Source organism: Anser anser (assembly GCF_964211835.1).
Source record: "Anser anser genome assembly, chromosome: Z".
In the NCBI taxonomy this organism is placed as follows: Eukaryota; Metazoa; Chordata; class Aves; order Anseriformes; family Anatidae; genus Anser; species Anser anser.
In genome coordinates this window covers 81,767,292-81,831,617 of record NC_139723.1, presented here as the reverse complement: position 1 = coordinate 81,831,617, position 64,326 = coordinate 81,767,292, and the positions used below count along the sequence as shown (strand labels likewise).

The window sequence follows — 64,326 nt, the reverse complement described above, 5'->3', positions numbered from 1 at the left end:
GGGGTGAGCAGAAATAATGGAGTGTAGAGTAACAGGATGTGAAGGGGTTATAATGATCATGGTAGCCGAGTGCGTAATTTGCAGTGAATAATTGATCCAGTGCCTTTATCATTTTTTTTTTTTTACTGTTTCTCATCAAGAAGATCACAATTTTCTTGCATCTGTTCCATCCTGATGATTCAGTGAGTGATTTCTGCGATTGAAGCTTAGTCTGTATACTGAACACAAGCAAAATTCATTGTGAATATACAATATCAGAAATCCGAGTTCAGTTTTGATGGAACACATAAATCTCATGGTATTTTGTATTTTCTCTAATTAGTGTGTGCAATTCTAACAATTGCTGTGACATTTCTCCCAATTATGTATTCAGAATATGTTTTTCATGAATATTCTTTTAAAATGGGCTTTCTCTCCAAATGCTTATGACAGTAAACTCATTGGCAAGAATATTACTGCAATTTTGGCAATTTAGAGACTTTAAATTCCATGGTACTTTTTTGTTACAAAGGAATAGATGAAATGAGAGACCACCCTAAATTTCAGCATATATAATTACTCTCCCCAAACAAAAATATCTAAAATGGTCTTCATTAAATTAAATAGGTCTCTAAGCCTCTCCTTGCCTCTCAGTGTAGGGACACCGCTATATGTGTGACCATAAGTTAACGTGCAGATTTCTTGGTAAGAGATAAGCTGAAAATCCCTCCAAACCAGAAAGTCACAACTGCATACCATGGAAACTGGAGGGAGGATCGCATGCTTAAGAAATATTTGCTTGGAGTGCCAGGAAGATAGTCTGAGAACTATGCTGGAGCAATCAGGGGGAAAAAAAAAATTATATATATATATATTCATATATAAAATATATAAATATATAAAATATTTCACAACTGTGATCTAATTTCATGAGAAAATCATAAAATTCCAAAGGGTAGAGTTCAGTCTAGATATACTCACCAAAGGGCAGGAATGCAATTAACACACAACATCATTCAGAGATAGAAACAACAGATGGCGTAGGAGGAATGATGGTCATAGAATTTAGGAGTAAGGAAGACATCCTTCATAGAAGAGGATCAGGTTAGAGAGTATTTCCATAATAAAATAATAGATAAAAGCAAAGGTTATTCCTATCTTCCAAAGGGGCAAGAAGAAGGACCTGAGGAACTACAGTCTTATCAGTCTCTCCTCCCTGGGAAGGTGATGAAGTAAGTCCTGGAAGCCATTTGCAGACACATGAAGGACAGCTCATGAGTGAGGAGTAGTCAGCATGGAGAGACATCAAGGGGAAGTCATGCTTTACCAACTTTATAACCTTCTGTGATGAAATGACTGGTTAGGCAGATGTGCAAAGAGCAGTGGCTGTTGTCTACCTTGACATCTGTAAGGCTTTCAGCAGTCTTCCTTAAGACCCTCCCAGGAAAGCTGATGAAGTATGGGCTGGATGAACAAACAGTGAGGTGGATTTAAAACTGGCTGAATGGTTGGGTCCAGAGGGTGGTGATCAGTAGCACAAAGTCTAGCTGGAGGCCAGTAACAGCAGGCATATGAACTAGGTCCAATCCTTTTCAGCATCTTCATTAGTAACCTGGATCATGGGTCGGAATGTCCTCACAGCAAGTTTGGTGAGGACTCAAAACTGGCAGAAGTGGCTGATACACCAGAAGGTCACGCTGCCATCTGGTGGGACCTTTACAGGCTGGAGTAATGTGCTGACAGGAACCTCATGGAATTTAAGCAAAGGGAGTTTCAGAGTACTGTTCCAAAGGAGGAATATCACCATGTACCAATATTAGGAGAGTGGGGGGTGGGGAAACAACTGACAAAAGCAGCTTAGCAGAAGGTCCCTAAGGGTCCTGGTGGACACCCAGTTGAACATAAGCCAGCAATGTGATCTTATAGCAATTAAAGCCCATGGTACCATGGGCTACATTAGGAGGTTTGGGGAGGTGATCCTTCCCCTCTGCTTGCTACTGCCCTGCATAGGCCACACCTGAAGTGCTGTGTCCAGTACTGGGTACACCAGTACAGGAGGGAGTTGGAGCAGCTGGAGAGAGTCCAGCAAAGGCAACCAAGATGATGAAGAGACTGGAACATCTCCCATAGGAGGAAAGGCTATTCTTTACTGTAATGGTGATAGAATACTGGAACAGATTTTCCAGAGAGGTTGTGGATTCTCCAACCTTGTTTATAAACAGATGTGCAACTAGTTCTAGGTGGTGCTTGAGGAGGAAAGCTGGACCAGATGACTTCTGGAGGTCTCAACCTCAGTCATTCTATGATTTTGTGACTGCAAAGTCAGTGAACAGTCTGAAGTGGAAAGGACCTCCAGAGATTGTTCTGTCCAACCACTTGCTATTAGAAGGATCAACTTTGAAGTTAGATCTGGTTGTTCAAGGTTTTGTTTCATATTTCTGACCATCTTTGAGGATGGCAATACCCCAGGCTTTCTAAGCAACTTGTTCTGGTCTGATTACTATGTTGGAGAAAAAAAAAATCCTTTATTCAGATGCTTTCCCTTGCTGAAACTTTTATCTATTGCCTCTTATCCTTTCACTGCGCACTTCCAAGAAGAATCTGGTCCATCTTTCCTATGACCTTCTATTAGGCAGTTGAAGACAGTAAAAAGATGCCTACTCTTCTTCGGGCTGAACAAACTCAGTTTTCTCTTTATAAGCCATGCTCTCCTGTAATCATCTTAGTTTTCTTCTTCTAGACACTCTGCTTTTTGCACAATTTCAAAACCATCATCTCATAGAATACAGTCCCTTTAGTCAGGCATGATTTGACCTCGATGCTGGCTATTCCCAGTTGACTTTTGTCCTTTCTGTGCCTGGACAGGGCTTCCAGGTGTATTTTCTCCATAGTCTTCATGGACATTGAGGTGTAACTGACCAACCTGTAGCTCCCTAGATCAGTTTGATTTTTCATCTTTCTTCAAGGCAATTTTGATGTTTGCCCATTTCCTGCTTCCATGGATCGGTGTCTTTCAAATTTGCCTAAGTGATCTCTTTATTGGTCTTACTGTATAACACATGGTATTACAGTCCTCTAAACTCTGCTGCTAGGCACAGATATCTGGAAGGCTGGAGAGCAGTCCATACCACTAAAAACTGAGGCAAAGAAGGCACTGACCTTATTCCATGTCCTTTACCACTAGTTCACTGATCTCATTCAGCAGCGGATACAATTTTTTTTTTTTCCTGCTAATGTGCCAATGGAAGTCTTTCTTGTTGCTCTTCATCTCTCTTACCAATTTCAGCTCCAGGTGAACTTTGAATTTACTAATTCATCACTGCATGCTCAGGCAACATTTCTGTATTTCTCCTGGTGGCCCATGGTGGTTTTCACCTTCTGCACTCCTGCTTTTTGTGTTTGAACTCAGTCAACACAACCAGAGCTACTCAGCATCCTGCATGTTGGGATAGACCTTTCTTGTGCTCAATCTTTTTCCTTGAAGAGCTATCCTGTCCCCCTTTGGTCATCAAGGAAGCCTCTCATGAGATCTCACAACCAATTCCCTGAGCAAGGCAAAGTCTGCTCTCCTGAAGTTGAGAGTCATTCATTATTCTGCCGTTTGCTTTCCTCATTACCCTCAGGATCTTTTCCTCCACTATTTCATCTCAGTGAAGTTATGCACAAACATGGAAATGAGATCTGAGTCTATGTACAGAGCTGTCCATACGACCTTGTCTGAAGGGAGGAAATTTTGGAAATTAAGTACACTCTTAACACTGGTAAAAAACATGCAACATTTGCTGACAGAGTTTGATAAATATTATTTTCCCCCACCAAATAAGGCTGTAGCACTAACTTATTGCTCTTACTATTTTTAACTTGAACTAACACATAAAAGAAGAAAGAAATATTTATCATACAGAGCTTAGAATTATGTTATCCACAAGTAACTCAAGAAGTATTTAAAGATTACCTCATTAAAAACTTTGTTCTCTCTCCAATATGATTTAGCCATTTCAAGGACAGTGTGTGGAAAGAAACAGATCTAATCTTGGTGAAAGGCCTGCAGATAAGAAAAGGGCACTGAGTTGTAGACCAAAAGGCAGCTATGTCAAGTCTCACTCACTGAGAAGTGAGGCTCACCTAATTGCCTCCTGTCTCACTCTTTTTCCCTCCTAGAGAGGCGTGTATGTCACTCATTTTCAGCACAGCATCAGAACTTTTCTTGTTGTCTCTGGCCATCGCAAGCCAGACATGGCTGGGCAGCAACAGCTTTGTCTGGGATCAGGTGATGCCTGGGTCTCATTCCTGAAGTCACAAAGCAGCAGAAAGGACACAGACTGCAATGCCATCCAGTACAGCCCTTACAGGGAATCTCATTTATTAAGGAGCAATTTACCAGAGAGAAAACTTTTGCAGAGCTGGTGGATTTATAAAGCTTTCTTCTCTATGGGTTCTCTACTATCTACAAAGATGTGAGGTCATATTCAGTGGCATTTTTGTGTTTTCTACCCAGACATCTATTTTCTGTAAATTTCTAGGAATTAACATTTTAGGCCCAGATTTCCCTGTCAAATTTGCTTGAAACTGGCAAGCATATCAAAAGCTATTGCGAAGAACGTTGGAGAAAAATCATATAAATATAGGATCAAAACTGCATAGACTTCTTTCCTAAGGAAACCAACATATAAAATAAAATTAAGAAAATAACATTGAGTGATAAAAGCACCACAGAAGTGGGAGGCACTTTGAGCTGTTACAGTATCACATCCAAAGCCTTTCAGAAATTACAAGTGACTGGAAAAAGACAACCCTGTCAGACATTCATTAATCATAGTTGAAACAATTTGAATTTGATTCTTGATAGACTACCTAGCCACCTGCTATGTAATCCTAGTAATGCAGGTAAGTCGGAATACTGGACTGGAGCAATATGGCCAAATGCTGCAGATAGTAACACCATTCTGAGGCCAAGAGTTAAATGTGGATAACAGATAAAAGTGATATCAGAAGATACAGCTTGCAGTTATTGATAAATCAGTATACTGCTTCTCATGAGCTACAGGGCAAGGAAAGCTAGAGAGCTGAAGTCTGTTATATACCATACCATATTTTGTAAGAGAGAGAAGGAAAACAGAGTCCATATAGAATATTTCCAGAGAATATAAGGGCAATTTTTCAGAGAGGGAGAGAGACTTTTATAAGGGAAGCCAAAGTTTGAAATAGATTGGATTTGCATGTGCTGCCTATAAGATTATTAAAGCAGAGAGCTCCGTAATCCTGCAGGGCCACTAACAAATAAATTGATGACCTGGTGTCAACTGATGTTGCAACACCAAACCAGGCCAACACTTTAATCAGGTGAAACTTGCAGCAGCATAATAACTTTAGGAAAAAAAAAAAAAAAAGTAAATTAGAATCTGTAATTATCCCAAACCAATTAACAGCATGAAATACATGAATTGCCCATTAATGTTACAACATGGCACCTGTTTTCTCCAAGACAAAAGAATGCAACTCTTGAGCCAGTTGTATGCAAAATAGTCATACATGATCCATAAAGCCACCTGTCAAATTTTGCCACAATTTTAGAAGTCTGAGCACCGTTCTGGCTCAGAAGTGTTTCAAGGTTTACTGATATGTGCATGAGAGGAGCTCTTAAAGTTAAGGACTAGTGAAATTCCTGCTTGAATATATGTCTACCAAGCTGATTGTTCTAGTCATCACGTAAGGACTCCAGCTTGACCCTGAAATATGGAGACTATAAAATACAAAGATTCTGGGATATGAAGGCAATCTAATAAATATTTACAGAGTTTATCACCTGTCTTTTTTAGAGTTTGTGTACAGCTAGTGGAGGGATTCTGCCTGGTTGCAGAAAGGGTAAGTTCAGGTGAAGTCAATAAGTTTGTCTTATATTATGTAGGCTGTTTCATAATTTGTATCATTTTCTTCAAATAGCACTTACAACAAAGTTTCACTCTAATAAACAAGGAATCACATCACTTTATTACTCAGCATGTTGTAAAAGAAATTATGATCTTTCCATTTACTTTGAGCTTGTTTAATTAAAAACAAACAAACAAACAAACAAAAATCCTTCAAAGCTGGAAGCAATCAGAAAAAAAAAATTACTGGAATTAAACAGCTACTATATATATTTTGCCTTTGCAAGCACATCTCTTTTGGCTTTAGATCTGTGCTTGGTTTGCTCTTGCAGTAGGCCAGAAGTCCATGCTATCCACAGGACTAACAAACCTTTTAAGAAATGCTGTATGACTTAGTGTACATTCAATTATTTTACTACAGCAAATACGATTTTCAAAATGCAGTTGAAAAACACACTGGGGAACATTCGTTTCATTTTCAGAGAATGATCAAAATGGGAGAAGGTATCTGAGGTCCTGAAGTGCTGTGCTATGGCAAATAGCAGGTAGTATGAAATTTTTCACTTTCTATGTTAAAATAAATCGCAATTTTTTTGTTCCCAGGTCTGTGGTTGGTAGGTTTATACAGAAGATGGTTTCTCTAATGGGTGAGAACATTCTTCCCCTTTCTAGCTGAAATTTATTTCCAGAATTTTATACACACTTTGTCTTTTGCAGACATTGCCCATTAGCTTAAATAGGCCTTTTCCTCCTCTGATGTTTCCATTAAAATTTCCCTGATGTTATTTTAGACAGACAATCCTCTCTCATATCCCTTTCATTTTGAAAGGCTCAGCAAACCAAGCTTTCTAGACTGCTAAGAAAGTTTCTTCATTCCCTTGATCATCTAAGTAGCCCTCTTCTCCATTTGTTCCACATTGAGTTTTACATCTGGGATTTTATAGTTCATTTATATTAAAACATTACATGGAATTGGCAAATATACATATAAGTTTCTTGTTCCTTCACTTAAAGGAAAGAACAATGTTGAAGATTAGAAAATAATCCATTGGTAGTGTCCTCGATCTTTCTAGTCTCTGTGCATTGCATGTTGTAATATTGTGCTATTTTGTTATTGAAGTTTGCTTTGCTTTGAAATGTACGGCAATTATGTGCTGGTTGTGAGACACAGGGATATGTGGAATGCTTATTCTAAAGACCTCTACAGACTGTACTTTGATTGCATGTTTACCTGTAAACACAGGATGGAAATTTGATGACTGAGCAACCCCATTCCTCTCCCCTCCTTCTGAAGCACCTTTAGTACTAATGTTAATTGGTACTAAACTTAGTTTCAGATTAGTTACACTAATTTGAAAATGCTTTTGTGTGCATTGCTGTTCTGAATAAATGTGAGAGGTCTTACTAGGTCCAGTAAGCGCAGCATGGACGAGGCTACGGCTTCTCAACCTCCCACATGAATGGTTAGCACAAAGCTCTCTATGAAACAGCACTGAGCAGGAGCTTCTGCCAAGTTGAACAGAGTTTTATATCAAGTGAGGAACATTACTGTCAAGAAATTACAACCTCAGCATTGACATAAATGTTGACAGCACCATTTCCACCGATAGTTGTATCAGAGCAGATTATGATTCACAGAGAACTGTCCAAAGAGTGATGATTTAGATTAAATGCTCCCAAAAAAGAAAAAAAATCTGAAAGGAGAACTGCAAATGACAAGGATTTTATCAGGCCACTGCTGAGATGGAGCACACTTTCTCTTCTGTTCTCGGAAGCCTCCTGCCTGTAGAGATAAACTAACCATAATGAAAACTCTTTCTGCACCCATTCCCGTTTATGGCAACAAAAGGCACGATAGCAGGGCATGATAAATTCTGGGTGGTGACTGAGGGTGTGTAACTGCAAAGAATGTCATCTTTCAGATATGTTTCTACAAATCTTTTGAGGAATGCAGGGCCAAGCCTATTCATAGGGTAACCTGAGCAAAGCCAGTGAAGAAATATGAGGAATTATCATGGCATCACATTTCCGAATGCAGAAATGAGCAAAGAATTAAAGGTACTCAGACTAAAGATGATCACAGCAAAAAGGCCAGAAATTACATTTGAATCAATCTATCTGTACTTGCATGTTCATATGCTAGCTCGTCTAATCTATCTAGTTTTTGAGTGTCTGATGTTGGTGCCAATAAAGGCCAGCCAAGAGTAACACATGAATTTCATTTGAAAGGCAAGCTGATCAAGCAGTGTAAACTTTTGGTACTGTTTGCTGTTGTAGGAGAGGAAATTTTTCCCATCAATAAGAATTAGAGCGGGAAGGAAGAAAGCATTACTTCACATTTCCTTTCAGCCTGAAAAATCCCAAAATATTTTTAAAAACAATCTGTGCATACTAATCTCTATATTACAGCTGGACAATCTTTTTATTTATTTATTTATTTCCCTGCCAGGAAAAAGAAACAACAACAAAAACATCACACACACACACAAAAAAAAAAGTATTTGATAGCATTCTGAACCTTTATTGATAGGCACATGTACTGGCAAAAAATAAATAAATAAGTAAATAAAAGGGGGGGGGGGGGGGGGGGAGAGATTTTTCCAATCATCAAAGTTTTACAATACCAGACAACTTCACCTGGCATAACTATATTATCGTAATCTCTGTTTGTCCATTGAAAGTAATTATTATGTCTGGTAAATAGTACATAGGATGTGTTGAATGGTCAGAATTTACCACAATATAGAATTTGCAAGTGGTAGTTTTGTTGTTGTTGTTGTTGTTTGCTTGGTTTTGGTTTTGTTTTGCTTTTTCCCTTTCTTTCCTATTCCACACATATTCAGAACTCTGCAGAGAACCAGAATGGTCAAAGCGTGAGAACTCATGGGTTGAAATAAAGACAGTTTATTAGGTAAACCAAAAGCTGCATGCACAAGCAAAGCAAAACAAGAAATATATTCACTGCTTCCCGTCGGCTGGTAGATGTTCAGCCACTTCCAGGAAAGCAGGGCCCATCGCATGTAATGGTTTCATGAGAAGTCAAACACCGTCATGCTGAACGTACCCCTCTTCTTTTTCTTTCCCCCAGCTTCTATTGCGGAGCATGACACCATGGGTACAGAATATCCCTTTGGTCAGTCTGGGTCAGCTGTTCTGGCTGTGTCACCTCTCATATGCTCCCACCTCCTTGCTTGCAGGGCAGCATGAGAAGCAGAAAAGTCTTTGATGCTGTGAAGCTCTGCTCTGCAACTGAAACATCAGTGTGTTATCAACACTGTTTTCACCACTAATCCAAAACACAGTACCATACCAGCTACTCTGAAGAAAACCAATAATCTAGATTTCAAATATATATATATATATATTCATATCTAGCCTATATAAGCAATAAAGTAAACAAGGCAGCCTGTAATCCCTGAGGAGAAATGAAGTAAACATTTAGGAGTAAGCAACAGTATACAGAGTAATTTTAAAGAGTATGGAAAGAAGACTATTGAGTGGAAACAGTGTGGGGAGATGTTGTAACAGTAACAGTTGTCTTGATTTTGCTATGGCACTGATTGTCGCAGGATGTAAGTGAACTTTTGTAGGGAGAAGTAACATCTCAACAAACTTTCTAACATAATTGGAAGAAAAGTACACTTTTTTTGATGAAAGAAATTTTTTCCCTTTAATTGGACATAGAAGCAGTAACGTGGAGAGCTAAATAAAATTTTACAGAATTCATAGTTGATATCTGGGGAAAAAAAGGTGAGATGACAAAAATCAAACTATAGTCTAGCTAGAAACTTCAGGCACAATGATTTTCCTGCTATGAAAAAGTTATAATCAGCTTTTTAAAACTATAAGCGATGGAGAGCTCTCTGACCTTCGAGTAGCTCCATTGAAAATAAGCCTAATGGGACAACCCAGGTGTGTAGAAGTGCAGTTTTGAGGTGTGTTTAGCATGACTGTCACAGCTTCATATGTGCTCTGGGGTCACAACAGGAGGCAACATGCTTGTGTAATTGGCAAGAACAACTTGTAGAATACACAGCTGAGGAACCCTGTTTTAATGTATGTTTTCTGACAATAGGTTCTATATTGTGTCCCAGAAAAAGATTATTCCTACTGAGCAGATGTGTCTCTGACAGCAAAGTTCATAATATGGTGATATGCGGAAGCAAAAGATAGAACATTGGTCCTATGATGAATTTACATACATAATAAAAATGAAAATTTTGCTGTAATATCAATGGAAGTCTTAATATTATTTGGAAGTGGATCTGGATGTGGTTTTGTTTAAAGGGGAGTATTTGGTAGCATTCTTCACTTTAGCATTTAAGAAAAGTGGGATTTGTTTTTAATAGCAGTTAGAGCTCCATACAGGAACTCTAAAATTTAGATAGAGAAGGTGAATATTGCAAGAAAGACACACTGATGTGTAAAAACACGAAATTTCCCACAGCCTATCAAGGTGAGTTTCAGTTGACCACATTCTGTAGTGTGACTGTCCTGAAGGCAGTATCTCACTAATGTGAGTGTAGCTAGGAGTAAGGCTTAAAAAAAAAAAAAAAAAAAAAAAATTAGACTCTTGCATTTAAAGATGGAATTGAAATAGCTTATATGGATAAAAGCTAACAAGTAGCCTGCAAGCTTATACAATAAAGTTTTGCTATTACTCTTTCCTCTTAATCCCTTTGCAAAATATTTTCTCATTTGCCATAAAACCACACTAGTTGTGTCAAATGTCCTTCCATTCTGTTAAAGATTTGTAAGCATCTAGTAGATTAAATGAAACCTGTAGGTAAAAATAAGAAGTTTATAGCTGATGACTGATATCTTGCAAGACAGTGTTCATATAGCTATATTTCTGAAAGTATGTACACAAATTCCCAAGCTGATAAATATAGCCTGATCAAATATTTAATACACAGAATAACAAAGATTTATAATTTAACTATCCTGAAATCATCAACAAGTACTCTTACTGAGAGATTTCCTTCTGATCTGAAAAGTGGAAGAACAACTCAGAGTCCCGAAGGAAAGTTTGTTTTGGGGTTATAACTTAACAAGTTATGATTACATCACTGCTTTTATCCTCAAACTTCAGACATTACAGGAACAGTACTAAAAAGTTGTCTGACACTCTTATCATGAAAATCTTTTTGTATGTCTAACAGTGTGTGTACAACCACTGTTGTACAGTTTGATCTTTTCTACTTTGCAGTATTTTATAAAATGTAGCTTCATTTTATTCAGTATCCCTCATTTCGACTTACCAAAATTTTAACAGGTTTATGATCTCATTTTCTAATCAGCCTAGGCAGCGTTCAGTGGGCCTTAAGAAATTCCTTTCATATTCTCTGGTCAGGGCAGGAACTAAATCTGCTACTTACACAATTTTTAGGCTACTCAAAGAAATGTTGTTAAAAAAAGCAATGAGAGACTAACCAGCTTTCCTAACCCTGTCCTTAATCACCAGTATAATCCATTCTCTATTGACCAGACATGAGGTATTTGAGAAACCAGCCTGGATGCCACAATTTGGCCTTAATTATTTTTTTCTTAGAAAAATAGCTTTTTTCATTGCAGGCTACTAAAAAAAAAAAAATAGAAAACTATTAAACAAACCTACTTATCGTTATTTCCTCTTTGATACAAAAAAAAAGAAAGCAAAAGCCAATATAACATGTTTCCTTGTGAATGTGTTTCTGATATTTTAAAACCACAGCCATTTTAGCAGGCTGCTTTTGGGAACCTGGAGAGTCATGTGGAGGTTTAGGAGCAACATCCGAGACGTGCGAAGAGCTTGTTGGAGTATAAATATTACAGTGCAGTAATTATTTTTAAAAGCTAGGTTTAGAGGGAAAGGAGAAAGGAGAAATAAATTGGAAAAAGAGAAATAGGGAAAAAGGGGGAAAGGGAAATAAGGAAAGGGAAAAAAAAAAGCGTCAAAGAAGAAAAAAAAAAAAGAGAATAGGAAGAAATGATGTATCGTTTTAGCCCTGTAATATCGTATCAACTACTAATAGTACATAGTCTTTGCAGCAGCTTTGTTTTACCTTGTTTATCTATAACTGCAATTATTCTAAGGTTGAGGTGGCTATAGCTATTTAGTTTTACTTTTCACTTATTTTTTTGTTGTTCAACTACAGTTATATATACATAGCAATAAGCAACATTTACTCAATATAAAAGGAGATATTTGTGACTAACACAATGGCATAGTGTAGAGAAATACTGTTCTGGTACAGCAGCAGAAACCCTGTAAAGTGGGGACACAAGATGCAATGCAGAGAAATGCAGGTGTGGAGTGGTAGGAGGTGGGTCACAGGTTGCCACTGGAGACTCCGCAGTTATAGGCAACTCCCCTGTTGTCAGTTTAAAAAAAAAACAGACATGGAGACGGGCAAAACTAGTTTCAGGGAGAACAAAGAAATTGTATCTAACCTTTGAAAAGGGGAAAATATATGTATATATTGGTGTAACATGGAGGTACAGACCAGTGAAGAAAGACCAAGGTGTAAAAGCATGTTAGGAAACATATAAATGACCCACAGTGGATTCTAGAGAGACTCATATCAACATCATTATGATATTCTTCTTGGCCAAGAACTCTGGATGCTGCCAACTTGCCAGAATACCCTGCCACCACAAGAAACCAGTAACTTTAAGACACAGAGGAACCTAGGCAGTGTTAAACTAAGAGCAGGGCAAGGGGCAGAAACTAAGAAGTGTGTGTATTACAATTTTAATATTATTGTTATTTCTAATCTGTAATAATAAGATACTGACTAACAATGAATCTTGGATTAGACTCTCAAAATTTCAACTACACTAACAATAATTTTTTATATTTATATATAAAGTGTGTTTCCCCTTTGCCCATAAAACAAGTTTGGATTGTAATGGGAAGGAGAAAAAGGGGAAAGGATTAAAAAAGGAAGGGGGAAGCAGAAGGGGAAAGAAGGAGAGAGGGGAAGGGGGAGGAGGAGGGGAAACAGAATCAGAAACACAGAATGTCCTGAGTTGGAAGGGACCCACAAGGACCATCAAATCCACCTTCTGGTTGGTTACATTTATTGTTCAGTAAAACAGCAGAAAGGAAGGAAAATATATTAGCCTCAAATTACGTTAAATATAATAAGGGAAAATACATGCTGGAAAGAAATTGAAGGAAGTTTTCAGTATTATCTGCCTTTGTTATATCCTAGCACATTGGTCATCTTCAGAAAAACTTGAAAGACCTTTTCCTTTCTCTTTCCTTTCTGATTTCTCCTTTGGTTGAATAGTGACAACTACCAAGTGTAGAGGCTTGATCTTAGGAATATTGCCTATACAGCAGAGAAATGAAAATTATTTGCTCTCTCTTTTTTTATTATGTGTTTGGTGGAGCTGTGTCAGTTTATGCTGACAGCTGATCTGCTCCAAGATGTCTACAGAGCTGACCTTACTTTCTAGTTTAGGCAAACATTGTGATGATTTTGCTGAGAATCCAGTTGTCTGCATTTCATATCAAGTCTTGCAATACTTGGAGATCTTTTGTTTATTTGTTTGTTATGTTTTGTTATATTTTTTTAGCTCCAGCTCTTAAAGTGATTACAGACAAAACCATCAGTTTTATTTATCGACTGAAGCATCATAACACAGAGAAGTGCTCTGTGATCATTATGAAAAAGTCATTACTTAAATTCCCCCAGAACACGTGGAAAAAAACACACATCCTAAAATATATACAAATAACAAAGAAAGAAAAATGAAGGGGGGAAAGATTAGAGATTTTCTTAAACCAACACCATTTTTAGGAACATAATTGTATTTTGTAGGAGATTTATCAAGTGGATACCAAAATTTAGTGGTAGGAATGTCTGATACTCCACAATGTTACAGCATCATTCATTTCAACAAATTTATAGAGATAATGTAGATGACCTAAAAAGTATACCTGTGTCAAGTTTTTATTCCAAGAAGATGAACAGTAACAGAATCACGCCTATTCTGTGGCAGTGACTGGCATTATGTGTGTATATTCACATGCATGCGTACAGATGCTGGATGCATGATTCTTGTGTGTGACTATCACTCATCAGACTAGCTTTTCATTCATATTACAGTATCGAAAATTCCTGAGGGGTGAGTCTTGCTGGCTTCAAAACATATCTTCCTCTCAAACCTGCACTCGTTTGAATTTTAAATAAAAAAGAGAATAAAGGAGTAGCTAATACGTGTGTGTGGAAGAAACTGCTGCACACCTCTCTCTTTCATGCCCTAGCAGAAGCAAAGACAGTACCTTGCTTACTTGCCTTGTTAAATTTTTAACTCCAAAAGAACATACACTGTCTCATCATGAGACTGGAGCAGCAGCTATTTTGTTTGGATTTCAGTAAGCAGCTTGTTAGTATGATGGAAATAAAGCGGGGGGAAGGGGGTGGGGAATGGAGATTAAAAAGGAAGATAATCCATGTGTTATCTATCTGGATTTAAAAGGAAAGACTAAAGAAACTTCTATCAATTTAATATCAGAATTTAACAAGGAATTAAATGCTGAATCAGAATTGGGGCTGGAATCAATGTGAATATATTAGGATAACTGAACTCAAAACACCTGTTTGCTAATTTATGTCAGCCATCAATCTTAACTTGTATGATTTTTTTATTTTTTTTTCCTTGAGTATTTTCAAATTCAGTCAATTTTAAGTACTCTTTCCTGCAGGCCCTAACTCTCACAAGAGGGAGTTCTCTCCACCTAAATGCCAACCTGCAGTCATTTCAGAACTTCTGGGGACCATTCCCAGGTATCTCACTCTGACTTAGTTTTTGGAAATACACTTAGTTGTATCTCAATTTAACTGTACATAGAATAACTGTAAATATATTTATTTCTTATAGGGTTTGGAGAAGTTATTTCTTATATTTTTTCTCTCACTCTTGTTGTTCTTAAGCTCTTACTTTATGTTTCCCTATCTGGCTTATAACCAACTAGTAGAGTGAAATTCATCCTCTATTAAAGTTCCTCTATTAAAACTTCATTAGTTTATATGTATAATTATGATGTCTTCAGAAAAGACACTGTGCTTTCAGTAAGACAACAGTTTATGCCATCCAGCCTGAGTAATCCAAAAGTTAGAAGGCCTTTGGAAGTTAGAAGGAATTTAAGCCCTTCAATACTTAAAGAGGGCTTATTTACAAAGTTGTAGATAGACTTTTTACAAGGGCATGTATTGATAGGAAAAAAAGTGATTGTTTTAAACTGAAACAGGTTAGATTTAGATTAGTTATAAAGAAGAAATTATTTACTCAGAGAGTGGTGAGGCACTGTCACAAGTTGCCCAGAGAACCTGTGGATGCCCCATCCCTGGAAACATTCAAGGCCAGGTTGGATGGGGCTTTGGGCAACCTGGTCTTGTGGGAGGTGTCCCTGCCCATGGCAGGGGGGTGTAACTAGATGGGCTTTAAGGTCCCTTCCAACCGAAACCCTTCTGTGATTGTATTCTATGATTCTATTTCTAGTTAGTCAGCTCAGCTCCTTCTGAGGCTCTGTTACTTTAAGGGGTGTAGCCAATTAACCGTTACAGGTCTGGTCAGATTCAGGGTTCTGAACTATCACAATCACAGATTCACCAATAACGCATTAACCAATATGGGTCTGGTCGGATTCAGAGCACTGAACTATCACAATCACGGATTCACCAACAACATAACACGCCCTCACTCTAGTTGCGTTCAATGAGAACTATCATGGCTAGGAACAATGCAGTTAAGTGCAATTTGTTACAGCAACAGGTACACAGATTGTTTGGATTGCTGGTGATAATTTACTGTCTGCAAAAGCAAGCTAGCATGCATGAAATACACAGGTGCACAGCCTGGAAATTAACATGTTAAAAGGCACAAAGACTCTATAGAGATTTCTAAGTTTCTGTGGAGACACCCAATATAACCAAGTGTTCAAATCTCACCCAAAGGCATCCTGATGGAAGGGGGGGGGGGGGGGGGGGAGGGGAAGAGAGGCTCAACCAGTCGACTGATCCCAGAAGTCAGAAGGTCCTTGTAATGGTTTATTCCCTCATGATGGTATCTTCCCTGATATCCCCTCTCTTTTAGGCCAATTTATATTGCTTTCTGTCTTTTAAGTGGAGCTTGAGTGACTCCAGTCAAGCATATCTTAGCATATCTTAGTTATATTTTAGTGATTGGTGAAAAGTTTTCCTATCTCCGTTTGAAGGAATAGGCTCCAAGAAATTCAGAGCACGTGCTCAGTGAGGGGTGGTTGCACCTTGGAGGTGGGTAGCTTTTGGGATGGAGGTTTGTTTTGGTATTATAATGCTATTATAATGAGCAAAAGTACATTAGAGTACAGCATTTGTCAAAAAATGACAGGTCGTTGGCTCAGGGTAGCAAAAACTGCAACTTATCGGTCTCGGTGTGCACAAGAACAATCAAGTCCCCACCTGGTCACAGAGCCTAGCTGTGGTGTCTCCACTCCACTCTGTGCTCCATACTGCTCCTTAGAGCCAGCACACCAGGTTCCCCCAGTGCGATAGCATCTAAGGTTGGAAGCCTAGGGAATGCTCAGGTAACGCAGCTACGTCCTACCCTGAAAGCCTCTTCAATGCTGTACAATTTCTTTCAAATGTGAATATTAGTTTTATTTTCCTAGTTACTTTAGGCAATTACACCACAGGCTTGAAACATTTCTAGAAGAGGACTCATCCTCTCCAAAGAAAGATGTCCAGGTAATGTGGAAAGGATTTCCCTCAGGAGGTACTTATTTTTCTCCCTTGACTACAGAGGGAGTTTAGGTAACTAGCTTAGATGAGGTGTCTATTTTTTGGAGTGATAAAGTTAGTAGAAAAGAATGGGAAAAATTCATCTCAGTTTAAGACATCCATGTTAGACAACTCAGTATGAACAAGTCACTCTAGAATCCTTTTATAAAGCAAAGGAGAGATATAAGCACTTTTGCTTATTTCTCAGGGCTGTTCATTTCATCCTAAAATGGGTTGTTAAAATAGGTCAGATGACTTCAGCCTTCCAAAACTGAGAGAGATGAATCTGACCTATATGCTCAAAAGTACTCAGCACAAAAAGACTTTGATTTTAGTCATATCCTATGTCATCAGCATAATGAAACTGGTAAGTAATCATTCTAATATTTGGTGGGACATTTAATAGAAGCAGAGGAAATAATAACCTTGAATTATTCTCATTACTAGATTCTTACAACAATCTTTGCTTTCTCTCTGCTTCCTCATTGTGCTTTCTTTCTTATTTAGAGATTCTTATTTTCTTATATATATATATTTTATTTTATTTTATTTTATTTATTTTATTTATTTTATTTTATTTTATTTTATTTTATTTTATTTTATTTTATTTTATTTTATTTTATTTTATTTTATTTTATTTTATTTTATTTTATTTTATTTTATTTTATTTTATTTTATATTTCCTGCCATGTACGCATCTGAAGGAGCAGCCTGGAAATGACTGTGGACATGGTAGAGAAGAAAAACTTAGTTATATATCTGTCCTTTTGTGTCTGTTTCCCAGTACCTAAACAGACAGGTTGTTGTAGTGTCATGCAAATATCTAACGAGGCAGGGAGATGGGTACCCAGGTAGTAAACTGAAGTGCATTATTTGTTTTGGTAGAACACTCTATGGAGCCTGTGCTAACACTCACCATCTGAGAGTTTCAGATACTTACCAATAAAGGAGCTTTTTTCCTTCGAACTGTTCATGTTGATCAGCATGTTTTCATTCTGTGTGACTGCATGTTTTTAATTTATTTTTGTTTCAGTGGGGAAAGCTAAAATGGTGAACTTAGAAAGAGCTTTCTTTTAATGTCCCAAAAGGATGAAATTTCATACCACTCCTAAATCCCTTTGGCAGCTGTCAACGCACTTTTGGTTTCAAGTTTTTGTCTTCCCAGGGTAGCTCTATATCCTCTAATTTTATCATCTTATGCCCAAAGACCAATCCTGTGAAGAGTTAACAAAATTATGACCTAATTCTTGACCTTAAGCTTTCCTGATTTCAGTGTAGAAATGATGCACCCAACAATGCAATGAAGTCATTGCTTCTTCAGAAGACTGTTTTCTTTCATACCCAGTGGAGCTCATTTAACATGTTTGTATTCATTCATTATTACTATTTGCAGGCATTAACTGTTATGAAGAATATTAATCTGGCATCCATCAAGGAATTTACAAAGGCCAAAACTCAAACCTGGGCTCAAACCTTACTTTGGCATGGCAAATTCTTCCTGTCTGAATGTTCTATAGTCTAGTCTATTTTTTAGTTTCATCTGGAGAGTTGTTTTACCAAGCCCTGAAATATCTGAATGATATGTTTGGTTCATCTACATAAGTATATTCTCAGATCTATTAGTCTCTATAACTATTACTGAAAATATCCTCAGCTTACCACCACAGCAACTTGTTACAGTTGTTGTTGAAAAAATGTAAGATTGGATTTAACCCTGATGGGCACTTCAGGTACAAAGACAATAAAGACAACCTCTGAGTTGAGTGTGAGACAACTGATTACAGATGTGCATATACTCCTGCTTTACCATACATACATACCTTTTTTTATTTTTTTTAAGATAAAATTGCAGTCTTTGTGAATAACAGTGTACAATTCCATAACAAAATATATCAGATCTTGCATGCAAATTCACCCATTGCATATCCTGCACATATTGTAGATAGACACAAGAAATTGGATTGTGAGCTGCTTTTACCTCTTTTTAAAGCAGCTCCAGAACAAGTAAAGGCAATATACTCAGCATACTTCAGAACCCTTTTTATAAGCTTCAGATCATGGATAACGTACCATATACTCTCAAGATACATTTCCCTTTCAGTATTATTTCTGTGTAGCAATACCCAAGCATTACCTCAGTATTACTGCTTCTAGTTCTGAAAGATTGAAACTTTCATTCCCAGTGAGATGGAGTTATGACTGTTCATACTATGACATCTCTTTCATAAAGTCATTCTTATAACACTGTAAAGTTCTCTTATTTTAGTGGCTATTCTGATTCATTCCAAAGGGGAGGTTATGAACTTATCTTAGGTTGTCTATCTGGAGTCTGCATAATACTGTAAAAGCGTGTTATGGTAATGTATTTGATGTGTTGTTTTTTTATTTGATTGACTGATTGTCTACTCAGTTGTAGGAATTTGTTTTGTTCTTTCTATGACCCTAAAGAAGGAGTCAGAAGGAAAAAAATAAAATAAAATTACTGTTTAGGAGAAAGAAAAAACAAGACGAAGAATCTACTCTGTTCATCAACCATACTACCTGTATTTTCTGCCAAATGATTTTTACTTCAACACTCTAATGAATATATCCTTCTCAGTTCTATCTTCTGGGAAAAACCTTTTCCATTTCCAAATGAAGAATAGCAGCAGCCAGCACCTGCATTTTCCATCACTTCTGTTAATTTAACAATCTGGAGGCATAACTGTTCTCCAGTTACGTGTGTTGTGGAATGGCAGAAATTCTGACTTGGTTTATTAGAATAATACCATTTATACTAGTATCATAGAACTGAAAATGGGGATGTCCCTTAACAAAAAAAAAAAAAACCTTTCTTACAATTTTTTTTTTTTTTTGCTCTCCTGTTATATTTATTTACAAGGTAGCCTGATTTAATTTCTATAGGAAAAGTACTTATTGAAAATAAGGAAATAAGTTTCACTAGAGTGATAACTTGAAGAGACAGACACCCCGAGGTCACTTGTCAAAATCCAGCACAGATCAGTAGCAATGAAGCCCTTTGGCAGATATAAAAACTCTTCAGTGGACTTAAATCCCTGCCAAAAGAGGTAAGCTGCTCTGGAGAAGTATCAAGGAGTCTGAACTGCCCTTCACTGAAGTAAGTTGCCGAAGCATAGATGATAGCCCTGGTTAGGTTCCATAGACAATGACCAGAAAGGAATATCCTATTTTGTAGATAAACTGAATCAACAAAGGAAGTCTACATGTAAACATTATCCTATGTACGTCTTTAAGAGAGTTAGGTATATATACTATCAATAGCTATGGGTGACAATTCACAGGGAGAAAGAAAAGGAACAACACACTGTCAAGTTTTTTGTTTGTTTGTTTTTCAGAAAACAAGGAAACAGACAAACAGTAATGCTGGAGAAGCTATCACTCTGGATACCCTACCTGTGATAACTCCCAGGAATGTAAATATTTTCCTACGTTTTCTTTGGGCATATACAGGCCTCTAACATCAAGACTACACCAATTCTAATAAACTAAAGAGTTACTGGTAATATTTCTGGGTACTACAGTTAAATTGGCTATAAACCTATATTTTAATAGTGGTCCCCAACACCCTTTTGTCCCATTTAACTTGAGATACCAAATTTCCAGGTGTGGCTTATCACAAGCCAGGGACTAGTTTGCACACAGCCACCTCCTTTTGAAAGTGAAAAGCATTTAATATTATGGACATAGCCTTTTCCATGCCAGTTGGCCTCAGTGCCAGAAAACAGTGCTGGGCACATCTAAACTGACAATTTCTTTGTTCATTTTCAGCTGCATCTGCTTATGGATCCATAAACATTTATTTTTCTGCCATTGATACCAAATCAAGGAATCATGAAGTAATTTAGGCTGGAAGATATTGCTGGACATCATCTAGTCCAACCTCTGACTCAGGGAAGAGTCAGATTAAGCTGCTCTGGACCCCTGTTAGTCAAACTTTGGATGTCTTCAAGGATGGAGATCCCACAAGCACTCTGTGAACCTATTCCAGTGTTTGACCACCCTTGGCACAGAAAGATTTTGCCCTTATCTAATCAGAATATCCCTTGTGAAACTAGTGCTTGTTGCCTCTTAACCTTCCAGTAGGTACCTCTATGAAGGGTTTGTTGTCTGTACGCTCCAATTAGGCAACTGAAGAGGCCATAAAATCTCCCCTTAGTGTAGTCCCCCATGAGGAGAGAGGAGGGAAGGCTGTAGAGCCAGACAGTGCACTCAGGGCCCCAACACCCACTCTGTAGAGCACCCACCCAGTCTGCACCTCCACAGTTTGGCTGCAAGGATGCAACATGGAAGCAGTGTTGAAAATCTTCGGAAGACAAGATTTATGGTATCACTGGTCTCCCTTTGTCCACAGAACTAGTCACCATACCACAGAACGTAATTGGGCTCCAATTCATCGTGGTTCTGGTATCGTATGCCCACATTGTAACCTTACCAGTGATGCAATTTATGCCAGGTGCCAGTCCTGGCTGGATGCTGCACCTGCCTTAGAAAGCAAACTCCTGGGGACCTAAACATCACATTGCAGAGGTGAACTCTAAACGGAGTTCTGGTGAGCCTTCTGCCTTGCTTCCCCTGGAGGGAATCACCTATGAGCACAGTAGTAGTGCTCTCAGCTTCCTACAGCAAGAATCCAAGTATTGATAAGAAGTTCATATAGCTAGCTTACCAAATTATTCAAGTAAAGGCACCTTATATTCAGAAATCAGCTGGGCAGCCCTGGCACTGCACTGTTCTTCAAATTCTTCTACTACATCAGCTGTAAGCTTAGCTTTCTTTGTTGACTGCTTTAGGTATGAAAATCATGGTGACTTTTGGCATTAGTAAAATAGGGGGACCAGAGTCATTTTGGTATCCTCAGTAAGCTTTTGCCCTGAGCAGCTATTTTGCTTATGCTTTGAGTAAGTGTTATGCTTCTTTCTTTAACAAATACATTTGCTTTCCTTAAATCTCTTTGAAAGTAAGTTATTTGCTGATGTTTCTGAATGTATGTATACAGAAAACTACTGAATAATGTAATGAGATAAAAGAAAGCAAACAGGGCATTTGTAAGTCTTTGCCAATACCGCAAAAGAAAAACAGAGTGTAGAGAGCATAATCTGCTGAACATGACAAGGGAAAAAGCAAACTATTAGAGTAAAGAGTTATGTATTCTGTAATGTGTGTGCATCCATATGGAGACAAAGTATGTGTGGAAGTATGTGCACATACAGCAATAAACATATATAGAAATGCAAGCATATATACGAATGCACACATGATGAATTTCTAATTAAGAAGAGAAGAACATTCAAATCTAGACTCAAAAGTTATCAGAGGCCTTGCAGAGATTCCCCCTGGAGCTTCTGAGAGCTGGGCTTAGTAGCCAGTAATTTCCAATTTCTTAGATAATGTGTAGGACCATGGTGCTGATTAGCCCTTAAATCACGCTCTCCCTGGAAAAGCAAAGTCTTCAATTTACTTAATGGTTAAAAACAAGTCTCTGCTTTTCTGTTTTTCTTTTTTTTTTTTTTTTTTTTTTCCCACCTTCAGCACCTCTTGGTTAATTGCAATCTGGTCTCAGTATTTATTTTTGGGTGCTGGGGATAAGCAAGGGTAGTCCTGTTGAAGGGAAACGCAGAGGGGTCTCATATTTGGGGAATTGGTTTCTCTAGTGGAGAAATGATACATCATTTTAATTCCTTCATTTTAAAAGAGATGCCTGGGGTTTTTAATCTTGAGTCTCCCTTTGACATTAATGGGAGTCATGTTGCTGAAATGTGCACGTGATGCTTTGATAATTGAAAGGGACCGGGTGTGATAGAATTGTGGGCATCGGAGAGGTAAAATACCTATTCCACTAAGAGATCCTACCAGTCTTCCTTCTAACTCAGGAAACGGAGTGATTTACAGCTCATTTATTAATGCATTGTTCAGATCATCTATAAATGAGTCAGCGTAGCTGCCCTCACTCTGTTCACTGGATCATCATTGCAGAGGATAAACAGACTTTATCAAGTGGAAATGTCCACTTCCCTAATCCCATCTCATCAATTGTTATTCTTTTTGTGACCCATGAGTAATCCCTCTCACTCTATGCATTTTACACCATTTTGGATATGTTCAGAACATTAACCCTAGTTCCTGGTTAGTTGATTTATAGAGGTTCAGTTATTTTAATCTATTGATTTCACAAATCAAACTTTAAAGTCCCGACAGGGATTTTAGCTATTTTTTTCCCTGAACTCTCTAGAGTCTTGAACTCTCTGAGACCTCTCTGAGTTTTTCCCTGACTCCCAGGTATTTTACAGAAACAACAGGGAAAATCTTGGCTCTACTACTGATGAGTCCTTTAAAAATGCCAAGTGGAGTAAGACAGTGTAAAGATTTCTCAGAGATGATATAAAGACCATTTTGGGGAACAGAAGTATTTATTTTCCCTTATTATGAAGTCCATATAATCCGTGGAAGGAGTGTGCACACCCTTCTTCTAAAAAAAAAAAAAAATCTTTTTTTTTTTTTTTTTTAAGAAGCAGTTTAGAAGTTTAGAAAAGTGACATAAAAGTTTTTGGTACATAATAAGTTCTTTGACCTCTTCAGAGTCCATTACTGTTTACTGTGAGAAAGAAGGACCTGAATCAAGATCTTGTGGTTTAAATATCACCTCTGTTTTCTGTTGTTTTATCAGTTTACAATGTTCTCACCCTGTCTAATGTAAGGGCAGGACAATTTCTCATCAGTAACACAAAACATTGTTATATATATTTACTCTCCCTATTCATCCTCAGAAATAATCTTGTACATATTTAAGTAGGAAGAAGGAAGACAAATGAAGATAATATACCCTTTTACGATTCATAAAAGGCAAAACAAATAGAATGTAGTGTGGCAACATTTCTGCAGTTCAGAATGTAGAAAACACAACAGGGACTTCAGAAAAGAAAATGAACATACAATCAAATTTTGAGCATGTATTTTTAAAGCATAGCAAAAATATCTAAGGAAATTAATTGGGTAAAATAATCATTAAAGCACAGTTGAGGTTGCCACCACAAATCATTTAAACATCAAAAGCAAAACTTTCAGTCTTTTAATGTTCATTTTCTCCCGCACCCTGTGAAGAACATTTTCTGGTTGCTGCTTTATCATATTTGCATCAAAAGGCCATGGAAGTATCTAAAGAATCCTGACAATTGGGGGAAGCTGAAATAGGGACATTTTGCATGAAAAAAAAAAAAAAAAATGTGAGGATTTTCATGCATTTATCCCAGTTAATTATTAAGCAGCTCAACAGTCTGATGAGAGCATATAATATTGATTTACTGTTAGGGACATTTAGGTGTTGAGAGAACTGGCTATTGTGAGAGCAAAAGCAGGAATGGGTACAATAAACTTGTCTATACTCAGAAACACTGACTCAGAAGAGCAGTATTTCTGTTAAGTGCCATCAGTACAGCAGAAGGACACATTATGAACCTGTAAATTCTCTGGATTTCACCCCGACATCTGTGTAAACTTGTAGTAACTCTGAAAGGTGTCTGAAACTCTGGGCATACCCACCTCCAGTGATTTCTGCATGTTAAGCACACTTGCTTTCATTAACAGCAGAATACAGGCATGCAGCTTTCAGTAAGGGCAGAGAGCAAGGCATACTTGCAGGAAAAAGAGCAAAAAATAAACCAAGAAGTCTATTATTATTATTATTATTATTATTATTATTAATAATAATAATATTTTCCAAGGGTTCAAGTCTTTATCTCCTGTTTCCCATCTAAGTATCCTACCCAACAAGTTACAGGATACAGGGAGCAGAGAGATCAGAGAGTGATGTAACACCTTCTTCCAGCCTGAGATTGAGCAGCTCCTCAGGTGAGAAAACAAGTCATGAATCCAGAATGAAAAGAGAATGTTTGCCATTGCTTAATGTTTGATCACAAAGTTAGGAAAGGGAACCACGTTCTAAGAACTGTTCCTTGAGTATTTCTGGATGTGTAAATATATGTAAGTAGAAAAATGTCCATGTGTGCCAGACGTGCAGGACACTTCCAATGGCTGTTTGACATAAAATGTTTTTGCCTAAGGAGCAGAAACTGGGACAGAAACACTATTCCAGCATAGTATCTTAATCATCAGTCTCCACCTCCAACCTCCATCTTGCCGTTATTCTTCCATGCCACAGTTCTTTCTTCCCAGGGTGACGCCCACTTTCAGAAAGAGACAGAGAGCTTCATGGGAAGCACTGTCAGTTGTATAAAACAGGAACTTCAGGAAATATTTTAACCATCGGGATATGCTATGGAAGTTGAACTCTGAACTTTTGCACTGTTTGAAACAGATAGCTCTACTCAGTTTAGTGATAGCTGCGTGGGCAGAAGTGCTTAAATTCATGTACGTAATGCTAAGTGTTTCCTATTATCTTTTCTAACCAGCACTCCAATCAACATGCAAGTGCTTGGGGATCCCCCAGGTGACTCTCATCACTTCTGTTGAGTCCATCAACTGATACAAGCATCCACTTCTATTATTCACTATAAGGTGACTCAGGTGTTTAGAACCACCTCTTTGCAGACAGATGAACACAGAAAATATTTGTTATAGTTGAGATATCCATATTCAGATATCGGAACAGGTTATGGATGTTGGGTACAGTGGGATGGGAAGACAGAGCCATGGTCATGGTTAGACCTCAGCTATTGTGTTTCCCAGTTCTCCCTGACACTGATATTAGCAAGAACAAAGATGGTTCTGGTACCACAATGTGAGATCATGTAATCCTTAGACTATATAACCCTTTCCTTTTATAGCTGTATCAATGCAATTTTCTTCTGATCAAGTTTTGATGCTTGTACATTAAATATGAGGCTCTGAACACCTCCACTACTGAAGCTTTAGCTCAGTAAAAATAATAGCATGAAGCATCAAGCCCGTTCTCTTGAGTTTTCATGGCCTATTTCTTTGCTCGCATCAAAGTTGTGTAGAAGTATTTACCTCTTAAATGTTTATCTAATACAGTATGAAGTGTTGACCTTAAATGGTCTCTACAGCTCATAGACCATAAAAAATTTATGAATGAGCAATTTTTACTCCTTCAGAGCAAATGACTGTAGCAAACAATGTTTTTTCCTAGTCTTATCCTAAGAATGCAAGTAATATCATCTTGAACAATTACTAACATTCACAAATGTCAGTGGTCACTTTTAAAGCCAAAGACATCAATTCTGGTAGAATGGAGGAAAGCCTGAAGTTATTAGACAACATCTTCTTATATTTAGTGCTGGAGACAGTGAGCAAGACCTAGATTCTCCTCCTAAGGAAACACAGAACCTCCCTCAGTCAGACCAGGCCATCCAGGCAGCAACCAAAATTTTGGATGGACAAAGAAGCCCTGCAGATATTAGTTCAGATTAGCAGTAAGGTACAAAGCAGAAACCTCTCCCTTGTGTTGTGCAGTAGCTCATTTCTCAGCTGCATTTATCACTGGTCATGCAAAATAAACACTAAGAGAAATCCATCTATGGGCTAAAAGTCTGTGCTACATTACACTCACCAGCAATTTTTTCCCCCTTTCTTACCCTCACAAGAAGTTAACTTCATTACAGGGCCAAACTTTTCTAACCAACATTTCAAATCTAACACCATTTTCCCTGCTGTCTTGATTTCTCTGCCTAACCCCCCCCCCCCCCCCCAATTTTTTCCCCAATTCTTGTGCCAAGTCTTCCTTACAAACCCTGCATTGCTGAATGCTTCAACAACCACATATCTACAATGCATTTTACAACAAAAGGGTAGAAATCTCTTCACTCTTCAACCAAGAGGTTACGTACTTGAGGTCTGCCTTTTTCTGTCATTCCAAGATCTGGACAAGAATACCAGTCATCCTACAACCTGCAGAGATACTCTGGAACAGGGACAGCCTTGAGGAACTGCAGCTCATGGGTGATCCATGCCAGGGCAGGAACACCCCTGAGGCACTGCAGCCATGGACCATGCTTCTATTCTTTTAAGAAATGCAGTTTTTTTTCTAAGATACCTAATTTTGAAAATTTTCCTCTTTGTCTCTTTTTGGTTTTCAAGTATCTTTTCAGAAAAAAAAAAAAGGCAAAAAAAAAAAGCTATTTCTAATGAGCAGCGAACCCATACATATATGTGTGTGTACATATATTTATCCTTTTTTTTTTTTTTTTAAATTATACTATATCCATACAATGTGATTGTTGCTTTGCTTGAGGTTTTTGATAAGAATCTATTACCAAGATAAAAACTACTCTGCACTTGAAAAGCATTTTTTCCCCTCTTTCGTGACTGGTCCTTTGATCTCCTCTTCCTCTCATGTTTCTTCTGTTTTGTTTTGTTTTGTTTTTCTTTACCCTTTCAACCGGAGCCATGAGTGATGAATACTGATGTGACAGAGTTTGGTCAAACTCTCTATTCCTATTAAAAAATCAAGAACACTGGCATACAAACCTGTCCAAGTTTTTTATGATTTGTAGGTCAGGAAATCTGTCTAAGATATTTAATTATTTTGTGAGAAAAAAGCTATGCTTTGTGGTCACTGTGTTGAAGGTTAAATAATGTCTGCAATGCTCATAGTTTTAGTACAAGTCACTGCGATACTTCATGTAAGCAACTTTTTCTGATATTATTGAAATGTATCAATTGTTTTAACAAAAATATTAACAAATACAACTAGCTTTAAAAGGGTTTGAGGAATTTCTTAGATCCATAGCTCATCTGGACTGATACTAGTTCAGTGCTGTTTCTGCTGAGATAATTAACTTAGTCTGTCTGTCTGCTTGTATAGATATATACAGTGATGTAACTGAATATTCTGATCATTTTTTTCGGGACAGTGTCTCAAAATAAGAAAATTGAACAATCTTGCAAAACAGCCTTGTTTATGAAAATAGACTAAATTTGAGAGGTCCTTTTAAACCATATTCAGACTAAAATTCCATGTGCTTGCTGAAGCAACTCTAAAGTTCACCCAGGTATTAATAGGACATGAAGGCTACAGTGCCTGAACTGACAGGGTACGGCTGCAGCACATTGTTCTATTGTGTATTATTTAAATTGGGAGACTGCTTGCCTGTAAAAAAAGGCTGCTGATTACAAAGGAAACAACACGGCAAATGCTTCAGGACATTAAAATCAGGTAAAAAAGATATCATACTGAGTTCCTCACTTCCAGATTATAATAAAATTGGGTAAACTATTCACTGTGACTAATTTATTCAAAAGTTGCCCCTTCTTGGGCTCATGAATTTATATTCAAACAGATTTGGATTTCTACAGATTTGTTACTCAATGTCACAACTACAAGAATAGCTGTATTTTTAATCCTTTCTTTGGACTTTCTCTTTTTATGTTCTTCAGGTCTTATATCATGCATGCGGCTTTCAGAGGATATGAGTTACATGGAGATATTGCCATGGGGTAATGTCAATGAATCTTTATAGTATTTCTCTTTGATAGCTGTCCTTGAGCATGCTCATACTCTGCAGTATATGCAAAATGTAGGTAACATTATCAGACTGTATACTAAATTACCATATAGTAATTTGTTTAGGAAGACACAGTTTGAGAACAGAATCAACCAGTTCTCACTTTCAGATTAGATTTTGGTTATAAAATTGTGCTTATCTTCTGTAATTTACTGATTTATTTTAATGAACGAAGGCCTATACAACTCTCCTTCTTAAGAACTAGCAGCACAGAATGGACTAAAATATCGTAAGCTAGCATATTATATTCCTTTAGAAGCAGGATGAAAGTCTAATATGGAAACTACTGACGTATTTAACACTGTGCATGCATTAATGTTGTATTTAGTTTATGTTTCAAAGACAGGGACCCAAAGCAATTCCAGTTCAGAGAGTGGGTGGCTTGGTTTATGCAAGGTCCAACACATTGAACAAAATATAATGGTTGTCATTATTTGTCATATTCTCAGGTTGCCCATGATAGTAATGTGACTGACTGCATGACCACCAGACCAAGTTACCTGAATCTGATGTACTCTAATCCCAGAGAAAACTTGCTTCAGTTTTCCCTATTATCCATGTATCCTTAAAAAAAAAAAAAAAAATCCTTGAAATGGCTTCCCTGATCTTACATACTTACAGACTGGTGTTGAGGTCTATATTCCTCTCCCCCACAACTATTTTCAGCTTGACAGGAACATCATTATATATTAGAAAATTTCCTGGATAAAACAGGGCTGATATAGGCTGATATAGGGCATCTATGTGAAAGACCTGTCTATGGTATGAAGCATATACCAAGATGTGTGTCAGAGATTCATTCTCCACTCTCCTGGGTGTCTTTCCTGACAGTCTAGATATTGAATTAATTCACTCTTTGCATATAAACAAACAAAACACCAAAATAAGCATAATATTTCTAAATTATTAGAAGAAACTGTAAATCCGTCATACTCAGAATTACTGTATGAGTAGTTTATGTAAATTTGTTGCAGCCCATGGAGAGGTCATACATTATTACCAAATGTTATTGTCTAAATATTCCCTTTATTAGTAAATTAATATCATCACTAATTGTCCACTTAGACCATTTATTATTGTTCTCACTTTTCAGATTACAAATGGAGATACAAATCAAGTATCCTCTGACATCATGGTTGGGTTTCTATTAACATTGACTACCTAATTGCTGGGATATCCCTGAGAATCAAAACCTCTAGCTAAATGGAAAGCAAAGAACATGGTAAAAAAAAATCATGAAGACATTAAAATGATTCAGTCATGACTGACATAATTCTCAAACTCATCTGGAATCTCTGCCTGAAAGGCACAGCTACTTCACAGCTAGGACAAACTACCTGTAAGTATTCGAGAATTAATTGCAGATATCTATAGAGTATGGATACATTTTGACATGAATATTTTATCTTTTTCCTAGAAAACGCTTGCAGACCATTTTTTGTAAACATACAAGAGGACTTATATATACTATCCAAACAAGTATGTATTGCATACCCAAATGAATACTTATAAGGAACTTTTCTATTTCTAGTTTTCTCAACTAGTACATATTCAGCCCGTATTCTGATACTGGAATAAAAGCATAAGCATATGACGGGTGGTTGGCAGATCTGTAAAAAGTTCTGCTCATTGCAAATAAAAAAATCATACTTTTGACAGCAGCCACACAAGAAGCACTATAGACGCCCTGCTATAGATAGTTGATGGTGGAAGAGGGGGTGACAGTGAAGGAGAAATAAAAAGAGCAGAATTTAATTATTTTTTCACTCATAGAAATTCTGTATCCAGACTGAGAAAAAAAGTAATACTGACTGTAACTGAAGGAAAGCTTAATTGTTGGTATTGCTGCTGTTGATTCTCAATAGATAAATGAGGAACTGGATTTCAAGGTATTCTGCACTGTGAGTGCTACTTATCATTGCCCCTAAACAAATGCTTAAAAACAGATGGAGGTGTTCTTTCTGTAAAGTATGATGAAGTTCTCCTCTATCCACACTTGCATATTGCCTACTCTTGCTTTTATAGATAGGTGATAAAAATTGACAGAGAGAATTTTATGTTTGAAAAGCTTTTTTTTTTTTCTCTAAATATGTATTTTATATTCTGTTGCCAAACGGATTGCCAACTAAAAAGAAGTACTTAATAATTAATTAAAATTAATAAAATTAATAAGTTACTTAAAATGTCTTATATACTATTTTATATATTTAAAACAAAACAATACAAAAACAAAAACAATTACAACAATGGTACATTTCTCTTGAAGAAATAACTCATGATTTTACTGACTAATCCTTGGCTTTTTTTGTAGTTATATGATAGCAAAAACCATAAAACTCACAGGATAAGTAATGAGGAAAAGTGGGGAGGGGAGGGGAGGGGAGGGGAGGGGAGGGGAGGGAAGGGAAGGGAAGGGAAGGGAAGGGAAGGGAAGGGAAGGGAAGGGAAGGGAAGGGAAGGGAAGGGAAGGGAAGGGAAGGGAAGGGAAGGGAAGGGAAGGGAAGGGAAGGGAAGGGAAGGGAAGGGAAGGGAAGGGAAGGGAAGGGAAGGGAAGGGAAGGGAAGGGAAGGGAAGGGGAGGGGAGGGGAGGGGAGGGGAGGGGAGGGGAGGGGAGGGGAGGGGAGGGGAGGGGAGGGGAGGGGAGGGGAGGGGAGGGGAGGGGAGGGGAGGGGATTAAAAAATTTTAAGGTCAACTTGGGATGCAGTACTGGAACCCCTGACTAAAATGTCTTTCAAAATGTGTGTATGTGTTTGTCCAAATCTAGCATGTTATAGCACCAAACCAGTGAAAAGTCTGGGATCTGTGGTAATATCATGGAATCACAGAATGGCTTGGGTTGGAAAGTACCTTAAAAAATCATCTAGTTCCAATCTCCCTGACAAAGACAGGGACGCCACCCACTATATCAGGTTGCTCAGGGCGTCATCCAACTGCACCACAAAGCTTGGTGTCATATACAAACTTGCTGAGAGTCCACTTGATCCCACTGTCTGTGTCATTGATAAAGGTGTTAAAGAGCACGGTCCCCAGGACAGACCCCCCGAGGGACATCACTTTTTACAGGCCTCCACCTGGACATAGAGTCATTGACCATAATTCTTTGAGTGCAGCCTTCAAGCCAATTCCTTATCCACCAAATAGTCCACCCTTCAAATCCATCTCTCTCCAATTTAGAGACCAGGATGTCATGTGGGACTGTGTCAAAGGCCTTACAGAAATCCAGGTAGATGACATCAGTCAGTCTTCCCTTGTCAATTGGTGGAGTCACTCCATCATAAAAGGCCACCAGATTTGTCCTTGGTGAAGCCATGATGGCTGTCTTGATCAATCACCTCCTTGACATTGCTTCCAGGAGAATCTGTTCCATGATCTTGGCAGGCACAGAGGTGAAGCTCACTGGTCTATAGTTCTCTGGGGCCTCTTTTCTACCTTTTTTAAAAATGGGAGTGATGATTCCCTTTTTCCAGTCATCAGAGACTTCACTGACTGCCAGGACTTTTCAAATATGATGGAGAGTATGAGCCATCACCATCAGAACAAGGTTCTGATGTTAGGGGGTATAGTTAGGGGGTAAATTTAGTTCCTGTGAATGTACTCTTACTTAGACCAGATTTATTTATTTATTTTTTTTTTCCCAGTGTGCCATCTCTTTGGAACAAACCCGTATTTGCACTGCCCTAAGTCAGGGTGAGTCAGTTCACTTGCTGGTTTTTTGAGGGAGGTGATCATTTATGGTGCTTTCTGGATTTCACAGCTCAAGGAACCTGACACTTGCAGGGGGTGACTTTGTTCCTTTCAAGAAACTATCAGTTCTTACCCACGAGGTATGTCACGTGTCACTACAGTTGCTATGCTGTCCCTTAGAACCCTTAGTTCTTTCTGTTGTTTTGAGATATCAGTGTATCACAAATTCTTTGAAAAAAAAAAAAAAAGAAAAGAAAAAGTTGACCATTGTTACCAAAACTGTTGAATAGTCAGCCCTTATTACATGGTTTGTTGTGAAAAACCCACAAGAGTTTCGGTGAGTCAGAAAGAAAGTTCAGGTAGTGGAGAGATCCTTCTCTGTGTGCTTAATCATACTATGTACCCAGGAAAATTAACCATTGGTTTTGAGTTTATACTATTGAATTAGAAACATTTTTTTCTTTTTCTTTACCAGGGAGCTGTGGCAGGTGACCTTAGTTTTCTTAGTTTTCTGATAGGATTTATAAATGCACTAGTGCAAACACAGCCACCTGTAGCCAAGATGTTCAGGCAAGGCAGGTGGGTGTGAATCAACATCACGCAGACAGCCAGCAAGAGACAACAATTTAAAATATCTTTGTGCGTGTCTCATTCTGGCGTGCAGTAAATCCCAAACTAATTAATTCACAGTCTATTGAGTTTTCTGCTAAAAAACATGAGGTGGGCACCAGTGCTCAGCAAACATAGGAGGCAGTCCTACAGCTGAAATAAAAAGCCTGTTTAGCACTGTCATAGTCAAGCCCAGGATGGGTTCCCAGAAACAAAAGCAATTAGGATTCAAAGTCAGGAGGAACCCCAAAAATCCGTGATTTCTATAACTCACGAATGTACTAGCAGGCTGAAGAGGAAGGTGGGACATATGATTCATGATGGAAATAAGACAAAAGGACTGAAAAGTTGAGCACAGCACATTTTTTGTGGAAAATGTGTTTTCAGACTTGGAATACATATAGCACTGGCACACCTTACTGGCAATTGTGTGATTTGTAAAGCAGATTCAATTAGAACAGTAGCTTCCTGTGCAGAGAGCTTGGAGCTTGCTAATGGGGAGAAAGCTAAATCTAGAAGAAATGAAAGGAAGAGAAGGAAACATCAGCTTTAAGACAGCATTTTTATGCTGGAGTGAGAGTTTGAGATGTAGTGTATATTCCATTACTGGAGATAGACTAGGTATGTTGAAGTACAAGATTGAAGAAATTATTTTAATTTATTGGAGAAATTATTTTAATTTGGCACTCTGAAGATAGAAAAAAAATGAATAATGGAACAGTACAAGGATCAAGCTTGAGGCATATGGAGATGGCCTGAAATCATGTAGGTCCTTAGTATAACAAAATTAAGAGAAGTATATGCTTCCCCCGTCATAGCACTCTTGGAATTAACAGTCCTGGGACATATATCCATCTGGAAAGAAAAAAAAAAAAAAGAACACCTTTACAACACATAGTTTTGATATTTGTTTTCATTTCTAATTGTAAGTTTGAACTGATAATTATTTAATTAGGTACATTAACTTTTTAAATTATTATTTCAGAATTCAATAATGTTTGACTATATTTCATCTGAAAAGATGAACTCATACTGTGAAAATAATCATGATAGAATGAAAGAAAAAAACATTTGAATGATTTATGTTATCTGGCAACAAGTACCATGCAGGGGATGTAAACTTAATTGCAATATATTTCGTTAATGGTGTAGCCTAATTGAGATTCAAAGATACAATACTTTTTGAATGTCTCCTTCCTTTAATAAAGTGTTTGTAGTCTGCTCTATTTGAAGCACCTTTAAATGATTAGGTTTATGTATAAGTAATGATTTTTCTGAATATTTAATCAAGACTTGGAGAAAAGGACTGGCAGGAAATCACAAAAATTAGCAATGGAAATGACCTTTTGGATCATCAGACTTTTCTTCTTCGCTTCCAGCCATAGAAGAGTGTAGGTGGTTTCCCTGCAGTATATTTCATAGTGCTTTGTCCCATCTTTAGAGTTTCAGCATTTTGTATTGAAAGGATGGCTGGAATACAGAGGGCATGTTGGAACCAACTTTTCTTCTCACTTCCCCGCAGTAAATTATAAATCTCACCACTGCTGAAATCAATGCAATTGTTCCTTGTTTCTATTAAGGTGACAATTAGGGTGCAAATTCCAGGGAAAATCACCTGTGGTCTGAATCATCCTTTTGTGGTGTCTGTTTTATTTGATGATAAAAGGATCCTTCAGTAACCGCTTCTCTATCTTAGATTTACTACTCTTAATTCGCAAATACTTCTGCTGATAGTACACATTCACTCATTACTACTTCACTTACATATACACACACACACTTCTAATTAATATTTTTTATCCAAATTGTACCATGAACAACATAAAAACAATAGTTTTGACTAATAAGTTGTAAATACTTAAGAAAGGAACAAAAGGTGACAAAGGTGATATGTTGAGACTAGCTTCTACTGTTGCTCAGAAACTTCTGCAAATTAGAGGAGCCTTGAAAAGGAGAGAATGAGAGGGAGGGAGGCAAAATAGGATACTGCATCTACCCAACTGTCTCATGTTAGATGGCGTAGTATAATTCCAGATACTTTTGTCTTTTCATTATCTTTTTCTGTTCTTTATTTTAGAGGTATATTTTATTTGGTTTTATATTTCTCTCCATCTCCTTTTTCCTATTTATTTATTTTTAAAACCAAGAAGGATATTAAAAAGGTGCTTGACCCTAAAACATAATTGTACTGATATTTCATACCATTACACCAGGTTCTGCTGCATTCAAACTAGCTACCAGCCATGAATAAACCCACTGAGACAACTTTAAAACCAAGTATATATCACCCAAGCTCAAACTGTCATGTATCTTTTATTGTACTTTATTTTTTCCCCTGTTATTGCTCATTACCAAAACATGCATTCATATTAGCAAAATACTCCTCTTCCTTTATCAGCCTGTACCTCTCCCCTGATTCATGAGTTATGCTGCAGACTAACTTCAGTACCATCACTATGATTTTATTGAGGAGTTGCAAGAGGCCTGAACCAGCTAACACCAATCAGGAGGGACAGACCTAACACACAGGTGTTACAAGTTACATACACAAGGGAGAGAAAATAAGAAGGGAGCCAAAGCCATAATTTTCCAGGGAGATTTGAAAGGCTGACAGATATGAAGGACTATATATTGAAAGCCGTAGGGTGAGTACATAAATACATAAGCAATCATGTGTTGTCAGAGCCCATGGTACTCCTGACAACCAAGATAACCACAGAGGGGAGAAGAGGAGATGGTAAATATGATACCACATCACTGGGTTCCCATGGTCTTCCGAAATTACAATTGAGTGCTAACAGCTACCACTGGATGGTCAAAAATTCCCTAGATGATTATGCATGAGCACATTTCCCCCTTTTTTAGAATTTTATATTAGCATTTGTCTATTTGGCAAGCTTTTTTAAATGCCAGACCTGGGGTTCTTGGCCATTTGGGCTGCAAGCACACACTGCTGGCTCATGTCAAGCTTTTTGTCCATCAGAGCCCACAAATCCTTCTCTGCAGAGCTGCTCTCAATGAGTTCTTCTCCCAGTCTGTGCTCATGTCTGGGATTGCCCCAACCCAGGTGTAGCACCATGCACTTGGACTTGTTGAACCTCATTAGGTTCACATGGGCCCAGCTCTCAAGCTTATCCAGGTTTAATTCTTTGTTGAATCAGCAGAAAGCCTATGCACCCAGCCCTGGGATGCGTGCCTCTTGGCATACTGAGGCTGGAAATGCCTCTGGCAAGCAGGTGATTCTGAAGTTTGTACTTAATGTGTTTGCCCAAAGCCACGTGGAAACTCTAGCACTGCATAACAAGCTGAAAATTGATTTCCACAGTCATCAAAATCATTTTCACATTAAAGGACTTGGGGTATTCCAATATGTTAATTTGCAACAATGCTAACTAAGGCAGAGAAAGGGAAGAATAATTAAACTATGTTTTACATAGTCTTTATATCAATAAAACAAAGCGAAACACACACACACAAATACACAACCAATCAAACCCCAAAAGATAATGAATTGTTAGAAATAAAGTAGGCTACAAAATGTAACCAGAACGATTTTCCTATAGACTTGGGAATCTTTAAGACTCTGGATTCAGTCTTCATGCTTTCTGCATAGCCGCTTGCTCTGCAAGCACCAAACACACTAAAGATGAATCTCCCAAATGATGTGTGTTACTTTGAGAGTGGACAAAAGTCTGATACAGATCACTAACCTATGCTGTGGTTAGGACCAACTTGTCTATGGAACCTTTACTTTTACCTCTTTTGCTTTTTATCTTAATTCTGCGTGATGTTTTTGAAAAGCAGCTCTCCAGTTTGATAGGTGACATTGTGGGCCTTAGTTTGGGTCTGAGTCTACCCCAGTGTTTTGATCACAAAAGAAAAAGAAAAAAGAAAAAAAAAAAAAAAAAGGTTGTTTTAACATGTTAAGCAGTTGTTATTATTTTTTGCCCTCAACTGCCACTGGAAATATGCCTCACTTCGCCTGCAACCACAAAACAGCCAATGATCCTTGCAACAGTGTCAGGGCTGTTTCATAAATCAGCCAGCAGGAGGTGGTCCAAAAACCAATTTCTGAGTGCTCCCCTGGGGGCTTAATGGGTTACCTTTGAACTGGAGCAAGCTCTCATGGTCCCTGGCCATTTGAACCCCAGAACTGGGTCTTCCACATAAGTAGCTATCAAGCCAATGGGTCTTCTGGGTTCTTACTTAATACGCTTAGAGGTTTTGCTATTAGAATAAATGCCAGTTCCTTTTGTTACTAGATTCCCTAGGCTTTTGGAGTACGGTTTTAAGCACTCTAAGTGCCACCAGTACTCATTATCCCACCTCCCACTCCCCAGTGGAATTCTTAAGTGACAAGAAGCTGGAAAAATACAGATGGCATAATTATATATTTTGCAGTTGATTAATCACCACAAAACATTAATCACATTTGGTGTAACAATACATAATCAAATTCTGTATAGTAGAAATTAAGTTTCTTTCTGGTAGGAAATGGATTCCTTTAGGATATTGACATGGCTTTTCAGCATCTGTTTTGCACCAATTCTACATCTGCATTTGATTTAATCAGCTTTAGGGCTCTGCAAAAATATGTCTTTAAGGTTTTTTTCATGTTTCTAAGTGCACATGTTAATAATAGCAGAAGTCCAAATAGAGATATATCTGCTGTAACAAAATACTCTTTGTATGCTACAGTTACTTGGTTTCTGCCTTCAATGAATCATTTACTTTTCTCCTTTTAAGTTAGTTTGTTAAATGGAAGAGAAAATTCCTTTTGAAAAAAAGTTGGTAATATATAGACAGAAAAAAAAAAAGTGTCTACACAGCACACTGAAGAATAAACTACAGATAGGTTATTATAACCATCAATATCAAATGCATGAGGAATTGTTGGTCCAGTGGTCAAGGCATGACTGTCTAGCTAGTGATATCAGATATAGCTACCAACCCATTGTGCTATTTTTGACTCCTCAGTCTCGGTGGCCTGTTACATACGGCTGCCCTGTCAAGGAATAATCTCTGGTATTTGTTCAAAGCTGTGGTTTTATACCACTGGTCCATAGTCTGTATGCTATCCTAGGATATGCTAAAATTGGTTTCAGATCTATCTTCAGATGTAGGTGAAGGAAGCCACAGCTTTCACTTCCAAAATTGTTCTTTACTAACCATATTAAGGAATAGCTAGAGGCCAGTATGTATTCCATCACTGCTGCTAAATCTGGGTCACTGTGCAGTAAAACAACATAAAATGTGCAACCCAGAGGCAGAATAATCAGGCAGAATCTGGATTTAATTGTTCACTACTAAGGGATAGTATTCCTTGATATAACATGTAAACAGAAATAAAAAGAGACTCTAAAATCCAGGAAGATATCTCTGTGAGATTAACTCACTCTTGCTTACTTGTATTTTGGTCCAACATGACATATATGCCTTCCTGGTAAGATTAAATAGACCAGCTGCAACACATAGGCTAGGGAACTGTTTCTGTTCACGAAAGGGATAATGAAGCTTACTTGGGATGCAGAATCTCTAGCTTGGTCTGATGGAAGCTTTCGAGTATGTTTTCTCCCATTTCTCAAGGAAATATTGTGACCAGAAGAATAAACTGGAAAGGAAGCATCATCCTCTTTCAACCAGTCTGCTTTAAGAAGATTGTTAGTCTCAAGTGGAGAGTGGTACTCTCCAGCTTGGTTCCAGCTTGGGAACAGCTTGGGTTCATACCTGCCTTTCTGTGTCTCCCATGTTACACCTGTAAGTGTCCTCCTGTCTTATCTGTTGAAGTTAAGTTCATGGAGATATGCAAGTTATCTATTCAGTCACTGGCACTTAGTTTCTCTGAACCACACTTGGATGGTGTGTGCTTTCTCTTTTAACTGTATGGGACATGTCTGCACCACAGTGATGTACTCAAGACCATCGGCTAGAAAACCATACCAAGATGATATTAATGCCCTAGTTCAAACAAGAAATCACTGACTTCTGCAGGAGTTTTCTCAAGGAAAGTGCACATCATCTCTGGAAAAAATGGCATCAAGATTATTATTACTATATATATATTATTATTTTTTGTGTTAAAAAACAGCTTACATTGAATAGAACCTTAAATCATGAATTGCACAATTTATTTAATGAAGGACACTGCACAGCAGATTGATACGGAAATAAAAGTGCAAGAGAAAATCAGTAAGAACCTGTGTCTCTAATTTAATGTATTCAACTCCTGCATGTACTATACATATATTTGTATTTATCATATGTTTATATGAGGGACAGCAAGAGAGCAAAGCAGCATATTTGCACATGTAGTAATATTATTTGCTGTTGTATGAACACTGCTTGTAAATTAACCATGCAACCTACAAGGATATATTAAAAAAAAAAAAAAAGAAGAAAAAAAAAAACTACTTTAAATTAAATGAGATCAACTAGGTTTTGAAATAAAGAACTGAGACATGTTTTCTGAACACATAATTTGTCAGCTGGTGTTCAAAATTGGGATGTTACTGGCTTCTATGAAGCACTTTTAGAGCTATGAAGAGTGGTGCTGTAAAAATAAAGTGACTGATGTTCTGCCAATAGAAACCTCAAAAGGAGGTTGAAAAACACAGCAAGAGTTGCTTCTGAAGCTGGAGATAGGGAAGCATTATGTTTTATTTTGCCCTCTGATATAAGCCCCAAAGCATTGTTTCACTAAAATGGGTCTGCTACCTGAACTGAGTCCAACTCAGTCTCTCAGCACAAGCGCAGTGATGAAAAACCCATTCAGTGTGTCACTGTAAAATTTCCTTGTTTATTGCTGGAGTGAGCAGAGCGCAGGGTCTTCACGTCCACAGGTTTTGACTTCTATTTTATTGCTTACTGAGGAGATGTAGAACCAGCTGTGCACTGCTTATTCATTCCAGGGAACCGCTACTTGTTCAACATCCCCACTGACAGCAAGAGGACTGCTTCAGCTGTAACTGTTCACAGTTACAGGGAACTGTGTCTGAATCCTTAAGGACACACAAGGGTGCTGCTGTGATCAATGAAAGATGGGAAAATGGCTTACTTAATGTGGAAATGCTTTTGTTTTGACTGTTCATGCAAAATCCCCTTGTCACTCCAGCATGCTTTTGAGCCTTTGAATGCAAGAACTTTATTCCCTAGTCATGTTTTCCAATGAGTAAAGAGAATTTCAGGATCACGATTCTAACCCTGGACATACCCCTTTGTCCCCAGGAAGCCTATGCCAAACAGAAGCTAAAGGTCTGACCAGGGCTTATACTGGCAAGCAATCATGATGCTTCTGATACAGAAGCTTTTGGGGAATACATACAGAATCTCACAGTACCTTAAAAATGACAGCCTGGAATGTGCACATATTTTCTCACTATCTTTGAAGTTAATCAATGTAGTTTAGTGCAAGTCCTTTAGTGTTTAATGTTGATCCTTGTTAAGGTGAATTTTCCGTTCTAATACACTTCACGCAAAGTAAATTTGACATTAACACTGTTGGATAATCTTAGCCCCCTCAGTCTGAATATTTAAAGAAGGATGTAAAATATCTTACTGAGATGAATCTTGTAATGTTGGTAAGTTAAAAAAAGAAAAAAAAAAAAGCAACAGGTATTTCATTTCTGTTCTTACTGTCCAACATTTATAAGGAAAGAGATGGAATTTATTTCTTGGACATATACTTGACACATATGTTAGAAACATGATTTTCTGTTCTCTGTGCTCAACAAATAATGGAGTTTTTTTGCATAATCTCCAATAGATTTTTATTTTTAATAGTTTTGGATTTTGTAATCTTTACCTTAAATTTCTAAAGGTCTATGAGAAGCATGTAAGTAACTGGATGAATAAAACTGTGCATGTGTCTGAGACAAAATCAGCAAGATGCGAAGTGGACACAGCATAATGAGAAGAACATTTTTATAGGAGAGCATAAGTGTATGTTTTAACTGCAGCTGGGTTTATATAGCAGATTTATCTGAACTAGTGCAACTCCAGTGCAGATAACGATGCATTCTCAGCCTTTACTGGATTATGCCAAACTGCATGTCACTACAGATAAAATTGCTGTGGTTGCCAAAACTATGTAGATTAAAGTTAGCTCATGTGTGATAGCTTGTTCTGAGGTCAGACCTGTGATAAGAATTCAAGTTGTGTACATTGCTTAAAAGAGTTAAGTTACAACTAGCAGAAATCATGAGTTCAGCAAGATGATGGGAACATTCATTCTCTCAGGAAAAGAAAATCTGATAGGCCTAACATCTTCACCAAGCAAGTAGATTATTTTGAACCAACAGTAGAGACTTATTTACTTCAACTATTTAATTCATTTAGGTTGTCTGGAGAAATCTCAGCTATTGCAACAAATAACAATTGTGGCACTCTGAAAGTCAGAGGAGAATAATTCAAAGCTGAAATACTCCAGGACTATCTCTTCAGTATGCCAGCTTTATAAATAATATATGTACCTCATCCTTAAGTACTTGGCATCATTATTTGAACACCAGTTCATTCCAGAGGAAGATGGATTGTATTTGAGAAAGTCATATACTGGTCAATATTATTCAAGACATCAAAGAGGATTCTGAAAAGGCAATTGTAGCTCTGCCAACAGCATATGACAGTCTAAAACACCAAAAGTACCCTGCCAAAAAATATTCCATAATAAAAAGATTGTCCCTTGATATGTCTGGAGCAATCCCTATTTGATGCTGATAATACCTAGAATTGTAAAAAGCATAAGTTGCATTCTAGAGGAACAATGATTTACTGAAAAAGAGTACAGTGGCACTATAACCATTCAAAATTTATTTGAATGAACAACCTATCCAAAAGCTTCAGTAACCTTCCAATATCTGTACTGTGCTCTCAGATAAATATATATATATACACACATATATAGAACACATGACCACATATATCAGACTCAGAATTCTAGGGAAGTATTTATTTTAACCAGCTTTATCCACACAGAAGCTGATCACGGAGTCTAGGAAATTATCTTAGGATAAAATGAATTACTCTCTGAAGTTGTCCATTTCTTTCTCCATTGACTATAGGAGGATCATGAATGGCTAATGTAGACTGGACAACTAATTTTTAAAAGGCTGAAGCTAGATGAAGTGAAGTGTGTTATAGGAAAGCATTCAGAAGGAATTTAGGATGCACAGGACAAGCTGACGATACTAAACATTCAATAAATGCATTTTCATTGGGCATCGGGAAGTCAAAATAATGAGAAAGCCTTTTGCCACAATAGGACTGTTTAAAAGCTGTTGCATACTATACAGCTGGAAATGTGGCACTTAAACCTCAACATGTAATAAGTGATGTGAAATAAATGTTCATGTTTCTGAACACATATCTGCAGATCTGAGAATAAATTGGCTAACCTAGAGACACCAGAATCCCCTCTAAACAAATATGAGTAGGGCAAAAAGTAATATAGTCAAATTTAAACATTTTAATGTAACTGATTTAAATGGGAAGACGGAAAAACAGATCTGAAATACTTATCATTTTTTTTTTACTGCTGGAATAACTGTATAATGCTGTGGGACCACCCAGATTTACAGATCAAGTTGTAACATAAACCTTATTTGGAGGAAATATGTGATGATAATAGGAGGATGTCAGTAAGAAGGCTGCAGTGTACTTATACCCTTAAGAGTCCACTCCTGTGATATCTGTGACATAATAATAGGCTAAAACAGAATCATATGCTAATACTCTTACTTACATTTCCCTCAGTTATTTCACAAACTAAACTTCCCCAGACATTTGTAAGAGTTATACCTGATCAAGGACCAAGCAAAGGCAAAATCAGCAAATCAAGAACAGGTAATTTCAGGAAAGTACATTGATTAGCTATCTCTATTCTTGTTTAAACATATTCCTGCTACATTGTTGACTGAGAGGATTTGCATATGAAAGCAGGCTATGCTCCAGTGTTGAAGAAATGGTGCTCACTGTGTATTTATGGAAAATAAACTGTTAAATAGTGACAACCCATTGTGAAATGTAAAGGGCGGGAAGAAAAGAGAGGGAAAAAGAAAGAGAGATAGAAATCTAGCAGTTTTTGACAGGTGTGCATAAATCTTCCTGAAGGGTAGAGTCACCTGAGAAAAGAGTGTGAGAGAACATTAAGCCTTAAGAGTTTTGCAGGATTCCTTAGGAAAATGTTGAAGTTTGAAAGGCACAGACTGGCACATCCAAACACAGAATGAGGATCATCAGAAAAGCTCATTATGAGGTATTTGACTCAACGGACCACATTTGGAGTCATGCCTGATAGGGTCAAATATTGGTAAAGGACAAAACCATACTTTTTCTGGCTGCTGTGCAGTTGCTGTTCATGATGGACTGCCTCTGCAAACTTTAGCAAAGCCAGCATTACTGAGCAGTCGCATTTCAATGTCCTGCCTTAAAAGAAACTAGACTGGGCAAATCTTACCGTCATGGTTCAGCTCCAGCTTTCTAGGCCAATCTTTTTACACATGCAGCACTCTTGAGCTGAGTGATGAATGAGAGTGGCTACAGTTCATCTGTGCTGGAATAAGAGAAACAGCTTTGCATCACATAATTTCGTTCTCACAAAGGGAACAGAGTAAGGCATTGAAAGGAGAATGGGGTTCTATTTACCCTTCATCCCTTTATCAGTCTCTTGCAATTCTCAACTTTGAACTCAGTATTTATCTCTGCAAGGCCACCCTAGAAAGTGAGGAACTGTTTGCTTCTGGTTTGAGTTAGTTTTGTTGTTTTTTGTCTTAAGTAGGGGAAAAGAAGAAACAAGGAATGCTGGTACTAGGTGAGGTGCCTGTTAATTGCCCACACTTCTCCCTTCCCAGTTTTCCATATGTTTATGGGGGCGGTCAGAACAGTAGCATCGCAATTTCTTCCCAAGTATGCAAAGAGCTTTCCTGAGGGTACAGACAGCTTGTTTGTCCCTGCTTTTCTTGGATGATGGTCACAGAGTTCACTGCTTGTGGAAACTCAAAATAGAAGAACCCATCCCTCTCCACCACCATGGACTATGTTTCATGTGCGATGACCACACACAGTGATATTTATTTGAAAAATGTAGAAAGATAAAAAGAACAAGTCAATGTAGAATGAACATGTTTAAGCAGCTATTTAGATCTAAGACTTGGTTTATGTTTGTGGCATGTTTTTCTTTCCCAAGAAATAAGAACTATGGATGAACCAGATATCAGATAATTCCCATTTTCTCTCTCTCTTTTTTTTTTTCTTTTGTTGTTGTTGTTTTATCAGACAAGATCATACTAGAAAATCAATAAGGAATTTCAGAAGATTAAATGGTTAGTAAATAATTTCCTTTTCAATTCACAAGGTCTTTAGATAGTTGTTACTAATGACTAAGAGAAAAGTGGTCATTTCAGCTCATGCTTATATGCACTGACAATGATACCACTTGGTCTGCTCAGAACTACCTGCTGATGTTAATACAAACCTGTTATGTTAGTTCGCTGGGACAAAAAAAAAAAAAAAAAAAAAAAAAAAAAAAACTCCTATCATTATGTATAAAAGGAATTCACCCGTGGGAGTGAAACACCAAACATCTCCGCCATTCCAGCCACCCCTTGTTGCTACCAGCATGACAGCTAACAGGACAGCATAACCTCAACATTAGCCCCTTTCTCTCCAAAACGGGCAACAGATAAATAAAAAAACGAACAAAACCAAGCCAAGCCAAACTAAAAAAGATGCTAAAAGTATAAAATATAGTCAGAGCCTTCCTAATGGCTTAAATGATGAAACGGAAAAAAAAAATAAAAAATAATAATAAAAAAAATCCCACAATGTCTCTTTATACTTCTCTTTAGAACAAATACAATTTACCTCTGAGAAATCGAAAGGCTTAAATCCACAAAGATATAAAGAATGATCTGTCTCAGCTAATTTTAGGTGCTTATATATGCTGTGTTTATTCCCCAGCTAGTTTTGAGGTTGTCTTTATGGGAAAAAAGAATTAGGAAAAACAATCTCTTCAAGTTGAAATATTTTAGATACCTACTTGAGAATAAGGTGCATTGTGCCCTAGCAATAACTATTTCTCTCCTTGTTTTCTTAAGAGATCCAAAAACTAATCCACTAGCTCAGGAGTAAGATCTACAACTAATCAAATGAAATCCACTGGTAGTACTGGCAATAATGAGAGTGGTGACATCTACTGAACTCATACGGGTACCACCAGATGCCAAAGCTTCAAGGCAAGCAGGGTCTTTATACAGTGTATGGGGACAGATACATATATAAGAACAGGATCTTCAGGAGCTAAAATCTGAGTGGTTTACTGAAAACCATCAGAGCACTCCAAAAGATTCATTTTAATGCAAATACTAACCCTCAACTGAAAAGCCTCCCTCTCTTTACACTAGATTGCAAACTATCAATCCTCTGGAATTCAGAGCTACAGAAGGTGATTTTTTTTTTTTTCCCCTTTAAAAATCAACATGGAAAGGAAGAGCTAGTGTATTCACTCTACCTTAAACGTTCAGCAGATGCAGCACTTCCTTTGGAGCTGAAAGATCTTTCTCTAAATACTCAAAGTGAGATTTATGAGACTGGCACGCTCATACCTCAGGAGGGAGAGAATCTCCACTGTGTGATCACGTATTCTTCAGTGCATTTCTGCCTTGGTAAGAAAAAGCAGAAAAAGGAAAGAGAGGAAGACAGTGGTGTAGAAATCAGGGGACTTCAAATGACGAAGTATTAAGTACAAGTTCATGCTGTATAAAATACTTTATTAAGTATTACATTTTATTATAAAATATATTGATTATCTAAGTCTGATCAGTCCCAATGGGCCTTGATCTGTCAAAAAGTTGTGGCATGGAGAATTCAGAGGTTCCTGGATTTATAAACCTTTTTTTTTTTTTTTTATATATATATATATCATAGGTCGGGCCATGGAATCATAGGATAATTCAGGCTGGGACCTGAGGAGGTGCCAACCTCCTGCTCAAAACAAGGGCAGCTGAGGTCAGACTAGGGAGACAAGGTGGGCACTGGTCAAGTCCAAACAGGTTGCCCCCAAACTGTGAGACAGCCACCTAAGTGGGAAATAGAAAAAATAATGGTGCTAAGGAAATAAAGCTTATTGTTACTCTCATGACTAGCTTTCAGAATCAACTCAACATGTCTGTGAAAAATATGATTCAGTTCTCCCAGGAATCTTCTATGTAAGACTGATCCAACAAGCACCATTAGAAAAAGCTGAGCCAAATGGCTCATACAGGGCAGGTGGAGGGAAGACAGTTAGCCAGATTTCAGATGACTGAATACATTTGGCGGAATGGCTACCTGAGATCTGCCTGAGGCTTGCAGATATGATGCAGAGAGAGAAATAGGAGGTCTATTTCTGAGTGGAATGAGAGTTGGAGGCACCTGAATAGCTCTCCTGGCTTCAGAATCCTTCTGGATTCTAGGCACAGGCTGTAATTCTAGGTGCATAGGCATAGGAGTTTCTTATTATGCATATATCTGCAGGTAGAAACCAAAGCACAAATGATTTCAATCTTTATAGTATTAAAGCAAAAGCTAAACAGGGATTCCAAGGATTAAAAAGCATTTTGGGAAGTCAGTGCTGAGTAATTTGCCCATTCCTGTGAAAGAAGCCTGTCAAGGAACTGAAAACAGATCTTCCAAACCTCATTACAGGGCTTCAAAAACCACACACTTTCCTTTAAGATAATGTTATCAAATGAATAAGCAAAAAGCAAAACATTGGTGGTTGCATGAACTGAAAGTTCTAAAACCCTTTTATTCTATCTGGGTCAGTGCAAACAGCCCTACCTGGTTTTCCTTTGTGGGAATTGAGTCCGAACTCCCTGGCCATTGCTTCAGACCGAAAAAGTTTTAAATCAAAAACAAGTAAGAAAGAAAAAAAATTCAAGTTCAGCAAACTTTCACAGTGCATAAGAGCCACTAAGCATATAGCTGTATGTTCTCAGAGCAAATGACATGTGCTTTTTTGCTCTGGTGAACGATCCATATTTTAAATGTCCCCGTATACCATTATCATGCATAACAACCTGTCACTATTATTCATGTCTCTTTCCCAATATCCATATTTTGACATTACCCCTGAAAAGATACAGTACGCTCAGTGGCTTCTTAAAAATAAATAATTGAAAGCTACTGTAAATTATATTAAGCCTTGACATGGCTGACCCTCTCTCCCCTCAGTCCATTGCTATCTCTTTAAATGTATTCCCTCCTAAATTATATTGTAATTTGGAGGTGCTGAAGTCTTAAGTTTTTTGACTCAAATGTAACTTCCTTCCCTATGCATAATTCATTTTCACTTTGTTCTTGGTGCTGCGTGTGCAATCGCATTTTTGGCAGCCAAATGCAGGCTGAAATCAACAACTCCGTAAAGGGTGAGAATGAAATCAGAATGGACGGCTTGGCAGAAGAAATATTAAGCATGTCACAATGTTTTGTACTCTATCTTGTGAAATGGAGACAAAAACCTCAAACAACTGTGAGTTTAAAAGGAGAGAATGACATTTAAAGTCTGAAAATTATCCACTGCTGATGTCATGCTGTTGTTGCATTTAATTACATTTCACATCACATAAGCTGATGGCTTCTGAATGTTCTTATGCCATGAGGTTTTTTGATGTGGAGCATACTTTCCCATTTTTATTTTATTTTTTTTTAAGGTGGAATAAGTCAGTCAATCTTTAATCAAACTTAGATAAGGGACATCAGGTTCATCTGACACAAAAGGAGTATCATCAGCTTTAGAAGACTGACCTTACTTTCTGGTACAAGATTCCTGCAGAAGTCTTGAAGCTCCCATGCCATTAATATGCTACTTGGGCCAAATTTCAGCCTCTTTAAACCAAACTAGTTTTGCCAGCTTATGTTGACAGACAGTCGTACCTTTTTTAGTCTTTGTTTTTCATCTTTCATCATGAATAAGTAGTACTGATAACAGACTCATTCAAAACATAACAGCAAATGTGTTCATCCCCTAGTATTATGGCTTCCTTAACATGTAATTATATCTGCATATCAGACATTGTGGAATAGACAGCAAATTAGACAGAAGCCGAGTTGTAACGTGATGGATCAATGACAAAACCATGTCATGTTGATATACATTCATGAAGATGTCACATGACTGAGCAAAGATGACTTTTTTTTTTTTTTTCCTTTTGAGATCATATAGCGCTTCAAAGATAGGATGGCGAAGAGGAAGTTGTGAAAATTCAAAACAATCTAGGAAAGTGAGGAGTATAGAAGGATAAATTTACAGGAAGATATTGAATGATGTACAACTGCAGAGGTGGCATGTAATGACTCAGGAAGACTTACGTAAAACCAGTCAAAAAGAGAGATGGTAGATAGCAATAAGTGATTAGAAGGAAAGGATTAAAGATGGAAAAGAAAATAGGATCCAAAAGGCAAGACAAATCTCTCTGTTCCTTGAGCCGTAGAACCCCTGCTCCCAAGCAAAAAGTACTTAGGGACTTGTCATTTGCCTGAATAAAGTTGTATGTCCAGATGTTATAAACAAGCACTCCCGCATTATTAGAATTGCCTAAATCTTATTGGTGGGGCTGATGGATTATAGTGACTACCACAATATATGTGTCAGTAATGACAGCCCACCTGGCTAACGTGGTCATTCCTTTTCTCACATCATCCTCCCTCGCCCCATAGCAGGCTTAGCTTCTGGGTATTGCAGTGCCCTCAAATTCCTGTCTGTAATTCTGAAGCATGGCACAACTTTGTCCCTCTTGAGAGGCTGAATTACTTCCACGAGTGACCAGTCTCTTCCTGCCTCTTCCCCCTACCCCAAGCAGTCTCACTTAATCACAATATTACTCTAGAGGACAAACAGTCCCCAGCAGAACTCAAGAGGAGGTTGCTTGGTATGGTAAATGACCCGTAACTTCACTTGTTTAGGTTTTCCCCAATTCCAATTTATGATTTTCTTCTGTTTGCTTTTCCCTCCTGACTCCTCACTATCCATCTGTCCCAGCATTGCACCTTGCACACACCGCTATGCCAGCGAGGCGAGTGTTATTTGTATGGTAACACTTTCCCCTGATCTGCCATTCTGTTTCTTCCGTGTTGTTCTGCAGGGCTAGAACAGCTGTCCTGAGGTAACATGCCAAGCCCCTTAACCTTGCATTATTCAAATCTCTCCCTAGGGGAGTGGGAAAGTCTGTGAGCATCCTCCACTTATGGGAATCTTCTTTTGTCCGTTAATAAGGTATTATCTGTGCCCTGTTCCTCTTGCTACACAGAAGAAGCCTATTACATTAAAGATGTTGCATTTTCATTAAGTCTGTTTTGATAAGGCTGAAATGTCCACCTCGACTAGCTAAGATAAAGTGTGAAGACAAAGAAAATAGTTCAAATGGGACATTTAACTAATCTCCTTTTAAAGCCCTGACATGAAAACTCCACGTGAATTATCAGGAAGAAAAGGAAAACGTGTGAAATGGAAGCTACATCAGTAGATTTTGACAGCTGCGATATTATAGACTGAATTAATGTTCCATAAATATACATTGGGCATTTCCATTATAGTAATGTCAGCTCTCATTGTCAGTTGAAAAGGTGCCTATATAGTAAACCACATATGACTACCGAGTTGACACTTGAGTTATATTTTCTGATAAAAAATGGTTTTGTTATATGATGGGATATTTCCAATATTTAATTTTTCTGTACTAAACATATATATAAAATAATTATTATACATGTATATAATAAACATATATATACCTGTATATAATAATAATTTAAAAATTACAAGGAACAAGTTTGTATATTATTCATCGTAATATAGCTCATCTAAAAGTGAGGTGACAAGATTTTTTTTAATTATTATTTTATTTTATTTTATATTTTATATATGGAATTGGCTTGGAATTGGCCTATATATACATATATATTGGCTTGGAATGATGGCCATGGAACTAATTAAAGAAGTTCTCTAACACCCAAAAGAAAAGATGAAAAAATGTGAGAACTTCTGAACTGAAGGGGCATTGAATCACTGGTTGCCTGTGCCTGGAAGAAAGTTGTGATACACTTTTTGTGAAAATTACTTTTTTTTTTTCACCAAATAAAATTAGATAAAATTTGAGCTTTTTTTTTTTTTTTTTTTTTTCCTCCCCTACCTTCCATTCAGGGACATGCAGTTTGTCTGGACACGTGGTTCAGGGGAACTTTGGCATTAGTCTACACCCTGGGGAGGTATTGACTACAGTGTTTGAAAATGTGCGCTCATTCAACAAGCAACAACATAACAGATGGGTGAGCTGGTCACAGTAGCAATGACTTTTCCTTGTATTACCACATCACAGGAAGCTTCTGAGAGAAAGCCTCAACTTCACACAGCCTTAACTTCAAGCAAAAGATGAATAGAATTTTTCACATCCTTACATTGCCTAAGAAGCTACTCAGACTGAAATGTCACAGTTCTCCTTAGCACAAAAGTAATCATGGGGTATAATTGTCATCTTTTATGTAAGTTACAGTTCCACTCAAATTTCAGGCATGTTTAATTTGACCACAGCAAACTATCTAAACAAGCAAGCCTCAGTACTTCTACTACATCAACAACCAACTTAATAACATCAGCTTATATTTTTGGATGAATTTTCTCTAGCTTACTGAAAATGCTATTTCCTCATCTCGCTGCCATAGGCTAGTTAACTGTAGTGGGGCCGAGTTTCAGATGTAATGAATAAAATGAAAAAAAACTAGTGTCAGAGACAAGAACACTGGCAGCAGCAATTTGTGGGAGAGTCTGTCTCGTTGTAATTCCTGCCTCCTCATCTTTCTCTTTTGAAGTAAACCTGAACCAACAAATAAATAAACAAATAAGGAAGAGAGAGGAAATCAGTGAAGGAAAAGAGCTATTAGGACACAGTATTCTCATTATACTGATCCTGTGGTGAAAATCTCATGACATTGTGTAGGTTCCCAGTCTTAAGACTGTAACCAACCTACACTGTTTGGACAAGTTCAGTTCTACAAACTTGTTTATGGCCATAAAACAAATTTAGTAGTGAAGCAGGGAACAGACACAAGGATTTCTGCTGATTCTAGTCACCCACTTTAGCTGTAAAAGCAGTTGTATTACTATAGAAATCCAGGTAACATACTATTACTAGCAAGTCAAACTAGCAAATACTAAATTTATGCAAGAAAAAAAAAATTCTCAGACTGGTCTATCTTTTTTTCTTTCTCTTTTTAGCACTGCATCTTTGTGACTCACTCTGGCCTGCCTCAGACATCCTTCTGTTTCAATGTATTTACACCATTGGCACTTCTACATACAGCTGTTGCTTCCTCACTTGGTCACCGGAGCTAAGAAGAATGCATTACTCATTTGATTCCTTTCTAATTAATTGAGATTTCAGCAATCTGTATAGGTATTAATACCAGCTCAGCTGATTCTATTTGAGATCTCTGCAGTAAAACAGCCAACCCTAAAATAAACTGCTGTTAAATAATGCTACCCAAGTTTCTCTCTTTTTTTTTTTTTTTTTTTTTCTTTCCGTCTGGAAAGAAAGAAAGGAAACTCCTGATTCCAAACAACTGTAGAAATAAGAAACATCAGGGACCTTGTCAAGGTCTGCATTGAGTAGTGTACAACATTCACAGCATGACTCAGGCATGGCCAAGATTTGAACCTATATGTGCTAAATTTATAACATTGGTCATTTAACAACAGCATTTTTGACAGATCATGAAAGCCTGTGTTTCTCAGAAAGGTCTTTCAGAAGGCTTTCATAGAAAGTTATGGAGTAGCATTCCAAATGCTATAAAATTTTGGGGTCTGTATACTAAAATATAAACATTTTAAGAATGGGCTGCTTAGTGAGGGTTTGAGCATTTTCTCTTTCCCTAAAGGCCAGTAGATCCAATAAATGTTTTTTTTTCCATTGCATTTTTCAATACCATTTTTCTTCATATGTGTGAAAATACTGTATACCTAAGTATAACACCAGCCCTCTGTATGATAAAAAGTCATTGTTTCTTGGCTTTTGCTCATTAGTTCAGCTCTCCTTAACATGCATTATTTGTGCGCTCTGTTCTTCTTAAATTCAAGCTGTCTTCTAGGCCAGATGCACAGAATTTTAAAATTCTTTTATATTCCAGCCCCCTACAGCAGCAAAGTATCAGATTTTACTTCTGCATCAAACACTGAATTTACTGTGATGAAAAGTTGGTATAATATTGGTCCCGAAATGCAGGTGGTAATGTTATCTTTTCATAGCTACATATACACCTCTCTTGAGGAGATTTCTTTTAGCTTAAGTCTTGGAGACTGTGCTTTTGAGTCAATATTATGCTGTGATAATTCTTTGAAACTTTATTTCTTTATATTAGCACCACTGGACAATATCCTTCTTTGAGTGAAAAAACCATCATTTACCAGTAGCTTATATTCAGACTAGTCCCTGCAGCACTATTCAGAAACACATTTTCTATTTACATTTGTCTCTCCCTGCTCTCATTTCACTTCCCAGAGCTTTTCTCCCCATTCTGCAGTAGGCCTGAATTTTGATGAGGCCAAAACACAAAGCAGTCATCATGAATGACTTATTTAGATACACAACTTTTAGCATACTGCTGATTCGGTTACTACATCAGTCAAGTTTCCTGACTACTCTTCCCAAAATGTAGTAGTTCCAGAAGGATTTGGAGGAGCACTACAATAGCCCAGGAGTTGCATTTGTTCTTGCTTTTGCTGTTGCCCAGCCCTGATTAGAAGAAACGCTCCTATTAGCTAATTGCTTTCGCAGTAGTGACAGATGGATGAAGGGTGCATGTGCTGAAAAACTGAGAGGAAAAGGGGTTAATGTTGCAGATCACCTCATTCCCCTTTTATTTAGGCTTCTCTAAAGCTGTTGATTTAATGGAGTGATTTCTGACTGGGTCTCGAGCACTGACTGGAGAATTAGGCCCATGAGGTCTGGTGACCTCTGGGTGAAGGCACTGCAGTTGTGTGGCTAACAAGGTACTAATTGGTACCAGAGTGAGGATAAAAGCAGTTACAAGTAGTTGATTGAGAGGCAGCATTGTACCCCAAAGATTTGCAAGCACTGAGCTTTGTGGTTGGGAGGAGCCAGGAACTACTCTCCTTGCTCATTTACTGCTGGATCTTCTACTGTGACTGTTTCTGTGAGAAGACAAGCCTTTGGCTGGCACTGCTCTTCTGGGCGAGCTGCTGGATTGGAGAGGGAGGTTAGACATTTAACTAATGGGTGTGGATGTGGCTCACTCAGTTATGTTTGTTAAGAGCACAGATACAAAATCGTTCAGAAGATAGAGCTTCCTCTCTTCTGAACCCTTGAAAGAGTTGTGATGCCTTGGTTTCTCCATCCTATTTCCCCCAAGATTATTTTACATTGCCAGCTGCATTCTGTCACTAGTGGGCATAGCTTAGTTATGGAACTTGGTAAACCAATGTTGATGGTTGGATTTGATGGTCTTGAATGTCTTCCCCAACCTAAATGATTCTTTTATATCTCTTTCCCCTTTGCCCATCACTTTCTGTATGTCAAATTCCAACCTGCTAATGCAGCTTCACTGTGCTTAGGAGTTCCCCATGCCTGAAGTCAGGAGAACAAAGAGAAAATAAAGGTCACGCACAAGAATCTGAGGGTGTATTTCCAAGCTGCACATACTCAGGAGTGAAAACAATGCTATCCTTGGTAAAGCGGCAGTAAAAGAAGCTGTGCCTGTGTTTTTGGTACTCCAACTGCGACACAGCTTTGCTTTTGTAGAGTGCTTGTTTTTAAAACAGTTCATTTTGGAAGGAAGGAAGGAATGAGCATGCTCCAGGAGTATATCGGTCAGTACCTCCAATGAGAAACCTAGGTTATACATCGCTCTCATTTAAAGCTTGTTGAAAAATTTTCCTGTGCCATTCATAAAGCAAATTCCTCATCCTTTCCAGGCAGCTGCTCATCTCTCTGTTTCCTTTTACTTGAAACAAAAGGTGCAATATTGACAGCCTTGTCATCTACAAATGTGTACCTTTTGAGTAGCCACAATGAAAGCAGGGAGGGAAGCAAAAAGGAAAAGTTAATATATTGGTGGGAGTGCTCCTAAAATGTTTCACTTTTGTTGTTGTTGTGGTTTGGTTTGGTTGATTGTTTTTGCTTTTTATCTGTTTTGTTTTTATGAGGCATCAGTGGCACTTTAAATTGCTGCTGAGATGAATGGAAGGTAATAGGAGATGTTCCTGAAGTTTGTTTTCTAATCAGATCAGACTGGATCTTATTAATAAAAGTGACTACTCTGAGCAGAACTGTCTGTGGCTAAATAATCAGTTTTGTTATTGAGAAGTGATTAAATTGCCTAAGGAAAAAATTATAAATTATACCTGGTTTACTAAGATTTAAATTAAGGGGCTTTTTTTCCTCCCTAATCCATCTATTCTGAATTGCTTTTCTGTTTTATTTATATATTTGTCTTTATTTATTTAATTTCAGGCATATTGTTTATTCCATAACATTCAGATCTGTTGATCTCTCTGTTTCAGACTATATTGCAACAAGCACTGACAGCAGTCTCCTCCATTTAAGGGGTGGGAAAGCTGTGTACAGGAAGGGAAGATGTAACCAAGAGTAAATCTGAGTGGGGAATAGAAGTGAAAGGAAAGGAAAACAAGAGATTATTTTCATGCAGTTCTAGTAGCTTCACAATTAGCAATTCACAATCATCACAATTAGCTTTACTAGTAGATTTGCTAGAAGGTAGAACTTGGGATGCTACATTTAGCACAACTGACTTTATAGAAAGCCTAACCTCTTCACATCTTTATTTTCAGAAAAGACAATATTCCAGCAACATAGACCATAACGTATGTTGTTTCTGATTTAGACCCTGAGTTGTCATTTAACTTTAACTGAGTTCTTAAATCTTTTTGACTCCATCACATGCTTAAGTGCTTTGCTGACTCGAGATCTTAATGAGGCCCCCTGCAATGATTCCTTGTTGGTCTCTGGTGGAAGCTCTGCCTGCAGCTTTCGAACACGAGAATACGTAGCTCCAAATTCCCACTCTGCTTTTCAGCTAATTTTTCCAACTTGAGAACATCCTTCCCCAGTTCAGGCTTGATTGCTTGATTACAACACTGAGCACACTGATGGTACTCCACAAATAATGCTTCATAATTAGCACTACTGATAAGAGAGAAAGACAACATCAAAATAATACTTAATGGGCACAGCGCAACAATGTTAATGGGTCAAATTTTTTTCTTGCCTTCACAGTGCAGCTGAAATAAGTTTATTTCTGTTACTTCAAGCTGGTAATTACTTATGTTAAACTCAAGGCATTTCCTAGTACCAAAAAAAAAAAAAAAAATCACACCAACCCGAACTTAATTAAGTATATAAGACTTCTCTGAACTTACAAACTTTGGAAACCAGGTCCCTGCCTCCCACAGCAATGAGTACTGATTATCACAGCATCCATTGTGATGTTTCTTGCTGTCACCCCGGGGGAACAGATGAGCATTGTGATGCGCTGTGAAGGTACCAATGGAATGAAATACCCTTTAGGTGCTGGAGTTGAGGATCTCACTGAGAAAACCTTGGTGGTCCTGTTCCTAATTAATATCCTGAGAAGCTTTCACATGACAGGAGCTCACTGGACCCCAGGTGTTCCAGTGTCACATAGAGGCAAGGTCCCTCAAGTAAGAGGGTCAAAATGAATTCAGGATTTGATGGTTAAAAGCGGCAGCTTGCATTTGACACAGACATGGACTATGTACTAGAACAGGACTGGAAGACTGTAAGGAGTGGTCTTTGTGAATAAGATTATTTACACTTGGGCTTTTTCATGGGCTGGAGTCCCCACACCAGGTGTAAGCTTCTCAGAGGTGTAGGAGTTGCTATTGCAGTCTGCACAAGGGCTCTCTCCATCTCGGATCAAAGGCATATCTCCAGCTGCAGCCCAACCTTGAGGCAGTAACAGTAAGAAGAGGTGAGAAAAAAGGAGGCAGCTATTTTCCTGACGTGCAGGTGGTCAGAAGTATTCTTATGACCCTGATGTTACTCATTCTTCCAGAGGTAGTTGCAGAGAGTTTCTAAACCTTCAAGCTAAGAGGGTTTTATTATTATTGTTGTTTTATTTTATTTTCCCCCCAGCTTCTTATTTCATGTACTTAACCTGCCAGTATTATTTTCAGTTTCTTCTACTTACAAAAGGCCCCTAGAAAACCCAGGAATAAAATTCTGTAAGCGAGATTGCAAAAAAAAAAATGTGACCAAAAAAAAAAAAGAAAACAACAACAACAAAAACATAAATCAATCAATCAAACAAAAAGCCCCTGCTTTTTTTTCCTTTTTTTTTTTTTTTTGGTTAAGTTATGTATGGTGGCTTCAAAAACCTGAAATTCAAGATAGAAGTTGACTTCTTCCTGTGTATTTAATCCTTGAGGCATATGGAAAGCCCCCTAACTTTGCATAGGATGCAAGACCAAAAGACTTTGTTAATATACTGATTTTGCTAGTGCATATTTATATGTGCATAGGTGTATATATAAAGTGCATATTAAATATATGTAAAATACACAGTGTGCACAGAATTTATATATTTATTTATGTATATATAACATCTGGACTTTGCAAGTGGGATGATGATAGGAGGAGGTTTTTTTATTAACCTAAGGTACTGAGAGAGAACAAAGGTGTGGATTTGCCTCTCAAGCTTCTGGGTACATCAAGTGTATTTATCTCCTGTTCTTTCTCCTCCAAATCATGGCCCAGCAAGTGAGATACTTCTGTTGTTCTGTTGCAGCTGTTCTGGAGAGGATCAGGAGATCACTGCTTCCTTTCAGGCTCGTGGGCATCAAGCAAGCATCTACAGAGCTAAGTAGGAAAACTGATATAGTGGGAAATCATGTTTAACTGTCCTTTCCTTTCTGTCCTGAGGATGTGAATAATAGGCACTGGAGACTCCATGGCATATGTCCATCGAGGTCAGTAAGTGTGTATATCCATGAATGCTACCACCACAGTCCCCAAATGTATTTTGGGATAATTATTCTTAGTTGCTATGAATTTCAAGAGGTCAGGGACAAATATTAGACTGTGAATCTATAACAGAGCTGAACTGCTACTAGTGGATACGACCTTTGATCTCAGAAGACACTTGGTTCTGAGTTCTTCTTTCAGATTATTCCCTGTACGGACCAGTACCACCACTGCAGTGAGAATAAAATGGGATAATGACTCTATTCCAGGGCATCAATGGGCAGAACATGTTTGCAATATGTTTAGTTGCCATCAATATTAATGCACTCATTTGAGGGGCAATAAATTGATAGAGTGTGGCCTTATAATGCATAAAAATTGCATCAGCTTCAGAGCCATAATGGAAAATTCCTCTATGAGTAGAAGTAATTGGGAAAAGGGCTTTTCCTAAAGTCATTTTATTTTACACTTTGAATATTTAGTCCTGGACAAGATCAGTCCTGCTATCTTCCTTTCAGAATCTAACTGTGACCAAAAAAAAGAAAAAGGGGGGGGGGGTTCTGATATAATAGTAACTTAAAAAATATGTGAATAAACTCATTGTTTCAGGAAAGATGATGAGAAGATCATTTGGGCCTTCTGCAATGCCTAAATCAGAAAAGAAAAAAAAGAAAAAACAAAATATAACTATCCTTAGCTTTATTAGTCTGAGGAAATGATTACTGCAGAATATCCTGAAAAAGAACAAGCCATGCATTAAGGTAGTTAGATATGTCTTTATACACCTATCCCTTCCTCTCACCCCCCAATCAAAAGAAGACATCAGAACATCCTGTTGAATTGTCACTTTGGCTGTATCTGTATCAGTAAATTAATCATTAAACTTCTGTGCATTTAATGTGTTTGTTTGTTTGTTTTGTTTTGTTTTACACTGCTGTCAGAAGTGTTCCTGGCCTGGTTTCTGTCCAGACCAACCAACGCACTCCCAAATATTTCCTCTGCACTGCTGATCAGAGCAATGATCACAATTAAAGGCACAAAAGACAGTTTGAATGCATCTGCCCTCTTCTTAGGGCTAAGTGTATGGATTAATAGTGTGAACGCAAGTCATTTTGTGCTTTTTGGCCTCGGTGTGACTGAGCACTCCCAGGGATTTTTATAATTTATTTCTATAAACATAGCCATCAAAACCATCTGTGACTAAGTCATTTAAGAGCCCCTAAAAACTCTGCCAAATTTATTTACTTAAGCTGGAAATCATATATATGCCATGGTGGGTTGACAACCCTATTTAAAAGAAAAAGATGTGTAGAGATTAATGTACCAAATCATGTTTAAATGACTGTACAAGATAGCATACACAAAAGTGAATTTTCTTCCTACCTAACACATATCACTTGTGACTGCAAACACCTCTCCTATCCAGGCTCCTGAGCAGGGGGCCAGCTGGGATAACTGGCACTTCTATAAAATAAGAGCCTGATGTGTGCCACTGAAACAACATGGTGCCGGTGGGTTCAGTCTTTGAATTAAAACATGGCCAGTGTGAGACACAGACTGACTTAAAGCATAGCTGGTATGAGGCATGGAGTTAAGTAAACCTACGAACAGGAGAAAAAAAACCAACAAACAAACAAAAAACCCTCATGTAGTGAGCTCTCCTACAGGGCGATTTAGCAATAACTAGCAGATACAATCATAACCCAGGCTTTAAAATACAAACAATAAATACTGTAAGAAAGAAAAAAATAAAAATAAAAGAAGAAGAATTAAAAATATAAGTAGTTGTAAGTATCCTCGTCTCTTTTGGTTTTTCTCCCTTCCACCAGCCCTACTCATGCTGTGTCGGGGCTGTGGCCTGATCCAGCAAACCATCCTGACAGGGAGACACGATGTGGCACTCAGCAGTGCCTGCTGAAATAGAGATGTAGAGAACTGCATGACAAGAGCATGCCGAAAAACACCACAGCCCGTGGCTCCTCATTATCCCTCTGTCTGTAACTCTACATCCTGACCTGGGGGGGATGCCTTAGGGTACCTCTGTACATATCCCGAGGTAAGAAATATCCAGCTGAGACAGAGGCAAATGCTGTACAATGGCAGCAGTGAGAACTGCTGTGCAAATCTAGCAGGTGAGCATCTTTGCAGTTCATTTTTTATTGAACTCTCCCCCTAATTTTTTATTGATGCTCCCCCCCGAGTGTCTTTTGAAGGGCATGACCATGAGAATGTAGTTTCTTCTCTTTGGGACAGACAGCAACTTAGCCTTAAAAATCTATAGGCATAATGTAAATGAGGAACTGGGTAGTGATGGAACAGAGTACCCTGCAGAGTGAAGAGGGGATGAGGAAAAGGTGAAATATCTTGAAGTTGTGAAACAGAAAGATGGAGAAAAGAAAAATATGTGGAGACTTTGAAAAGGGTCCATGACCATCACTGCACTGAGCACTGCTGTCACTGCCACTTAGTGTCCTCCATGGACCCATTACACCCATGGGTGACTTCAGATCAGGTTGACTAGTCATCTCTTAATAATAACATCGTTTGTATGGCAGTAACCCCTGGGCACCGTTCTGCGGATTCAGGATCCTCAGGTATTGTGTGTGGTGGTTTGTTGTTTTTTTTTGTTTTTTTTTTTTGTTTTGTTTTTTGGTTTACTTTGGAATTATTTATATTATATTGGAATATTTATTTATGTCAGAACCTGTCCCAAACAGCAGGTAGGGTCTGGGTTTGTGTTTCCCTCATCAATCTTTTTAATTCTGAGGCAGAAGCAGCAGTGATCAGCAGATGCCACAATATAACTGTCATCTTCGTGGGACCTGTTGCCTTCTGGTTTGCAGTTCACCAGAGCACCCCATCGTGCCCACAATGTCTCCCTGTACTCTCAATGGAGAAAATGCACCCTAGGATTTAATTGCACCAAGGAAGGACCAATAAAAATGTGATGCAGTAAGCAGCAGGGGGGCTTTTCAAACCCAGAAAGACCATGAATTCTTTTTCTCTTTCATTCTTTAACTTCTTTCTCATTTACATTTAGAAAAATGATATATAGTAATTAGGTTCCCTGCTCTGCCAAAACTTTAAATAGGCTCTTTTAAAAATAGCCTTTAAAAAGTTTTTTTTTTTTTTTTTCTTTTTCTTTAGGAGATGAACAATAGAACCAGTCTGTTTTTTTTTTTTTTTTTTTTTTTTTTTAACAATAGTCATTTGGAAATGCAGGCTGGATGCTGACAGGTTTTGACTAACAGAAAGTTGTGGAGCCTATTGTGGCACTTCTCCTTTTCTTTTCCTTTCTCCCCCTCCCCCTCTCCCTTTTGCCTCTTCCTTTCACTCACCATTGACAATGTACGCATTTGTAACTGAAGAAATTCTATTCTTAACAACTTAACAGTTGTATGAGTTGTTGCTTTTGTCAGTGGCATGGCCGCTGTTTCCACAAAGTAAATACGTTTCACTCCTAATTTCCCATTGAAAGACATTGGAAGGTTCCTGAAATTAATGGTGTAAGACAAGTTTACAAACTGGTAGGCTCTGATGTGAAAATTAGTGTGTCTCCTTTGCAGGGGTTAAGTACAGCAGGTTGGAATAACGGCGAGCAGCCTGCATACTCATAAAGCTCCTCAGCAAGGGAAAAAAAATGCCAATATTTCAGAGACTTGGAAACTGCAAGAGAGAAGAAAATATCAGAGTACATGTAAGGAGAGAGAGGGAGAAAACAGGCTTGTTGGCACAAAGAGGAAATTGCAGGACTTTTCAAGCAGAAAACTCTATTTTATTCTGAGAAATCAACAGCTTAGTTAAGGACCTGCTGTTGGCATCTTGCTCCAGCATAGTATGTGTTGAGCTCTGAATAATATTTGTGGGAAATTGTGGGGGGTTTTAAGCCAGAAAGTCACAGCACACAACTTTTGTTTTTTTAAAAAAAGAAAACTACCAGAGGAAGAAATTCATAAAACCATGGAAGTTGAATCTTCCATCAACGTAAATCACGAGTAATTCCAGTAAAGCCAGTGGAATTATCTGCCAATGTAAAATAAGGTGATGTGAGAAGAATTTAGAATTTGTTCTATTTCTTTCAAGATGATGGGGGGTGTAAGTCCTGGTCAGTCTTTTGCTCAGGAACAGCAATATGCTTCAGATATGCAGGCAGCCAGCAAGGTTGTTATCTAGAAAGGTTCTGAAATACTGCATCACACGAAGTGATGAAAATCTTTGACCATACCCAGATTTCTCCATATTTTTTTTTTCTAGAAATCTCTGCTAATGTTCCCTTGAACTTAATGGTAAGAAAGAACTGGCTTCTCCTCTCTGGTATTTTTTTAATATCAAGTTCCTTGATAAAAACATTCAAATTGTGGCAGTAAAAGATATGGTTTAATGATGGGAATTGGTAGGTCAGATTGACAGTTGGACTTGATGATCTGATGGTCTTTTGCAACCTATACAATGAAAACACAATCTATTCCATTTTGTTTTGTTCTATTTCTTACACTACCATCAACCTGTATTACCTGAGAGGTTTATTTTGTATTTTTCTTTTTGAAATGATGATATTTTTCCAGGTAATATTTCTTGATGTAGACTATCTCATTAACAGTAGGGCTAACTGCATATTTAAAACCGTGCTTTTTTTTTGCTTTTTGCTTTTTTTTTTTTTTAATTGAAATCAAGTCAGAAGAAGTTAAATGATGTTTACCTTTTCAAGTTTTCCAAAATTACTCACATTAAAAAAGCACATTAAAAGTGCTTTTGCTCACTTGAAAATAAAGTGCATTTTTACTGTTTTGAGGCACTTGAAAGGCTTCCAGACTATGAAAATATCAGTCATTAATTTTGTTAATTATTTTATGGATGCAATATATGTTACCCAGAAGTTTATATGGTAGGAAGAAATTGAATTATTTCACTATCCTCATTTGGGATGACCTGCCCATCTCCACTGTTTTCTACAAGTTACAGAGTGCAGTGACATCTTAAGCTCAGATGAGCACAACTTCATACCCTACGTTCGTATTTTGTGTAAAATATTTTTATCTTTGCAAAAACAACAAAATAAAAAAATACCACCAAGATATGCCCAGCTGCTCCTCTGATGTCTCCACTTCAAAAATCCAATTTGTGAAGCTGTTTTTCTACCACTCCCAATAACTATTACAGAATTGATCTTGGGAGGGAATAATTTTGTTTCCTTTTAAATTTTCAAAGTAAGCATAAGCAGGAGTGAATGCCTATGTTGAAATTGCACCAGGAAGCAAGGGATGAACTCATCCTCTTGGGAAAAGTACCAAAAGAGGTTTTATAGCAATGAATGATCAGTACTTTGCTATGTAGACTTATCTTAAAGGTACTTTTAATGGTAACTTCTACCATTTTTCAGCTGTGTTTTCTTGGGTGCATGTAGCTACTTTCACCCATCACTCATCCTCTCTGTCAATATCAATGATCATAAAAGGTAATATAGAGGCTAAAATGCTTGACATGTATTTGGTTTTGCTTTCTTTCTAATGAACTGGGTCGTGGATGAAAAAGATAAGAGAAAGAGATCAACTGAGAAATACATGTCCTGTACACCAAGAATTAATTTAATAAGCAGCCTCTCTGCTAGTGGGCGATTAAACTAAATTGCCAGTCTAAACTTTTCTATGCTGCATTTCAAATGTCAACACATTACATTGCTATTCCTCTTAATTTCTCACAAAGAAAATGCAAAATGAATTCATTATGCTGGAGTAAGTGGAGAAAATGATGAGTTTCTCCAGAAGAGTAGGCAATGGGGAGAGATTGGGCAAGGCGATTATATTGAGATATTTGAATAGCTGGCCATTAGCAAGAGGATCCCCATTACTTTGCTGATAATTATATCCTCTTCACTATGACTTCCCAGTGGAATAATACAATGTTCCCAGTGCAGGAGATAATGAAAAATACCATTCAGGTGGTACATATATGCCAAGAATAGTGTGTTGTATTTCTTCCCTTCCCCCATCATGTAAGTTGTAATAGTGCACACCTACACGGTATGCTAATGCTTGTTTGGTTGTTCAGGGCTGTGTACAGGGCAAATAAATGTATCTTGAAAATGGAGCTGGCAGTGGAATATCATACTCCTGGTGTAATTATCTCCCGTGTTTAGTGGGCTCAGTGTATTGCTGAGTACATTTTTTGTTAGCTATTATGTAAATGACTTTCAAAGCCCACCACACTGTAATAATGAGGACTTTGGAAGGAATCTTATAGAGATGAAGTTGTTTCCTTTTTTAAAGAGAGAGTGGTGGTGGGAACTGGAGCTGTATGTTTCTTTTAATTAATCCATCATTTTGCAGACATGTTTCTGTTGAGCAATCAAGGAAAATGAAACAAACAAACAAAAAAGGAAAGAAGGAGGGAAAATGCAGCATGAGAAGAACACCCACTCATTTACAGTAACTATTTTTTCCAAGCGATACATAAAATCTCTCATGTGTTATTGCTGTCTTATCACTTCTTGGCATTTTTATTGCTGTTCTAATTTCAGTTTGGGGGAATCTTGCTACATAGTGTATATCTGTCTCAGATTCATTAATTTGCACAGAAAACTCAATTTGCATCAAAATACTTTACTGTTTGGCTGTAGCTTTACATATCTTGGGGCCTCATGGCTTGCATGAGAACTTTGACTTCAAATTATTTACAAGAGACGCAAAAAGTTATGCCATTGAAATTAACCAACTTTGAATACCACAGAAACCAGTGAAATTATGCTGCTAGTTCCTCCCACAAAAGAGACAAAACATGTTAGTTTTGATTTTTCATATGTTGTAGTAGTTAATAAGAACCATATATTAATGCATATGAAATTCAGTAATGACCCATGGAAACCAATTTCTAGTCGTATTAGTTCCCATAAAAATCTTTCAAACATTTAAAAGTCATACAAGAACAATTTAAAAACTTTTGTTATATACATAGTAATATTCACTTGGATGTTATTAACAAATCTTTTGAAGGAAGCAAGTAAAATATTTTGGGTCTTTATTCCCTTCTTACTTATTTACTTATTATACACTCACTCTGGTATAAATCAGAATGGCTTTAGTGAAAGGAGAATAAATAAGCGTTTTTTTTTTGTTTATCTGTTTTGTTTTTATTTTTTTATTATTTTTTTAGATTTCAGAGAGGGAACTGGATCAATTTCCATGGTCCTAAACTCCATCTGTCATATAAAGAAAAATAAAGAACTTCATATAAGAAGTTCATATTTTTCATGTAAAGAAGTTCACTTCCTTTTGAAGGGAACTTTCACGGTAAAAAATAAAAAACAAAAAAAAATCAGTGTATAGAAAAAATAATCTCTAGATTGTCTAGATTTCTTTTTCATCTGTCACTGCCAAATATCTTGAGTATCCAGAATATACTAAAATCATGCCCACTTAAACAGAAGCTGAAATGTGGTTGTAGAAACTTATCATTTACACAATAAATATAAAGAAATGGAACAGACAGATGCAACAACATTATAGCACAGTTGCAGATAAGGAGTTGTGCGAACACCTTCATTGAGTTGGTTTTACTTCTTATCATTTAGTGTCTTTTGATATCTTGACCTTCCCCTTTCTTGATCTCTGTTCTGAATCTATTCACACCTTCTTCACACCTTGTCCTTTTGCAATTATTTCTCCCTCTTTTTTTTTTTTTTTTCATTTTATCTGCAGTTTTCTCAGCTGCCTTCTTTTTGACCAAAACATTCTCTTTGTTATGGATTGCTAATTGTAGAAGCAGTATGTGTAGACACCCTGTATTTGAACTGAGAATCCAAAGCTAAAATGATTGCTTGCTTCCATTTTTATACCTCTGGCACCTCGATGTATGAGGTGAAAAGTGTCCACAAAGATGTAATATTTGGCTATGCTTGTGAGCCCTAATATGCCCCCTTAAATATCGAGTAACAGGCCAAAGCAAAATGTT

General features: G+C 37.6%; 2 long non-coding RNA genes across 2 annotated transcripts; one reads left to right on the top strand and one right to left on the bottom strand.

Moving 5' to 3' along the window:
- The first annotated feature begins 14,255 nt into the window (after positions 1 to 14,255).
- LOC310889915 lies at positions 14,256 to 22,640 on the top strand. The gene is made up of 3 exons (XR_014576907.1): positions 14,256 to 14,626; positions 19,957 to 20,034; positions 20,390 to 22,640. It is a non-coding gene; the product is annotated as an uncharacterized lncRNA (long non-coding RNA).
- A 9,587-nt stretch (positions 22,641 to 32,227) lies between these two features.
- Positions 32,228 to 34,858, bottom strand: LOC310889923. Its single transcript, XR_014576917.1, has 3 exons — positions 34,745 to 34,858; positions 33,736 to 33,862; positions 32,228 to 33,247 (listed from the first exon to the last, which is right to left on the bottom strand). It is a non-coding gene; the product is annotated as an uncharacterized lncRNA (long non-coding RNA).
- Positions 34,859 to 64,326: the final 29,468 nt, after the last annotated feature.